The 60,432-nt window shown below is 45.1% G+C and overlaps 2 protein-coding genes across 4 annotated transcripts; both read right to left on the bottom strand.

Moving 5' to 3' along the window:
- Window positions 1–10,541: 10,541 nt before the first annotated feature.
- LOC117058162 (von Willebrand factor A domain-containing protein 5A-like) lies at window positions 10,542–34,490 on the bottom strand. The gene is made up of 19 exons (XM_033169132.1): window positions 34,406–34,490; window positions 30,264–30,360; window positions 29,837–30,039; window positions 29,188–29,410; window positions 27,978–28,150; window positions 24,085–24,199; window positions 22,937–23,118; window positions 22,504–22,592; window positions 21,769–21,913; window positions 21,220–21,299; window positions 21,027–21,141; window positions 18,562–18,726; window positions 17,941–18,044; window positions 17,051–17,256; window positions 15,724–15,897; window positions 14,531–14,682; window positions 13,859–13,982; window positions 12,137–13,347; window positions 10,542–11,758 (listed from the first exon to the last, which is right to left on the bottom strand). The coding sequence occupies exons 2-18, from the start codon at window positions 30,301–30,303 to the stop codon at window positions 13,268–13,270; spliced, it is 2,370 nt and encodes a 789-aa protein (XP_033025023.1). The 5' UTR covers window positions 30,304–30,360; window positions 34,406–34,490; the 3' UTR covers window positions 10,542–11,758; window positions 12,137–13,267.
- Window positions 34,491–38,006: 3,516 nt separating this feature from the next.
- Window positions 38,007–59,281, bottom strand: LOC117058161 (von Willebrand factor A domain-containing protein 5A-like). 3 transcript variants are annotated; one of them, XM_033169129.1, is made up of 20 exons: window positions 59,211–59,281; window positions 57,977–58,070; window positions 57,551–57,753; window positions 56,568–56,790; window positions 55,423–55,595; window positions 51,684–51,798; window positions 51,389–51,561; window positions 51,115–51,203; window positions 50,270–50,414; window positions 49,640–49,719; window positions 49,447–49,561; window positions 47,995–48,159; window positions 47,734–47,837; window positions 47,094–47,299; window positions 44,938–45,081; window positions 43,207–43,350; window positions 42,513–42,644; window positions 39,610–39,752; window positions 39,120–39,243; window positions 38,007–38,324 (listed from the first exon to the last, which is right to left on the bottom strand). In XM_033169129.1, the coding sequence occupies exons 2-20, from the start codon at window positions 58,014–58,016 to the stop codon at window positions 38,245–38,247; spliced, it is 2,598 nt and encodes an 865-aa protein (XP_033025020.1). In that variant the 5' UTR covers window positions 58,017–58,070; window positions 59,211–59,281; the 3' UTR covers window positions 38,007–38,244. The 3 variants fall into 3 exon arrangements, with proteins under 3 accessions (XP_033025020.1, XP_033025021.1, XP_033025022.1); XM_033169130.1 differs by lacking the exon at window positions 44,938–45,081; XM_033169131.1 differs by lacking the exons at window positions 43,207–43,350; window positions 44,938–45,081.
- Between the last annotated feature and the right edge of the window lie 1,151 nt (window positions 59,282–60,432).

The following is a 60,432-nucleotide window of genomic DNA, read 5'->3' as shown; positions in this document are numbered from 1 at the left end:
CTTTCCCAACCTTTCCACTGTGTTCCAATAAAGTGAGGGTCGTATATCCACATAGGGGTGCATGGTTTGAATGTGGCAACAGGTGATAGTAAATTGTTCCAGATTAAATAACGGGCTTATTATTTTAGCATCTGCAGAACCTATCGCAAAGGTCCTCCTTCTATCAAGCCCCATTGGGTTGTATTTCAGTGTGAGGCATAATCAAAAGAGACCCATTTAAATTAATAGGCATGTCTAACTAGGGTTGTCCATTTTTCTTGATTTTACTGTTTTATCTTTTGTAAACCACTTTGACTCTTTTTACAGCCAAGCGGGTGTATAAATAAGTAAATAAATGAGGTCCATTAGCCTACAAGGTTTAGTGAAGAAAATGAAGGGCAGCGATGGGCAAGCCTGCCAATTTTGATTTCTTGCAGTTTTTCATTTTTGCAATCTTCAGTGCTCCCACAATCTTCAGTGCAAAGTTCAGTGCTCCCACATTCCCACATCAGGTTGGTTGATTTTTTAAGTCCTCTTGAAAAATCACTAGCGTTTTACTATGAATTTTTATCCTAATATAATCATTTCTTAATATACACAGAGTGGCTGGGGAAACCCAGCCAGATGGGAGGGGTATAAATAATAAAATTTTATTGTTGTTATTATGTTGGGATTCAATTTTGCCTATTATACACATTATTGCAGAGCAGTTTTCCCCAATCGAATGCATTTTTGATACTGTATGTTGTTTTCACCGATCTATTCGTTGTTATGCACGCTTCGTCCTAGCTAGTCTATGCCTTTTTGGTATACATTACTAGGAGGCACTGCAAAACTTGGAGAAGTTTATGGCTGTTCTTGTGTTCATGTGTTCTTTGGGAAAGAGAGAGAATGAGGTAGGAAGTCTTCCTTTAAATGTGAGCTAAGTTGAATTTCTCCCTATTCCCAGCGGAGGGTCGAGGTCTTTAACTTGGCACTCCTGAGCTCCATTTAAGCCTGGGCTAGTCCGAAGCGCTCCTACGCTTTTAACAATTGCGAAGGAAAGAGGAGCTTTTGGCAGGGGTGGGAATAAGATGCAGCAGCTGATGTGCCCTGTTCTCAACAAGCATTTACAAGATGCCTGTTAATTATTTGAAGAGTGAAACTGTCTGGGAGCCAGGACTCTGTGTCAAGTGATTTTAAGATCCCGTCCCAATGAACTACAGTACTCCTGAATACCTTTTAAACACTCTTTAATAGTGAAAGAGGGATAGAAAGCAGCTCTTTCAGACTTTGGCAATTACCTCCTACATAGGTGGATTCTAATCCTTATTAATAACTGGAAGCACAGACCCAGCAGGTGGTAGGTGTTCTGGATTAACTAACTCACAGAGTACAGGAATGTGCTTATTTATACATAATGCTTTCTTTCTTGGTGTTCCGGCCACAACAGATACCGGTATGCTTCCTTGAGTGAAAATATGCTGACTGGCCCTGTTGAAGAAGCAGAGTGCCCCAATGTATATTCTAGATCCAAATATTTAACAGAGCATAATCACTTAGAAAGGGAGTCACTGGATAATATCTTGCCTTATGCAGTGCAGGTAATGTGGAGGCCTTTCCCCTAACCCAGGCATCAAACTCGGCTCTCCAGATGTTTTGGGACTACAACTCCCATGATCCCAAGCTAACAGGACCAGTGGTCAAGGATGATGGGAATTGTAGTCCCTAAACATCTGGAGGGCCGAGTTTGCCTTTGCCTGCACCCTTCTGAGATCCTCTTGTTTTTGCTGGGCACGGAAAAGATCTCTTTGAGGAGTAATGCTTTTTTGGGGGGTGAGGAGGCAAATCTCTCTATGCCTTGAACAGCCAAGCCCTTAAGAGGTAGCAATTCAACAGGTGTATTCTTGAGGAAAACTTCACCTGTTGAGCTTCTGCTTTCGAACGTCTCTCAACTGGCACAGCAAGGCAAGGGCCAGCTCTCACGGAGGGAACAGTTAGCAGCTGCCCTTGCAAAGATCCTCCGTTCCCGACTTCCTCCCACCCGTGTGAGGCTTTGGCTGGTCACCGAGCCAGGGCTCTGGGTAAGGCGACTTTTCCCAGTGAAGAGAACAAAAGATCTGATGCCAAGCGCTATGAAGGGGTGTGTGTGTGCGCAGGAGAGCGAGCGAAAAGACTTCTCAATGCCCTATTGTGCGCCAGGGCTGGCCTGCCAAGGCGTGGGGCTGGTAGGCTCGACAAACAGCAGCCCCCTTATCCTATTCTTTTCAGCTTAGGCCTGGCCCTGGGGCTTTCCAACGACTTGTCAAGGGGTCCTTCGCTGAGGGAAGGCCTCTCATGCGGTGGCAGGTGGGGGGGGGGAGAACCTTTCGAAAGGCAGGGTGGATGAGGAAGGGAATTTGGATAGGCCTCACTGTGGGGATGGTTTCCATGGCAATTTGGGGAAGGGGGTGGTGGTGTATGAGTCCAAAAGGAACTGGCTTTGAGCCTGGAAACGTGTTGGCACCAAGTGGCAAGCAGCCAGGAACAGCAGACCAGAGCCGGATCTATTCCACCCCTCTTGCACCCTTGGGCTGCCCCAGGATGATCAAAGCTTATGCGGGGGGGGGGGGGGGAGCCCCTTGGAGCGCTCACCTTGCTCCAATTTGAGAACGGGCGGATGGGGTGGGGTGGAAAGGGGTGTGTGTGTGTGTGTGCACGTGCGCGTGCATGCACACAGTGGTTGCTTAGTTCCTTAACCAGCTTCCTCCTGTGCCTGCCAGACTTTTAAGCCCAGGTGGGAGCGTTTGCCAGAGGTGGATGAAATCATCCCTCACTTGAAACATCCGGTTTTGCACGAGGGAGGAATTAACTCCTGCTGCCTGCTGCAGCGGTCCAACTCGGGGTCACAGAGTCACTCACCAGAGGGGCTTGCCAACTGTACCAATCTCATAAGCTGCCAGCCTCCTGCAAGATTCAGGTCGCACGGTTGTGTATTTATTTGCTTATTATCAGTGTCAGAGTTAAATCGTTTTAAAAGCGGGCAGCTGACCATATGGAACAACCTGTTTATACATAACGGGTTTGATGGAGGAGCAGTCATACCAGCAGGGCCCTGCAACAAAATGTTGCAGCGTATCCCTGATGTGTGTATGTTACCACACCGGGAGGCTGAGGGATTTGAAGAATAACAGTATACAAGATAGCATTCCTGCTCTGACTTGGGAGTCTTACCTGAGGTACCTTTTTTGAAAACATGCCCAGTTGCAATCAGTCTGTATGCAAGTCTATGGGGTATGAGGCTTCTCCATGTAACTGACTGCTGGGTTGCTTGGGAGGATGTTTGAGGGTGCAATTTTAGTAACCCCTCCTCTGGCCTGAAAAATCACATCGCAGGGCTTATAAAAAGCTACTATATTTCAACATAGTCTTCTAATGTTCAGCAGGGTTATAGTAGTGAACTACACTGCAGGGGTGTCGTTCATTGTCTTTATTTGCTGTATTCCATCAAAACAGCTTACATGTGGTTCTGAGGCACTGACCAGGCCCAGCTTCAGCTAGGTGGGAGCATTGTGTGTCTTCAGACCATATACAGTATTACTCTTGTCTGTCCAGTCTGTAATATGGGGCTAAAAGCAATTAATTACAACGCAGAGGTGTTGGGCTGGAGTATTGTTTATGTTGTTTTGTTGACGTGTGATTTGTTTTTTTGTTATTGATATTAAATTTTTGTACCTTTATTTTAGAACTTACGATTTATGTGGAAATTGTTCAGTTTGGTTTTGTCCTTTTTGATATTTTATCTATCGTTTATGACTACTTTTGTTACATTTGTAATTACGTATTTTTTATGTTGTAAGCCACCTTGAGCACGATTTTAATTATACAAATAAAAATGATGCATGTATGCAAGTTGTTCTCCCTTTTACCGTTTTACAAACATGAGAAATAAGGCTGAGAGTTTGGAACTTTCCAAAGGTCCTACACCAGATTCAGCGGTAGAGCTGGGCCTTGATTAGGCTCTTCCAGGCAGGCCAAACAAGCTACTCACTTAGCGATATTGCTTGTGTGATCTTACCACATTCCCTAAGTGGCAAATGTCTTGTGTGTCTTGTCTGTTCCAGTGTAGTATGTAATTTATACCAATAGTGTGTGCTTGGAGAACCTCTGACAGCTAAGCAGTACTCAAGCAGTATAGCTTAACAAAAGATGCTTGTGGACCTTGGCTTTCAAATTCCAAGTTTTTGCAGACTCTCTGTGACATCACAGCAGGTAAGCGAATGGCATTAAGAGAGCAGGCAGAGAGAACATAGAGGTTGAGTCAGCCACTGACTATAAAAACACTGCTACTACAAGCTCCAAAGATTGTGTGAATGAGCCCAAATGTAAATTAATTTCATAGTCACTGGTTCTCAGCTAGGGAACTCACAACCTATCTGTATTCTCACAAAACTATTGTTTGCAGAATATTTTTTTTTGGGGGGGGAGCAGAACTTTGATCGTTGAATAGCTTTAAACTGAAGTATATGGCTATGGTTTAATCATAGAATCACAGAATTGCAGAGTTGGAAGGGACCACGAGGGTCATCTAGTCCAACTCCCCTGCAATGCAATAATCCAGTTGCCCAACATTGTTCATTTAAGAATTGTAGTGCATGAGAAAACCAGAGCAAGAGAGAAAGCAAGTACAGGCTCCTCTTTCTAGCAATTAAAAACGTCAGGATAGACAATGAGAGAAAATCCTTTCCCTGGTCTCAAGCATTAATTTGCTTTTGGCAAGGGGGTTACTGCCTCTTTTCCTGTGGTTTTAATACCTGCCTGGCACTGAGAAGTTCAACAGATTCAGATTTTTTCTTAGGGAAACAGCACTTGTTGAATTCCTCAGCACCATGCAGCTGGTAAATGCACAGAAATCTTCATCAGGAAATGCACTTCATATTACAAAAAAAAACCCTATGCAAAGCCAATCTAGTTTCTGTCTGCCACAACTGTGTGGGCAAGGATAATGTAATAGATCTTGAGAAAAGCAAGCTGTTTACATGGTTCCACTTGATGTACTTAAGCGTCAACTAAAGGAACACGGTTTGGAAGGTGTTATAATGCAGCTCAGCTGGTTGGAAGGTAAAGGTAAAGGGACCCCTGACTGTTAGGTCCAGTCGCGAATGACTCTGGGGTTGTGGAGCTCATCTCACTTTATTGGCCGAGGGAGCCAGCGTACAGCTTCCAGGTCATGTGGCCAGCATGACTAAGCCGCTTCTGGCAAACCAGAGCAGCGCACGGAAACGCCGTTTACCTTCCCACCGGAGCGGTACCTATTTATCTACTTGCACTTTGACGTGCTTTCAAACTGCTAGGTTGGCCACCCGTGTCCCTTCAGCTGGTTGGAAAGCCACACCCAAACAGTTAATGAATCAGCGTCTGGTTGGGAGGAGTTACCTGGTCCTGAGTTCAATGACCTTCAACATATCCACTGATGGATGAGCTTCTGAAAGATTGTGAGGGATTTACTCACCCACTTGAATGTGACATAAAACTGTAAACATTTAGAAGACAGGATTAGAATTCAAACCGACCTCACTTAAACCGGAGCTTTGGGCAGTAAATCATAAAGGGAAATGTATGGAAATCAAAAGTGAAGTACACTGCAATATGTGGACATATTTTTCAAAGCCAAAATGAAACTCTCTAGAACCTGTGCCCTCCAGATGTTGTTTGACTACTATCCCCATCACCCCTGGCTATTGGCAATGCTGGCGGGTGCTGATGGGAGTTGTAGTCTAACATCATCAGGAGGGCCACAGGTCTAGACTAAAGACCCAGCCAGTGGCATCTTCAGGTAAAGTTAATAATGAATTAGTGGTATAAGGCAGCACCATGTCACTGTTGCGAATGGGACAGGTTTGTTGTTAACAACGCTGTGTGCAGGATATGGGATACAACTGAAATGACTAAGAAATTAAGCTCACTTCTCTCACAGTACCTTAAAAAACTAGCAAGTCTGTTATGGTATAAGCATATGCCCATTTCATTGGATGCATGAACTGAATTCTTAAACGGCAACTCCATTCCTATTAGTGCAATTGCAAGACCTTGATTTCTGGTGGGCATCAAGTAGCGGGGGTGCTCTGCCACTACAGCAGTCCTGCCCGACTGGTATTCTGTGTCTGCCATCCTAATTCTGCTGAAGGTGACATCGCCACCAGCTTTTGGGGAAGAGCCATAGCCCAGTGGTGGAATACGTGCTCTGCACGGGAAAGGTCCCAGATTCAACCCCTGGCATCTCAGGTAGATCTGGAGCCCTGGGAAGCTGCTGCCGGTCAGTGTCAACAGCTAGATGGAGTGGCAGTCTGACCAGATAAGGCAGCTACCTCCACTGCACTCATGCTGGGCTGAGGCTCTTACTCTTGGCCAGTGGCTGTGAAGGCTGCGCAACTAAAGGACGACGGCAAGGTAACACTTAATAGGTGGCCATGCCAGAAAGAAAACATAAGCCTTTGGTAACTGTCTGCATACTTCCCTAAACAACTTGTCTGCGTGCCTGTAATCATGCCTTTTCTACTGCTGTATTTTACTGGCATTGGCAAAGAGCCCAGGCATGTGATGATAATATCAATGCGTCGAAGCCAAGTTTATGTGTACTATGTAAATTAACCTTCCAAAAAAAGAAAAAAAAAGTTTCAAAGGAGACTATTCTTTAGCAGGTCCCTACCTGCTACACCTCAGTATATCTACACAGAAAACAAAGAGCCAGGGAGGTGTGGTGCTTTGAGTGATGGACTGTGGCTCAGTGCTACAGCATCTGCCCCAGGGTCAATCCCCCAACATCTCCAGGCCCAGCAGGGAGAGACCTATGCCTGCAACCCTGGAGAGCTGCTCTCAGTCAGATCTAGATGGAGCAATGGTCTGGTTCGGCTTCCTGTGCTCCTATGACCCCCAGGTTCAAATCCTAACTCAACCACAAAGTTCACTGGGGGACCTTAAGCCAACAAACACTATTTCTCATTGTAATCTACCTCACAGGGTCGCTCTGTAGATAAAATTGTGGGTATGGGCAAGAACTCTGCATGCTCCTTGGAGGAAAGCCTGGCTATAAATGGAATAAGTAAATCTATATTTATTTGTGGGACACTGATGTTCTGAAAGGGGAAAACAGCAAAAAAACCCAAACCAAACCAAAACCCGTCTTTCTTCCAACTGACACAAACTTTCTGGCCCAGTTGCCTAATGGTAATTCCCATGTGACTAATGTTATAAGCCAAGCAGCCATTTGCAAGCATGAGTCAGCCATACTGGATGTAAAAGGCTTGGTGTATTTAAAAGCTGTTTGGCTGGTCAAAATGTGACTGGGTGACAACTTTCAGGATGGACTACTCGGCATTGTCAAGGCCTTAACTGGGACAAACTGGAAAATGATGCTAAGGTTTGATTGCCTCACTTAGAGGACACAGACGACGTGGAGAGAGATCTAGGGTGCTTCCAAACAGGAGCCTTATATTAAAAGAGCTAAGATCATAAATGTGATATTTTTTTTCCTGGGTGCACACTTGGTATGTTAAGAGCACTTTGGGGCGGTCAGCATTTTGGGGTGGGATTCAGTCACAGACCAGCAAACTCAGGCTGGCAGTTAAAGCTGATCTGGAACTCTTGCGAAAGAAACCCGCTTGCCTGAAAGATTGGGCAATGAGGAAAATGACAGGAAAAATGCACTGGAAAGTATGGGATAACACGCTTGCTTGACGCATTGTCTAATCTATCCTCAAACAAATCAGGATGAGTGCTCATTATATAGCTAACATTGTCTAATCTGTCTACAAACAAATCAGGATGAATGCTCATTCAACAGGTTGTCTGGAAGTAACCTTAGTTTCCACAAACACTTGATGTCCCCTATCCCTAGTCATGGCTATTCCATTGCTATTCCATTGCTTGTCATCCACACCAGTGGCCAAACCATGACAGAATGTTACCTAAGTGGTATCATTTGTCCTTCTCATTCACTCCTTCCCTGTCCTCTGCTTTTTCCCATGCTGAACATATGTACCTATGCTTACACACACTATATATATCTTTATCTATTTATAGATATCACAGGAAGTGCACAAAAGCAGATGTTACCTACCCTAGATGTCAAAGTTCACAGTGGGCAAGAAGGAGGCTGGTGGTTTTTGTGGAGAACAATATCCATTTCCTTTTTTAAAAAAAATATTGAGGTTTGCACAAGAGCGATATTTACATGAATTATGTAAGACTTGTGCAAGAGTGAGAGGTCTTGCATAAGACATCTGTATTAATATTTTTTTTAAAAAAAGACTGATGTTGTGTTCGTGCAATTAGTCTCTGAGGTAATCCCTCACATGTGCTTGAGGTAAGAGTTTCTACAATCCGTGTTGCTGAAATCTGGATGTGGCTTCAACATGCTGCGGCCAATGTAGATCGACACGTGTATACCATTTGGGCCACTGGAAACAAAATGTCTTGCTCAGAATCAAACCGAGGAGCAAACAGAAGTACTGTAAGGGTTTGAGAGACAAACTGCCCTCCCCCCAAAGATATGTGTTAATGAGCTCCCACGCCAGTGGTATCTTTGGATGTATAACAGCTTATTTTTACTCATTGTATTTTTCTGCATTAAAGGGAAAGAGAGATTAAATGCAAACAAAGTGCATGCTAGCAATTTGATGATGACATTGTGTGGACGCTGTGAAAAACATCCGTGCATGAGCGGCACTGATTCCACAATTAAATTCCTCTCTGGGAGCACCCCTGGTAAGGATGGTGCAGGGTCTGACGCACACACAAAGTGGTTAAAAGGAACCAGGCATATTTAGCTTAAAGAGAAAAGAAAACGAAGCAGGAATAGGACAGCAGTTTTCAAGAATCTGAAAAGCAGGTTGTGTAGCTTTGCATGCCAAGAACGGCTAAATCATGTGCCAAGGAAAACTAAGCTAGAAAGCGCATGCTGCATATTAAAGCTCAATTAAACGAAATGTAGGACATTTCCCCTCACCGATCATTCTTAGCATAGCCTTTGGAGAAAAAAAAAGAGTCAACAAAAAGACGACTGTCATGAAGAGGGTATGTTTGCTACAGCACTGAATAGATAGAAAGTCCATTAAAGTGACAGGGGCATTGTGAAGCAGGTTGGGGGAGGGCAAGCAAGAAGTCCTTTGAGCCGGGCTCTAGATTTTCTACTCCTTTCCTTCTCTTTTTAAAACATCAAAAAAAAAAATACTGACAGAGGAGCTGGGCTCAGAGTGCTGTTGAGACCCCAGCAATGTCTGTGGTGACCGACCTTGTTGCCCCTCAAACTGAAGGCAAAGTCCACCACCTGCATACTGTGGCCTGGCCAGCAGCCAAACAGATTCATGTGACTTGCAGGCCTGGTCTATGCACAGCTTTTTATAAAAGTAGACAAACTTGTCTTTTTTTTTCTTTGAGAGAAAGGGGGAAACCTATTTTTGAAAACAGCAAATAAAAAGAGCAATGGTTTCTCAGGGTCACAGACAGAACAAGGATCAGCCGGTTCAACTGACAAGAAAGTAGATCGTTATTAAGCTGCAAGTTGGGTCACACTCACTTGGAAAGACGTCCCATGGAACTGGGTGAGACTGAGGAAACATGCATAGGCGCAGGCCTTGAAAACTGGGGTGGCTGAAGTCTGGGGAGGCCCATTATTGAATACATTTGGAGCAGGTAACTCTTGAAAGCATAGATCCTTGGTATTTAAGACAAGAGGCGTCAGAGTCTCTAAACTGCCATGTAACACCCCTCTGCAAAAAACTCCCTGGCCTCTCTAGGAACTAGCAAAAGCAGTCGCTTCATGTGAAGAGCTTTGGATAGGCCTTTAGCCTTCAACTGATGTGCTGAGATCTGCTACTGGGCTGCAGTCTGGTGGGGAGAGGTTGTAGCTCAATGCTAGACCATCTGCTTTGCCCGCAGAAGGTCCCATATTCAATCCTCAGCATCTCCAGGGAGAGCTGGGAGAATCCTGTCTGAAACCCAGGAGACACACCAGGAGTGTAGCTAATACTGAGCTAGACGGACCAATGGTCTGACTCAGTGCAAGACAGCTTACTGTGTTTCTCGATACCAAAGTCAGCAACATCACCCTATAAATATACAGTAAAAAAACAACAACCCATACAATATGTATGTTGTGGTTAAAGCTGGACTGAAGACTGCTGAAGGAAATCCACCAGAATGCAGAACTGAGGAAACCGCTGGGCAGTTTAGGATTTTCACGAGGCATCCTCACTAATAAAATATTCCAGGTGTGTGTACTTGAAGAATACCCAACTCCGGTTTTGCACTATGCCTTTCAGCCATGAGCCATAAATAAAGCCAAGGAAAATCACTCTGCCTGTGACACTGAGCAGCTCAGATGGTCCATGTAGGATAGCTAGGACTGTCCTCTATTGGAAAGGGTGCCTGGTCAAAGTCTGGTGTAAAGATACACAAACCATGTGGGGATCTTCAAGTTGCCAGTCAACAATTAGCTCCTGAGTAGCAGAAACTGGGTCACCTGGTCAGCCATCTGTATTTCTATTTGAATTATAGTAATTATTTATAAATCTGCCTTCTCTATAAATCATGTGCAAATTTTATGCAAATATTTTCCTTTTATTATGCATTTCCACTTTTCTGGAGAGGTACAAGTGGCCACCCTAGTAGGTTGGCTGCATACAGCAGAGAACAGAATTCCCACACCTTATAACAGTTGTGTAGAAGAGGGGATTTAAGCAGGAGTCCCTGGCATGACAAGCTACATTTGCTGAAATTCCCTCTCCTACCCACCTTAGGGTACGACTACATTAAGTGGGCTCACAAGCTACTGAAATTATCTTGTCCTCGGGTCAGGCATTTTATTTGATCTCCCAAACTCAAAGTCCTTTGACCAGCTTAAGCGAGCTTTGGCAAAGTTTGCCTCCTATCAGCTGTGTGGAGGAACTGCCCGTGAAATGTGGCACCCAACTGCAGGAGGAGTTTCGGGTAGGAATCCCATTCTGGTTGCCTTCACAGTTGTTTGGTTAGCAGAGGCTAATTGTGGAGGAATAGAAGAGGGAACACAAGGAGATATAAAATTTCTAGACCTTAAGGAACTTGGAGAAGGGTGGAAGGAATGGGATGGAAGGAAAGCTAACACATAAACTTCCCATTCAATCTGCTGAGTACTGGACCACGCTGGCTGTATTCACAAATGGTTGGGCTTGTTTTTCTCTTTAGTTCTGGTATCTCAACAGTTGGTTATGCAAAGTATTCCTGTTCATGCCCAGGACACTCTTTAACAGCTACATCTTTCTATCTTAATATACTTGTGATCCCCGTGTTCTCCAGGCACAGAGTGCCATCTGGTGGCCCAATGCTTGCTTGCTTGCTTGGCATACAATTTCTTCCAGCCCGATCAATTCAGCGGTCTCTGTGCGGAAAAAGTTTGCTTGACGAAAAGCATAAGAGGAAGTTATACCTTTCAATATGACCCAGTTCCATTCCTTGATAAGAGTAAAATTAGAACGAAACACCATCACAGGTTGATGGCGAGACTTTGCTCTGTCTGAATCCATCTCAATTTACAGACAGGGTCATGCTACAGTTACAGCATCTATTACAAACCAGCACCATCTACAGGCTCCAGGTTAATACAGCATGAGGCATTCTGCAAAACAGCTCCGCTGAGCTGAGAAGATTCAAAGTATCTGCTTATCTGTAAATCACACTACAGGCTTTGTCAATTGCTTGCAGATACTTTCAATCAGTCCCTTTCCCCCTCAATGAAAGCTTTGTCTGTTGACAGCAGAGACTGAACATGGGAATACCTGCATCACTGGGCAATTAAAGGTAAAGGTAAAGGGACCCCTGACCATTAGGTCCAGTCGTGTCCGACTCTGGGGTTGCGGCGCTCATCTCGCTCTATAGGCCAAGGGAGCCGGCGTTTGTCCACAGACAGCTTCCGGGTCATGTGGCCAGCACGACAAAGCCGCTTCTGGCGAACCAGAGCAGCGCACGGAAACGCCGTTTACCTTCCTGCTGGAGCGGTCCCTATTTATCTACTTGCACTTTGATGTGCTTTCGAACTGCTAGGTGGGCAGGAGCTGGGACCGAGCAACGGGAGCTCACCCCGTGCCAGGGATTCGAACCGCCAACCTTCTGATCAGCAAGCCCTAGACTCTGTGGTTTAACCCACAGTGCCACCTGGGTCCACCTGGGCAATTACCCTTTCCCCAATTTGCAAACTTGAAATTGAAGGGTTACAAAATGCAGATCAAAAACTCAAAAGACTGTTATCAGTACAATGTAATATGAAAAACAGCATAAAACATTATAGGTGTCAAAAAGATCATAATGCACATGGTACGCAAGTCCCTCGGAAGACATTTCATAATCAGGGCATCACCACTGCAAAGGCTCTCTCTGTACTGGCCACCACCCATCTTGCCTTATTAGGTGGGGAAACCTGGAGAAAGGGGTCTCTGATGACCCTAAGGACTAGGCACATAGAGCTACAGAAGTCAGTCTTTCAGGTAACCTGGCCCAAATCCATTTGGGGCTTTAAAGGTTAATGACAGCACTTTAGTTGGGCTTGGAAACTGACTGAGCTGGTTCACATGTAACACTAAGTCAAACTATGGCTGGCCATGAGGATTTCTGGGGAGATGGCAGCTGCTGCCCTGTCCTGCTGCTGTGAGCTAAGCAATGGGCTTAACAGGCCATTCAAACATGCTGCTGTGAATTAAGCCATGGTTTAGGTAAGTGGGTTGTTCAAACGTGGCCCCATGGTTTGTCTTGCCCCAGACCAACCGCAAGCTGTTAATCTAAGGTTGATCTCAGTTTAATAGCTTGCGGTGTGTTTGAAGAAGAGAAGCTTGGGCTTGGACAACACACAAAGCCAAATCAGAACTCAGAACAGTGCAGCAGCAGAAGGAGGAGTGCAGCAGCCACAATTTCCTCTCCAGGAACTCTCATATTCCCACTTACATGTTGAAGAGAACTGTTGCTTCCACAATGAAAGATTTTCAGCACCCACCTATACAACATTCATTCTCAACATATCCGACCCTCTCCTCTGCTGTGTACTTGGCCCCCTTCCCTTCTTAATGCACACAAGACCTTTAATTACATCACATCACATTACATTAATGTAAGGCAGCTCAAGAGGGAAGGAAACTCCAGCGCTTTTCACAGCGAAGCTATGGCAGCACCAGAAGCAAGCACACAGCTTGGAATTGATGACACCCTAGTGGGAATACAGCTAGGTAAACTTGGAGGGAAAAAGAAGAAGAGTGAAGCAGAAACTTCAGTTTTAAAAGGCACAAGGTTGCAGAGAGAGAGAAACTCAGATTTCAAAAACGCCCGGGCTCACACCGCTTCCAAGCATTGCATTGCCAGCCTTTACACACTCAACCAGCTGAGGCCCTGCAAACAAACAAATAAGCAGAGTTAGCTAGGATCTATCAGTGCCACTCACCTCACTGCAGCCTGTGCACAAGCAGCTTTCAAACAGGCCTGTTCATTTCTCTCCATTCTATGTCCTCCCCATCATGGAACAATGGGGACACCGACCTCCAAGTCTGAGATGAAGAGTGTGTGCCATGATAGTGGGACCACTGCCTTCTGCATTAGCATTTGTTTGGATAAAATCTCTATGGTGGAAACTAGGGAGTAGTAAGTTGTGCTGCCCAGACTGGAGCTCTAGTGGTGGGTCAGGATTTTTCTTTTTAGTGTGGATTCTAAATTCACAGGAAAGAGGATTGGGCTGGACCCAAGTAGGGATGAAATAGCCCTGCACATCAAATAAAAGTTTAAATGAAGCATTGGTTGGACTGGGGAACAGAAGTGCTGTCTCATCTTCAAGGTTCAGCCTCTCCATCATCCTTCCTCACACCATCCTAAGCCTGCCCTCATCCAGCTGCCCACAACAACTTACCTGTGGTTGCATGGAGCCAGCTGAGAGCTTTAGCTTCCAGTAACTCCCACTCATCCTTCTGCTCCAGGGAATTGACGTGGAGCCACAGGATGGCCAGCACTGTCGCCCATGCGTTCGGGGCCACCTGGTAGTGAGAATCAGGAGTCAAAAGAGAGAAACATTGGACCCTGGTCACTCACTGGTCCTGCACATGCATGACAATTCTTAAGCAAAATAAAACCATGGTAAAGTGTGACATGTTGGAACTATGGTTTCAATTTAGTAACCCAGGATATGAAGCCATGGTTTGAAGCAGGTTTGAAAACAATAGTTTACTCCTTACTGCTCATTCAAACATCATTTCTATGGAGGAAGCCATAGTTAAGGCAGTTTCTCCAACCTTTCTGCTTATAAGATGAGAAATAGGCCTCTTCTGCATCTCATTCTACATGATCTCTATAGAGGGGCTTTTGCCTGGCAATCTAAACCCTATGGCCTCATATGTATTTATGTATGTATGTATGTATGTATGTATGTATGTATGTGTGGCAGAAAATTATGGTTAGTTCTAGCACATCCCCTTGTTATGTGCCCCGAAATCATGGGTGGCCATTTATATCCACGGACATCCAGTCAGATTGCTGTTGCCACTCTGCCCCCAGTAGATGCCACTGGTTCTGCCACAAAACCTACCTGGGCAGGTGATTTGCTTGAGATCTCAGCCTCACTCAGGCCTAGAATGCTGGCCAGGTCAGAATCAAGTGGCCAGGAGCCATCAGCATTCTGAAGAGATACCAGCTTCAAGAAAGGAGATTCCTCTTTCTTGGGGGTGAGCTCAACGTCCTCTGCAAAAGAGCCATTAAAAAATATGATCAACTTTAAGGCAGCTAGTTTCAAAGTGAGACAGCTGAATGCAATCTCCCTTGAACAGCTGACACTGAGGAATAAAGAACAAGGGAGCTCCATTGCACTCGGTACCCCATTTGCAAGTTTTGTGAAACTCTCTGGCTGGAAGCAGAATGCTGGACCTTTCATCTGACACAGAAGTGTAGTTCATATATTCTAAGGGCTTGATGGGTTGACCGCTAGGGCTTGCATGCTTGCAGGAGCAAGTACAGTTGCACTATATTATGTTCTTGTTATGTCCAGTTTCTATCAAAAGATGGGAGGAGGCATTCTGCATCAGCTGAAGCTTCTCAGCTGCTGTACAAAAGGCAGCCCCACAGCATGTAGAGAAGGCTTCAGTCTCAAGGTTGCTGAGAAAAGCATGGATGATACTTCCTTCATTGGATTGGCAGGACAAGTGCATTCCTTTCCATTAGTGCACATAGGACAATAGCTGAGCATATTGTTTCTGAGAGCTCATCCACACCTTGTTCTCCTTGCTGCTTTCCTCTGGAAAAACCCATGGTTTAGTACTGAATCAGAACAAATGGAAACTGAGTTTTCCATGGATTGCTGTTTGTTCCAATTTACCACTAGAGAGTGGGTTTTCCGGGGAGAAGTGGCAGAACTGTTGCCTTTGTAGGAAGCACAGGACAAGCAGAAAACCGTTCAGACTCATGTTTTCCAGGCACGGGGCAAGCAGAAGTGTGGATGAGCACTGACTCTCCCTCCTAACTGGACACCTTATCACCACCTGTCAGAAAAGCCCTTGTCCTGTGTTTAAGGAAATTCACCAACATCTACACTTCCGATATGTGTTGCCACATATCTGGATTTTCCCAGCTTTCAAGCGATTCCCGTCCAGACACTGCTTTCGACGGCTGAATCCCGGCAACGTTCAGGAAATTCCAGGCGTATGGCAACCCTAATGTAGCTTGTCTATTAGTTTGACAGATGTTTCCAGTTTCCACTGTTTCCAGTATCTGCACTGTATCCATTACCTTCCTCGAAACATGCGGAGTCTTCAAGCTCACCCAAGCAATCTACAGAGCCATACACGACAGGACTTGGCATACTGCACATCATAGCCATACGTGCTGGTGCTGCTCGTCTGCTTCGATTCATGCCAATTGCTTGCATCACAGGTCCACCAAATGCTGAAATGGGCAATAGATCTAGCAGGAAGAGAAAATACATAGCTCATGTGATTTTTTTGGTTGCTACCTTCCAGGATATAGCAAGTTTATTTGTATCCTCCCAGTCCTCCAACAAGCTCAGGGTTGTCTAGACCTTGACAGCAACTGCAATGAAAGCCCACCTCTCTTACAGCAAGTGTGCGGTGGGGATGCTGGAAACAGTTCCAAAAGAATTGTCCAGACTTCACTTGAACATCCATATCTTACTATATGCATTAAAATGTAAGGCTGTCATCACGCAGTCCCCATTAGAGGATTTGCAGTGCCTCATCACAATCCTGGATTTGCATGGAGTCAGGGTGGGGTAGGAGAGCAAAGGGGAAGACAGGATAAGCAACACCAGTGGATATTGCACAGGGGGAAAGTGGTTCCAAATAACACCAGAGGTTTGAGTAAAGCAGCGATGGGGGAAAACTGATAGGAAAAATGTTATTTGAAACAATGGCAGAGGTTTGAGTAGCGTGAAGGGGAGGAAGCTACCGTTTAAAACAAGGTTTGAGTACAGAGAGAAGGGAAAGAAGGGAGAAGGGAAAGGCTCTGTTCTGTATAGCACCCATCTGTTATTTCTTTTTGTTAAAACTTAAAAATAAAATAAAACCCTCAGTGCTCCTCCATCCCTGCTTTACTCAAACATCTGAGGGAAGTATGAAGGGTGGTGGCCTTTTCAGTGGTGGCCCCCCTCATTTATTGAATGCTCTCCCCAGGGAAGCATAACATACACTGTCACTAGCTGTTTGTAGGTGCCAGAGAAAAACATTCTTATTCATTGAGGCCAACAGATCTTAATTTTAGTGAGGTGTGTGGTAGAGTTGGATGTGAATTTTTAGCTGTACTGTATTGTTCTTGTTTTTAAAGTTGCTTTGAGTTTCATGTTTGGAGAAAAGCAGCTGATAAACAATGATAATAACGATGACAATTTTGTGTGCAAAATGCCAAACAACTGATGATTCGAAAGGGAACTGATTTGAAACTGATCACAGTATTTGAAACGAGCTCCCTGAAGGTGCAGTCAAATCAGCTCCTGGTCATCTGGACAAGTTCTGCTAGATGGCACTAAACAGATGTGGTGGCATTCCACCAAACTCTCCCTTAGTGACCAGGGCTATCACACAATACATCTCCTTGAACTCACATGGATGGGGAACGTCTCGGCGGGTGAGGGGCCCTTGAAGTGGCATGCCCAGCTCTGTGTTAATTCCCACATAGGCGGTCTGCGAACACACTACCCCTGAACTCAGGCTCGTCTCCAGTGCCAGGCGTTGTTTTTCCTTTTCCTTCTCCCCGACCCCCTCCAGTTCCTGCAGGAGGGCCTGAGCCGCCAGACGGTGAACAGGGAGCCTGCAGAGGGAAAACAGGCAGCAGGGAGAGAAACGCTGGGGCCATTCGGCATGCTGTAAACCCCTTAATATGTAATCCAGATTTGCCAGTGGACAGGGAAGACTGGATTTGGATGGCCAACTTGCCATCCACAAACTGGGGGCCACAGAAGAAAAGGTCTGTTCTCGCGTTGCCACCTTCTGGACCTCTCATGGAGGAGGCACATAAAAAAGGGTGTCAGAAGATAGAGTCCAGACCGGTTCATATGGAAAGTGGTGGTCCTTGAGGTATTGTGGTCCTGCCTGAGCTGTTTAAGGCTGTAAAGGTCAAAATCAGCACTCTGAATTAGGCCCGGAAAGTAAATTGGTAGCCAGTGCAGTCAAACCAGAATCAGAATCAGTGTAATATGCTCAAACTGTCTTGCCCTGGTGACTTCTGCACTAGCTGATTTTTAAAACTTCTGTGTGTTTTAAAGTAGGGCTGTGAAATTTTCTTGGTTTTCTTGTTTTATCTTTTGTAAACTGCTTGGAGGGTTGCTTTTTTTCTTTTTCTTTTACAATCAAGTGGTGTATAAATTAAATGGAACAAGCAAACCAATAGTAAGATGAGAGCTTTCCAAATCAGCCTGTAATTACAGAAAGCACATTGTGTTTGTCAAAAGCTATGGGGTGGAGGGCAGAGGCAATACAATAGGAGAAGTCCTACCTGTCAGTCTCCTGAGCGTGGAGTGAGAACTTCATCGTTTCTTTGAAAGTCTGGTCTTGGAACAGGTACTGAAGAACAACTGCCCCTTCTGTGGAGCCTGAAGACTGCAGCAGAAGAGAAAGCATCAGAACTGGGAAAGGGCAAGAAGCTTTCGGAACAATACATTCTGGCATTAGGTATAGGGACCCCTGACCATTAGGTCCAGTCGTGTCCGACTCTAGGGTTGCAGCGCTCATCTTGTGTTACTGGCCAAGGGAGCCGGCATACAGCTTCCGGGTCATGTGGCCAGCATGACAAAGCTGCTTCTGGCAAACCAGAGCGGCGCACGGAAACGCCGTTTACCTTCCTGCTGGAGCGGTACCTATTTATCTACTTGCACTTTGATGTGCTTTTGAACTGCTAGGATGGCAGGAGCTGGGACTGAGCAATGGGAGCTCACCCTGTCACGGGGATTCGAACTGCTGACCTTCTGATCAGCAAGCCCTAGGCTCTGTGGTTTAACCCTCAGCGCCACCTGCGTTCCATTCTGACATTAAAAACCACAAATAAAGTCAAGTTTTGGTATTTAGGATAGGACAGAGGCATTATTCAGTAGTTAAGGTCCCGGTGGTCATTACTTACCTGATGCTGCCCACAGATCTGGGCATAAATGAGGCAGCGCTGCCCCTGGAAGATGACTTGTGGGCCTGACCCCACAAGCTCAGCCTTCAGACCAGGAGGCAAGTCCCAGCTCAGAGAGATCCCTGTCACCGCTGGCTGCAGGGCCTTTTTCAAAGACTGCAGGGCCTACGGGAAAGCAAGAATTTTGCAACGACATTAAGAGAATATCAAAGTTCCTGTTCAACTATCACCTAAAAATAAGTTTCTATGTGAGGTTGTTTTGAAACTATGTGAGCAGTGCTTGCAAAGAAGTCAGGAGAGGGGTTGGTGAAGATGCCATCTTGATTTCTCCTCATAGATTAGAAGCCCACTGGACAGACTCTGAGCAACGCAATGACCCTGCCATGTGGTGGTGGTGGGGCACTAAAAAAGATTGGAATTGATAAGAAGATGAGAGATGCTATGAGAAACTGAATTTCTTTATTCCTGCAGGAACTATGGCATTGAGATGGTGTAATGGACAGGCCTTGGGTCTACTTGTGACCCAACAACCGGTGGGAGTTGGCGAGTAGATCAGCCAATTGGGAGAGAGAAAGAGTGGAATTTAAGTTTGAAACTGACAGTAAACAGAACAAGGACTGTCAGAAATTGCTCAGGCAGGGATTGCCTGTGGGTTAGACAGGGACCTGGGTTTAGAGATTAGGGGCTTTCTGTCTGGGTGGGCAGAAGGGGTTTCTGGCTCTCTGAGCAGGCTCACCATAGGGCTTAGAGGGAACAGATTGCTTTCAGTAGCTTTCAGTTATACTTAAGAGACTGAATCTTCTCTGCCCGCAGATAAATCTACTTGATGGGCGGGGTATAAATAATAAAATTATTATTGTTGTTATGGATAGGGGAAAACAATGGCCATCCTAGAAATAATTACTCTGTCCAGTGACAGATTGAAAGTGTTAAGACAGTTATTAACCATCTTTGAAACAAAGTCCTTTTTTTGTTTATACCTGTAAATAGTTCATTTATATGCTGACAAACATAAAACAACACACAAACAATATATTACAAACAAAATACAAATAATATATAAACATAAAAAGAACATATCTCAAAAATAAAGATATGTATTAACCTAAATTTGACTCCATTTTCTTTGTTGACTTCCTTCGTCCTCTACATGGGTCTAATATCAACCATGGTAATCTGCTTTCTTTAATCTTCTTAACTTATTTTCTATTTTGATTGTCTTTATTCTAACCGTACATCAGTTTACAGAAGTTAATTAAAACAAGTCCAAGAAGTAATATGCGGTCATTGCTTTTTCAATATAATCACCATATTTTCCCCAGTCTTTCTGAAGTTTTTGTTTGTTGTGGCCCCTGATCACGTCTGTTAGTCTGGCTAGTTCAATGTAACTGAATAATTTATTTTGCCATTCTTGTTTGAATTGAATTGTTTCCCCACCCCCATTTTTTGCAATCAGGGTTCTAGCTGCCACCACAGCATACAAGAATAGATTCTTATCTTCTCTGGGTATATCTGTATCAGTTATTCCCACCAAGAAGGCTTCTGTTTACCCCCAAAATTTATATCTAAAGATTTTCTTCATTTCTTCAAAAACCAAGTCCCAGAAGCCCTTAACTTTTTCACATTGCCACCATATGTGTATAAGTGTGCCCTCTGATCAGTTGCACCTCCAGCATAAGTTGGATTTAGTTTTATACATTTTACAGATTCTTGTAGGTGTCAAATACCACCTAAAGAAGATCTTTATCATATTTTCTTTTATAGCTTCACATGCTGTGAACTTCCAGTTTTCCCTCCAAAGTTTTTCCCATTGTGTTATCTGAATGTTTTTATCCAAAGTCTTGTACCTTGCAAAGGAAACCATTAAGCTACAACAACCCCTTTGCAAAGAAACAACTAGGCCCTTCTAGACTCGCCATTTTGTGGGTAGATTCAACAGCATACTGGCAGGTTCAGGTTGCACAATTGTGGGTGATTTGTGTAACAAACCCACTTCCTCCCGAAATGTTTGGACTTTTTGCAATAAGGAAAACAACAGGAAAACACACTGGAAAGCATGAAGTAGCAACCTCCCCATTAACAAAGCAGAAGGGATGTTCAATCAAAAAGGAATCTGGAGGCAACCTATGTTGCTTTTTCACAGTGTGTTTTCTAAATGTCCCATAAAGAGACTCCAGCTATAATGCCGCTGGGCACTGCTAGCTATGTAAGGTTTCAACATGCAGTCTAGGAGGAGAGTAGAAGGCTGAGCAAATGTTCAATCCAAGGGTGCAGCCCTTATGACAACTCCTTATGAATGTGGGCTTCATGGATGCTTTGCAGAAGTAAGCAGATGTGCTATTTTGGTGAGGAGGGAGCTGGGATTCCATGCTCTGATGGCAGGGAGGGATCTAGCAGTTTCCCTACAGCTCAGGAGAGACTGGTAAGGACAGGCAGAAGAGGAATGTGGAGCTCCTGAGCCTCACCTTGGCCTGCATGCGCTCCTTGCCTGTGATGAATTCAGCACTGCCTCCGGCCGCACGGGCAATGCCTTTGATGAGGGCTGTGGAGGCCCCTTCGCCAATGCCAAAGGAGAAGCACCTGTCAGGGAAAGAGGAGGTGAACCTAGGCCAGGTGCAGAGAGCTGCGAGAAGCTGGTTTCCCTCTCCCTTGCCTTACCTGTGGGAGCTGCTGTGACGTCGAACTTCATCAATGACCTCATCTGTATTAGACACCTCTCCATCCGTGAACACAAAGAGCTAGAGAGAGAGGGAGGGAGGGAGGGAGGGAGGGAGGACAGAGGTATCAGAACCTATCCTATTCCCCTTATGAAGTCCATTTTCAGGGCCCAGCTGGATTAGAACCCTACATGTAAACAGGGAAAACCAGCCTCACTAACAGCGAGCTGACCCGAGTAGGGCACACCATCCGTGCTAATCAGCTGCAAGGAAACTCTGCTTGCAATGGAACAATCAGGGGCTCCTGGTAGCTTCTATGTAGCTACATCTTATATGATGTCAAATATGGATGATACTGGGGCTGAAAGGGCCTTGGGAGCCAAATTATGGCAAATGCTGGGTGCAATGAGATGCTCCGGTTGAGGGTTCCTCACCCCTGCCATAAAGGAAACTGCTGAGATCAGGCAAAAGAAAGCTCATTTCAATAACCCTATTCCCAAGCCAGCCCTGAATACAGGAGAACAATGCCAATAACTACAGGACTCGATACCTGGCGAGGATACCCTTCTCGGCATGGCTGGTTATAAATGGCCTGCAGTGGCTGAAGAATCTCTGTACCCCCCAGATCGGCTTGCAGCTCCTTCACCCGTTGGAGGGACTTTGACATGGTCTCCTGGGTGTATTCTACACTCTGCCTGTAGAGAGATTCAGAGAGTCAAGAAAGCAAAGGACCTATTTTCCTCCCTAGCTCAGCCACTTCCCCACCAGGCTTTTTTTTAACCTCCAACAACACTCCACATTTCCACCAGAACCAGCTGTTTAACTGCTCCCCTAAAACTCACCCACTCAGATGCATACCCCTCCTCTCATCAGTCAGTACTCAGACTGTGCTATGCCTCATCAAGGATAGAGAAAAGCTATGTTTACTCTGCAGCTAACAAGGAAGAAGAGAAACAGCAGGACCTGGAAGGCACATGTGGGGAAGAGGAAGGTTTGAGGTAGCCAGAGAGGAGGACAGAATTTATAGGGGTCCAAGATGTGCTGCTTTGCAGATAAAGTTTAGAAGGCAGCTTGTGAAAATATCCCTTCTGGTTGGGAGATTTTTTTCCCAATTCCTTGGTTAAATCTCTTGGGGCGCGCGCACACACCCACATTAATAATCATTCTCATTGACCTCAGAAGATCAAGTAGTGTATCTAACACCCTGTTTTATTCTTTACCAGTGGCCAAACATATAAACAGGTGGAGAAGTTGGAAAGTAAAAGGTCTGTGTCAGTGCACTCACGGGTAGAATGAGTCGTAGGTGGATCCAAAGCCATAGATGTTGAAGTAACATCCCAGAGGGAGACTCTTCAGCAGGAGAATCAGGGTCTCCTAAAATAAGATAAAAGATGAAGCTACCGTGGATATCCCAACCCACCCTTTCCAAAGGGTTGGACTAGGTGACCCTCAAGGTCCCTGCCAACTCTCCAATTCTCTCTCTCTCTCTCTCTAACCTTTATTTATAGTTTTCAGTTACAGTGTATAGGAGTATCTCCACAACTCATGAATTCCAAAACTTTAAACATTAAATCCCAGGAGACACCGTCAAATGCCAACTTTATAATTCTATGATTACAGGCCTTCCCACAAGGATCCATCCACCTCCAGGCTCCCATTACCCTGCCCTCTCCAAAGCACAGCACTGTCCCTCCCTATGAATCCAAACATGTAGGTACCTTGGCGCTCTGAATGCGCCTAGGTGAATCAGGTGAATCAGAGCTATACTCGGTGTTGCACTCCATGCTGCCAGAGCGATCCAGCAGGAAGAGGAATTCTCCAGTTGCCTTCTGGCTTGGCTTTGAGGCAGGGACGCTGGGGTACAGAGTAAGCAGGAGAGCTGGGTTCCCCATCAGCGAGGCTGTGTTTCATTGGAAAACAGTAGATCCAATAGGCATTTGGCAATATCCCCTCTTTCTTTCTTTTTTAATATATTTTTTATTTGCATTTTTAATAAAGAAACAAAAAAATGCCACACCCCCTTCCCTCCACCCACCAATTACACAACTTTCATAACAATCATGACATACAACTAAATACCTAGTGACTCCCCCTTCTACCCTTTTCCTGGTTTATTTACTTTTCTACTAAATCATGTATTCCAAATTTTTAATCTTCAAATTTCTTCCTCTGTTAATTTCTATTAGCTCCTATTCTGCTGGATTTATTCAAGACCTGCTAGGTTATTTACTTGTTTATACTGGTTCTTAAAATATTCAATAAACATTTTCCAATGCTCCTTATTTACCCTCCTTTTCTCTAATCCTATTCGTTATACCTGCAAATTCAGCATATTCAAGCATTTTAATCTGCTACTCTTCCCTAGTGGGTACCGTACTTGTTCTCCACCTTTTTGACAATAAGATTCTAGCTGCAGTGGTGGCATATTGTAATAAATTCTTTTGTTTTTTAGGGACTTCTGTTGTTACCATTCCCAAGAGGAATGTTTCAGGCTTTTTGGGGAAGTTTTTTTTTTTTTAATACCTTATTTAATTCATTGGAAATTACTTCCCAGAATTCCCTGATTACTTTACAGGACCACCACATGTGGAAAAAAGATCTCTCTACTTTACTGCATTTCCAACATTTACCTTTTTCTTTTTTAAACATTTTCACTGGTTTGGCAGGTGTTAAGTACCATCTATGGGTCATTTTCATCTTATTTCTTTTAATGCTTAACATGCCGCAAAATTCATATTTACTTTCCATAAATTCTCCTCTCCCACAAATCATAATTAATATTATGACTCACAACCAGTCCTTTCTCTTCTCAGCAACCTTTTGAGTTTCTGCCCCCATGTCCTCCGTTGCCTTAGGCTTTGCTCACCTGGGGCAGCCCCAGGCTTCCCGGCCTCTAGGAGGGCGCTGGGTTTGTGAACATCCTCATAATATATCAGCAGCTCCACATCTCTGTCAAATTGGTGCCCTTCAGCCAAGGAGACCTTTGGGGTGGCAAAGAGAAGCAGACCTTGAATGCTGGGCAGAGTTTAAACCACCCACCTCTAAAGAGCTCCCACATATATTTATGCGTGCAACACATTTTAAAACATTGTTACCGATCGAGATCTTTAATTCTAAAATAGTGTGTCATGAGAGATCATTGAGGTTACAATAATCTATTAAAGAACAGATGGTGGAATAAGTATTTGGTAGAGACAGCTGCCTGCTTTTAGTCGTGCAGGGAAAGCTCTTGTTTCCATTTCCTTTCAAATCTTCCTCTCAGTGTTGGTTTCAAAGGGATCATTCAGTGACTCCCGCTACAGACACAGAGTAAAAAAAAAACAACTTTCCCATCCTAAGGAGAGTGCTGGGACTTGTTGTTTGTGGTGAGTTTGGCTCTTCGGGTCGACAGTGAAGGCCAGAACCTCCTAGACTAAAGAGGAAGACCAACTTGCGAGGAAGTGGGGAATACAGAAGGATGTATTCCTTCAAGTTTGGGAGACAACATGTGAGTTGCAGACCAGGCAAAAGTGGCCAAGGCAGCCATTGCCAACTTCTCTTTGTACATTGGGCACCAAAGCTAGAGATCTCACAATATATATGTACGTATGTGTGCACAAAGATGTATCCATCACAAACTTAAGTAAGATTAAGTTTGTAAAGTAGAACTAGAAAAAGTAATATATTAAGGATGAGACACCAAAGACGCAACGTTAATAAGAACTCAAAGATTAAGGGATGACAAGTATTGGGGGAGGGAAGTCACACGTGTGTATTGTTTTCTTTGTATGGTTATTATTTTGTATTTTGCATTTTTGATTGATCAATATATATCTTTGGAAAATAAAAATTAAAAAAATATATAAAACAAAGATGTCTCCATCACAGTTCAAGGGAACAGTCCAGCTAGGCCAGGGGTCTGCAACCTTTAAGACAAAAAGAGCCACTTGGACCCGTTTCCGAAGGGAAAAACAACAACTGGGAGCCGCAAAAACATTGTGACATTTAAAACAAATATAACACTGCATTTTATTTTTAAAAATCTGATTAAAATTTTTAAAAATCTGATTTAAATTAAAAAAAATCTGATTTAAATAAAAAAATTAAATTAAATTAAAAAAAAATTAAATTAAATTTTAAAAAAATCATTCATTTTTATCCACCCTGGGGACCACTACCAGGTCACAGCCTGATCCAAGGTGGGTTGCAACAGCATACAAATATTTGATTTGTTGTTGTTTTTTTAAAAAATGAGTCCTCATCTGCACACTTGTGTTAAATGTTTGTCCCATGTCTAATTGAAGACTGCTGGCTTTTACAATAATCTTAGTGTCTTTTACCCTTAATATTCCAGACCAGAGGCTATGCTCACCTCTTCCAACCTCCTCTCTTGCTAAATAAAGCACAGAATTGCACCAGAGAAGCCTGTGATGTTTGTGCTGACTTGCATACAGGTGGCTGTAGTAGTTCGTAGTGTTCAAACCTTTTTAGGGGAGTTCCCTGCCCCCTTAATGACAATGGCGATAGATTTTGCACATAAACACAGATCCAAGTTAGGACTCCTCTCTTCCACGCCAACAGGTGCTTTGTCAAGGCTCCCCTAACACACACTCAGGACAGAGGAAAAACTGCAACCTTTTGGGGCGTCCCGGCCTTGCTCCGGGGCGGAGAGAGAGACACGCGCCCGCGAGAGCGCGGTCTGAGGCTGCGAGCGGAACCAGGAGCGAAGGAGGCAGCAGCAGGGAAACAGGCGCCGCTTCCTCGACCATTTTTAAAAAGAGGGCTTCCCCCCTCGCCCTCACCCGCCGCCCCTGGCCCAGCCCGCAGCTGCCTACCTCATCGTCGCCTCGATGCAGCAACCACCAGCAGCTCTACGCCAGCAGCAGCAGCCATACCTCCGGAGGGAAACTGCTGCTGTCTGCTGCTGCGCCTGCGCTGGCAGAAACGAGGCACGACGCATGAGCAGAGCAGCACAGCAGCAGCACCCTCAGCCTCCGGAGGGCGGGCCGCTGGCCAGCTGGAGAAGTGGACGGGCGTATCCGCCCCGGAGCCGCGGCAAAGGTGTAAAAGAGCCGCATGCGGCTCCGGAGCCGCAGGTTGCTGACCCCTGAGCTAGGCAAAAGCACACAAAATGGGCACCAAACTGCAGTTCCCAGTCTGCTTCCAAAGCTTGAAACACGGGTTGCGGGGGAAGATGCCTGCAGCTTGTGTTCTTAAGCCACAGGAATGCACTCAAGGATCAGGCCTTCTCTCCCCCTTCTATTTGCACTGTAAGGCTTGTGTTCCATCCCTTGGTTACACTACAGCGAAGTTTGCTTATGCATATAGCAAGTTAACGCTTGCATCCACTGAGGTTATCACCCCATGACACAGTAAGGGTGGGTGGGGATTTCTGCTTAAGGATAAGTGGCCAGACTTACTGAGCTAGCCTTGTCACACGATGACGAAAGGGCCACACTGACCCCACCATAGCATGGCCCAGCTGATGCTCCCAGGTTCAGATCTCCTCACCCTGCTCTCAAGAGCACCATACCATGTTATGTATTTTCATGTTTTTATTCATTAAAATTCTATCCTACCCTTTCCCCAAAAAGGAGCTGAGGGCATGAAATGAAGCAACAATGCAATATTAGAAAAATAAAAAAACACTTAAAAGCATTAACAGCATCTAAAACCAGTTATATATCCCTGTAGCAAGCAACCCTAAATGTTAATTGCAATTACAGGTGGGTAGCCGTGTTGGTCTGCAATAGTCAAAACAAAATAAAAAATTCTTTCCAGTAGCACCTTAGAGACCAACTAAGTTTGTTCTTGGTATGAGCTTTCGTGTGCATGCTCACTTCTTCAGATACACTGAAACAGAAGTCACCAGATCCTTAAATATAGTGAGGGAGTGGGGAGGGGTATTACTCAGAAGGGTGGTGGGAATGGGTGATCAGCTGATAGGTGTGGAAAACCTGTTGAGGACTCTTAATTGCAAGGAAGACTTGATGCACCTCAGCAGAGAGGACATTCCACAAATGGGGAACCATCACCCAAAATGCTTTGTCATGGGTCAGGGCCAACCAGGCAGCACTCAGTGATGACATCACCAACAGGGCCGACAACAGCGCCTGAGGTAGTCTATATTGGGCAAGATGCTCTTTTAGGTACATGGGTCCTAAGCTGTCAGGAGCTTTGTATGCTAATACTGACGCTCTGAATTAGGCTCGGGGGGGGGGGGGGCTCACTGGCAGCCAGTGACTCATACATTGTTATTAAAAGGTGTACTTATAGTACATATATTCAGATTATAGGTTCATCATGAGCTCATTCAGGATTCAAGGCCACACCCAACATGGCATTATACACACTGTTTAAAAATAAAACCAGCCACGCAAGGCCAAAGAAAGAGCCAGTGGTGTTGAAGGAAAGTCATACTCAGACAAACAAAAACAACTGTTTCCTGCCATATGGTGGTGTCATTCAGAATTGCCCCCTGCCCACAGCTCCCATCTCACAAACTGCAAGAATGGGGAGGGAGATTCCAAACAGGGCTTGTAGTGGTTGCAAGAGTCAAAGGCTCCCCTTCCCAAGACATGGCCCCAATCCAGCTTACTCTTCCCTTTCCTGCCATTTGTTTACAAAAGAAAACCAGTCATGCGAGGCTATGTATGTACAATGGCACATCTACGCCAGCCATCAGACCTAACCACAGATTTCGTGTACAATTTCCAGTGGAGAATGAAAGGGAACAAATACACCCCTTTTCAGAAGCTGTTCCGTTCTACACTATTGTACCTGGGCAATTGTATGGTCTTCTGCCGTGTAGCGCAAGGGCTCAAGGGTGCACTTGGACTCCACACGGTTGATGCCATAAGGCGACTCCAGCGTAGCACTGAGGCTGAGGGTGTACGGAAGCTTCCCTTTGGGCACTCGTGGTATGCTCTTGGTGACATTGCCCCCTTCTGAACCTGCAGATGAGAGAGCGAGTGTCATGGGTTATGGAACACAGTGAGCAACCTCTCATGAGGAAAATGTTGCAAAAACAACATTAGCTACCATTACATGATGTGCTGCTATAGCACACAAGGGAGAAAGAATTAGGCCGCTGGAAGGGTCACCATGAAGTGGGAACACAGCCGGGATAAGAGTGACACTACACTTTGGCTTGGTCTACATATGCAACAGACTGAAGATTTATAATCCTCAGAGTGTACTGTATAACTTCAGGCAGCCAATCTGAAAGTTCTTCCCCTTTCATTCATTCATTCATTATTATTTTTAAGAGGCATGAAAGAGAAAGGTTGACAGATGAAGCCCAGCTGGGGATGAAGTACAAATTTTACTATATGGTCAAAGACAGGCGTAGGCAACCTAAGGCCAGGTGGCCAGATCTGGCCCAATCGCCATCTAAATGTGGTGTGCGGATGGTGCGGGAATCAGCTTGTTTTTACATGTGTAGAATGTGTGCTTTTATTTAAAATGCATCTCTGGGTTATTTGTGGGGCATAGGAATTCATTCTTCCCCCCCCCCCAAAAAAATATAGTCCGGCACACCACATGCTCTGAGGGACAGTGAACCGGCCCATGGCTGAAAAAGGTTGCTGACCCCTGGTCAAATACCTGGTAAAACAACTTAAAACACCAAAATCATTCTAATACACACAGAGTTAAAATATATGGTAGCTCTAAAACCATGACACAAGTAATTGTAACAAAATACATTCATGGGTCTTTACAGCAGGAAAGAGAAATCTAGCATGTTTCTGTTATTATTTTGTTTGTGTCAGCCAATAAGTAGGTCAAACCCAATTCAAAGGTCTTTCCTGGGTAATTTGGTAGGATGGGAGTAAAAAATAACTCGTCTCATCTTTATATAAATTGCATACAAAGGAGCATATTACTATTTCTAATGTTCCAAATCCACAGAGCTTAAGTATAACAAAGCAACATTGCAAGAGGCTTGTATGTGGAGCCAGTTAGAGTGTTTGGGGGTGCAGGTGCTTACCCTGAGGTGCATAGCGGGGGTTGAGGACAGCGGGCAGGACAAAGCGGATGGCTCCGTCGGGCTCCGGAGCCAAGGCCTGGACATAGGAGAGCTTCAGCGTGGCCTCCCCATCGGGAGGGAGGTTACCCAGGCTGCAGGTGAAAATGTCACTGGTGTTTGCTTCCCTTTCAAGCAGGAAAGCCTGTCGGCCTTCGCTCAGGGCATCCTCATATTCCTGCTCTGCCTGCATTGGGTGGTGAAGAGAAGAGAACAGCATCAGGAGTGAGGAAGGCAAGGACACAAGCAGGTGTGGTCCCAAGAAAGGATTCCCATTTTAAAAACAGCTGTCGACCAATTGGTTACCTACCAGTGAAGCTTCCATGCTTTTGCAACTTTACCTTGTGAAAGTAAATTACAAGCACTGTAGTATCTACACTGTGACTTTAGAATTCATACATTAGGATAAAATTACAACAAACCGGAGCAGCAGAGGAGGCCAAGAAGCCAGGCTCCCCACAACAACTGGATGTTGTTAAGCACTCTTTCTTTTAAGCACAACATGTGAGCTTCTTGTAGGCACAACAGAGCCCAAAATAGGGAAGCCTCTGCCTCCCTTCTCAAACTGGCCACCCAATGCCAAAGGCCCCTATTCTCCTCAGACCTTCCATACCTGTTTCTTCTCTCGGATCTGGGCCTCAATCCGTGTCCCACCAATCAGGCCCTCAAAGGCATATACGGCAGCTTCATCATCCAGAGGGAAGACAAACACGACCTCCACTGGAGACTTCTCCTCATTCTGGTAGCGAAGCTCAGACACCACGTCAGCCACAAAGCCTCGGACCACCACATCCACACAGATGCTCTTCAAGGGCACTGGGGCGAGCAGAGAACAAGGAAGGCTCAATGTCTGGCCCTGTGTACACTTTGGAGAAACCCTCTCCAGTCATCTTGGCTCCCACTACCAGGCCGGCCAGTTATTTAGGGTACCTGAACTGTACACCATCACATACCCTCAACTAGGAAGCTGTATATTGGAAATTTAGACTTTTTGCCATTTTGCACCTGCTTAGCTGAATAGCCATATGTAGGTAACTTACCAGGTTCCTCAGATTTTGTGACAAGGCCACAGATAATCATGACAGATGACGATGATGGTCTTTGTGGAAGAACTGGTTTCCCAACAATTCACTGCAACTGTAGAAAACAAAGATTAATTTTGGGCTAAAGCAACGTAGAGTTCAAGTGAGCGAAGCTGAGCCTCTTTCAGAAAATTGCTGAGTGTAATTAGGAAAAAAAGATTAATAAGCAGTAAAGATATGTTAGAATACAGGTCGCCAAGGTTAAAGAGCAGGTGGGAGTTGAGTGTTTATCCCGAGGAACTAAAGATGGAAAGAGTTCAGGTGAGTGAAGTGGACCCTCTTGTTATTTCAATATGGCCATTTTTACACTGTACCAGCAGAAAATATCTGGTATTGCTCAAAAATTGTACAGAAACTTAAAACAGTATAATGCTGTTGGGTGAAAGAGAATGCTGTATCCAATTCATAGCTGTCAACTTTTCCCTTTTCTTGTGAGGAATCCTATTCAGAATAAGGGAATTTCCCTTAAAAAAAGGGAAAAGTTGACAGCTATGATCCAATTCTGGGGGAAAAATAGTAAAAATGTTTAGCCTTTTAGTGGTACACAAATAAGGAAAGGCTTTCGTTGTGAATTCATTACTTGGGAATAAGCACTCTTGTTGGTTCTTGTAAACACTATTGTCATCTGTCCTAACACTAATCTTGTGCATGCACACGAAAGCTCATACCAAGAACAAACTTAGTTGGTCTCTAAGGTGCTACTGGAAGGAATTTTTTTATTTTGTCTTGTTTCGCAAGACTCTGGTCCTTATGTAGCAAAAATGGGACCCTCTGTGCTCAAAAGGGAGGTGTCAACAGATGCAAGGGAAGCTCAAGGTTTGCAGAAGTTCAAAGCACCAAGCTTTTTAGAGGAGAGAGTGCTTGGGGGAAGGACTCTCCCCTTCCACCCAATAAAGACTTGAGTGGCTATCAATCCTGTAAGAGGACTCAGTTCCAACCTGCTAGCCAGGATCAGCATTCCACACTCTATAACATTTTATGGCCAATTTCACTTACAGATTGCAGGCCACATTTTATGCAACGTGCATCTCAGTTCTCATTTAAAGGTAAAGGACCCCTGACAGTTAAGTCCAGCCATGAATGACTCTGGGGTTGCGGCACTCAGCTTTACTGGCCGAGGGAGCCGACATTTGTCCGCAGACAGTTTTTCTGGGTCATGTGGCCAGCATGACTAGCCGCTTCTGGTGAAACCAGAGCAGCGCACAGAAACGGCATTTACCTTCCTGCCGGAGCAGTACCTATTTATCTACTTGCCCTCTAACGTGGTTTCGAACTGCTAGGTGGGCAGGAGCTGGGTCCGAGCAACAGGAGCTCACCCCGTTGCGTGGATTCGAACTGCCAACCTTCTGATCTGCAAGCCCTAGGCTCAGTGGTTTAGACCACAGCGCCACCCGCATTCTCATTTACCTCTCTTTAAACACATGACTGTGAGTCACTCTAGAGCGGGGGTCAGCAACCTGCGGCTCCGGAGCCGCATGCGGCTCTTTTACACGGCTGCCGCGGCTCCGGGGCGGATACGCCCGCCCACTTCTCCAGCTGGCAGCGACCGCCCTCCAGCTGGCCGGCGGCCCGCCCTCCGGAGGCTGAGGGCGCTGCTCAGGGGCGTACCCAGGATCACCTGGCCTTGAACAGCGGGGCAGCGGGGCTCGGAGGCGGTGGGGACGCAGTAGAGGTGGCGCAGCTCAGCCGAGGGCTCTGGCGGGGAGCGCGCCTGAGGCGCGCACGCTCCTTCGGGAAGAGATGGAGCTGGGCGAGCGGGAGGGGGAACTTTGAAGACCCCGCCTCCGCCTCCGAAGCAGGCGCCCATGGGAGAGGCCGCCCCCCCGAGCCTGCCTGGCGGGACCAACCCTGCCCTGCTCCGGGAGTCTTCCTAGCGTGGGAGGCGGCCTTGGGGCGGACAGGGGAGCTCCGGGGTCGGCGGGTATGTGGGACCCCGCGGCATCCAGAGGCAGCTGGGAGGCGGGACGGGATGGGGGCAGGAAGGGGGCCTTCAGACGCGTCCCCGCACGGGCACTGGAGGCCAGGACTCCTCGGCTGGGTTGTGGGACCACGGGGGAGGGCTGGTCGCGGTTCCTCTAGGAAGGCTGCTGGCTGCTGCGTCGAGGCGACAACGAGGTAGGCAGCTGCGGGCTGGGCCAGGGGTGGAGGGTGGCGGGCGAGGGGGGAAGCCCTCTTTTTAAAAATGGTTGAGGAAGCGGCGCCTGTTTCCCTGCCGCTGCCTCCTTCGCTCCTGGTTCCACTCGCAGCCTCAGACCGCGCTCTTGCGGGCGCGCGTCTCTCTCCGCCCCGGAGCAAGGCCGGGACGTTTTGCAGTCATTAAGGGGGCAGGGAACACTACGAACACTACGAACTACTACAGCCACCTGTATGCAAGTCAGCACAAACATCACAGGCTTCTCTGGTGCAATTCTGTGCTTTATTTAGCAAGAGAGGAGGTTGGAAGAGGTGAACATAGCCTCTGGAATATTAAGGGTAAAAGACACTAAGATTATTGTAAAAGCCAGCAGTCTTCAATAAGACATGGGACAAACATTTAACACAAGTGTGCAGTTGAGGACTCATTTTTTTAAAAAAACAACAACAAATCTAATATTTGTATGCTGTTGACCTGGTAGTGGTCCCCAGGGTGGATAAAAATGAATGATTTTTTAAAAATAAAAATAAAAATGGATTTTTTTATTTAAATCGGATTTTTTTTATTTAAATCGGATTTTTTTTAATTTAAATTGGATTTTTAAAAATAAAATGCAGTGTTATATTTGTTTTAAATGTCGCAATGGTTTTGCGGCTCCCAGATTTTTTTTTCCCTTCGGAAACGGGTCCAAGTGGCTCTTTTGGTCTTAAAGGTTGCAGACCCCTGCTCTAGAGAGAAGGTTAAAGGACCTCAAGGGGTTAGAGTGAGATTCTGTGTTTATTGAGATTTCTCGCCTGCTCCCTGGAGAGGCCAATTGTCTCTCCTACTAGCATTAGCACTGGATTACAGGAGTGTTGGGAAATGCCTTCCAATTTCCACAGCACAAGGAAGTGTAGGCCTTGGGGTCAGCTACGGAACAGTGCAAATCCCTACTCCAAATAACTACTCCATAATGCAATACCACAGGCACACCTCATGACTACTGAGTCACCCTTGAGCTCAATAGGACAGAATTAACTGTTCCATAGAAGAGCTGGTCAAAAGTGTTTGGGTTCCTGGGTGGAGCTGCAACAAACACTCCCCACCCTTAGTCAATATGTGCTACTGCCCAGGCAAGGTACTGTGGCACCCAAAGGAGAAAACCGCATAAACAGAAATTGGTGCAGCTGCAGTTTCTCCCTGGCCATTTTTTTTAAAAAAAGGCTAACAACTTGCTGTCATTCTATGGCACACAAATCCAGCTGCCTGAGGTGCCTGCCTCACTCTGCCTAATGGTAGGGCCACTCTGCAACTTGCCCCCCCCCCCACTGCAGGGCACAGATGTCTAACCCTGGTTGTACCACGGGAAAAACATCCACAAGCCCAGGAGAGGAAGAAGAGGCCCCTGAAGAACTTCCGAAGCCTCACCCACACTCTTCACAGCAGCAGCAACACAGAATGCACCTCTGAGCACATGCAGAGTGCCCGTTGGTGCAACCAGCACCCTCAGGCTCTGGAATTAGGACGCAAAGATTTAGGATGAGATTACCAGGCTTCTAGGCAGAGTTGTCCACACACGCTACATTTAGAAAATAAAACGGGAGGGGAGAGATCAGACCTACCAACCATTTTCTCAATATTGCAGGAAGGAAAATTTATAGTAGGAGAGGGAAATTGCAGGGTATAATTAGACCAAAAAAAAAAGGCACAAGAAGCAGTAAATATATGATAGAATATTGATCGCCAGGGTTAAACAGCGGGTGAGTGGTGAGTTTTTATTCAGAGGGAACAAAGATGCGGGAAGGTGGGAAGCAATAGGGGATTTGAGTCCCGAACAGGCAAATACTTAAGGTAACGCGGATCCAGATAATATAGTCGGGGCTGATTTTTTGTTTACATGAAAGAGAGAGAGAGAGAGAGCGATGCTATGAGGATGCGGTAGAGACGAGCCCATTCAGAAATCAATCGCAGTAAATCATTATCTTACCTCAAAGCGCCCGTAGAGCTCAATCGACGTCCTTCCTCCTCGGCTCGCTCTGCAAACAGCGGAGCTAAAGCGAAAGTAAACCTTTCTGCGCAGGATGCAGAGGCACTTCCCGTTACTCCCGCCCCCAGCCAGGGAGGGTCCACAAATTCCTAACTAGATACTGCTGCGTCAGTTTTTACATTGCATCTTTAGGCCTTTAATCTTGAAGTCATGGTGTGTTCTCTTGTTGTTTTTATTAACACTTGATAACCCCACTGGCCATCTATTTTATGTGACTCCCAGGAAACCAAATTTAATATGGGTCTAGCAGAGAAATAATGAACTGGTGTTTTCCCAGTCCTAACATTCTTGAGATTATCATTTGAGCAGAGGATGAGATGGTTGGACAGTGCTCTCGAAGCTACTAACATGAGTTTGGCCAAATTATGAGAGGCAGTGAAGGATAGGCGTGCCTGGCGTGCTCTGGTCCATGGGGTCACGAAGAGTCAGACACGACTGAACGGCTGAACAACAACAACAAACAAGGGAGTGCTGGTGGCCAAGCTATTTTGATAGGCAAGGCTACTTTTTAAAAGATGTGACTATAATATTTAAAATTAAGTGCAATACACACACACACACACAAACTCCAATCAACTCTACAATCCATTTCATATATATATATATATATATATATATATATATATATATATATATATATTCAAAATTGAACAAGTGACACCCAAGAATTCTCTTAAAAGCAGTTTTATTTCTTGCTCCAGCAGGAAAGGATACAGCAAGCAATCAGAGAAGGCAATCAGAGGCTGAACCCTGATCCCCAGTTACACAGATTATAAACCATAAAGCTGCAAAGATAGGTCACACCTAGGTCAGACCAACCAGATGCCTGTTATGGTTGACCTGTCAGCCAGACCACAAGGCATACATTTCCTGTTTTGCACTTGTTTTTAAAGGTCATGGCTAAATACACTTTCAGTTTTTTGCTTTGTTCCGTTTGTGATTTGTACTGTCTCTGCCATGATGCTGAAATGCAAACTTAAGAGAGGGACTATGAGAATACATGATCAAGTATTCCAAAAGGACTGGAGTAAATTTATACAATACCTGAAAGATTATTGTATGCAATTAACATCACTAGCAGGGGTGCCTATATTTATTTAAATTTTCAACTATTTTGTAATGAGTGTAATTAGAATTGGAAAAATGTACAAAATGCAATGATACAAAGGTTAATTTTCAAAGCCATGAGGCGGGAGGGAAGGAAGTCGATAGAGTCTAAAGAGCCAGGGAGGTAAAGTGGATAATAATGATGTGAATGTATATTATTAAATGGAAAAATAAATAAAAATTATATAAAATTATACAAAATACATGATTATGGTGTCAGCCATCCGCACAAACGTTTCTTCTTGGGATTGCTGCTCTGAAGGCAAAACAGTCCACTTTTTTCAAAGGTGTAGGGGGACCTGTACCCTAAAAAATAATTAATTGGATAACCAATAGATCTCGACTGAGAGTTTTAAATCTTTGAACAAGACTGCTCTTAAGTCCTTGTAGATTGAACAAACCAGTAGGCAGTAGGGTAAATCTTCAGGCACACTGCAAACTCTCTCTTCATAAGGAATTGGGCGATAGCATCTGTGACATTCGCACAGAGCCCTGGTCGTTCCACGGACTTTAAAAAATAAATAAAAATTAAAGATTTTCTTGATTTACAAGTGTGCAATGTCTCTCTCGTATTTTTTCCATGTAACATTTTTACAAATCAGTTTTGGTTGTTGAGACATTAGGGAGAGAAGGGGGAGAGAGGTGGGTGGGATAGGGGGATGGGTGAGGTGGGGTGACGATGTTTGTTTTCCTTAATATATGTAGAGTTTGGTGTCAGCATTGTTTGTGTAGCTTCTCTGTTGTTCACTTGTGCTCCTTTGGTGGTGAGAGAGGTTGGGGTTGGCGTAGGGTGTGATTGTGCATTTGTGGTTGGCTGTGGTGGTCTTTGGTTTCCTGTGTGAGTGGGGTGGGTGGGTGTTTTTGATCAGGTTAGCCATATTGATTTGTATGCTGTCGGTAGATTTTTGTCATTGTCTTGTTGGGCTGTGTGTGTGATGAAGGGGAACCATACCGGGGTGAAGGTGTCTTCTTCTGTTTGTTCCCGTGTCAGTTCCAGTTTACTGGTTAGTTTTTCTAGTAGGGCTGTTTCCCATGCTACTTGGTACCATGTTTACTACTGACAGGTCTTTCCAGTGTCTGGTTATGTTGTTTCTGGCTGCTGAGAGTAGATGAATTATGAGTTCTTTGTGTTGTAGGTGGGCATTATTGTCTTGGAAGATGTTTAGTAAGACCAATTCTGGGGTGGTTTCTAACACATGGTTATTTTACATATTTCTCGTATGGTTGTTGTCCAGAATGGTTGGATTTTGGGGCCTTCACACCACATGTGGAAGTATGTGCCTGTGGAGGTGCACCCTCTCCAGCAGTTAGGTGAGGTTCCTGGGCGTATTAGCGCTAATTTTCTTGGCGTTAGATACCACCTGCAGGTTAGTTTTAGGGTGAGTTCTCTTCTTTTTGTTGATATGGATTTAAAGGGGGGGGGTTTAGACCACATTCTGGTCCATCGGGTGGGGGTTCCACCGACTACTGACCCTGCACCACCACGGCTTAGCTCTTCCACTGCCACCAACCAGGTTTCCCCGGTAATATATTCAGACTCAGTCAGGTTGTAACGTATTAACAAAGATTCCAGTTTATTGTGAATGCAAACAAGTTTTCAATACTTTGAAACACTGTAATCCAATTCACTCTCTCTCTCTGTGTCTTCTCTCTGTCTCTAACTCACTCCGGCTCCTATGCCTCCCACCCACAAGAAACCAACCAAACCAATTCTCTCTCTATTTCCAACTGTCTTCCAACTGCTTTTTCCCTAACTGTCTAAACCTCTGGCTAAGCCTTTTAAAAACAGGTAGGCTCCGCCTCTGGGCTTTTCTACTGGTCTGCCTATTAACCCTTTCTCTCCCCCCTACAGACATTTCCAAAAGAACGGGCAAACGCCACATCATCCTTCAGCTTTGGCAGAGTGCATAGACTGGAACTGCAGAGCTGTAAATGCTTTTATCCATCTGAGCTTTTTAAGGTCGAACACTGAAGAGAAATGTGGCTTTCCACTAATAGTACCCACCTGTCCAATATTAACTGTCAAAATATTTGCTCCCCTTTTCTGCTGACAGCATGCATTTGGATGTAGGTGGATTATAAACTATTGTTTTAATCTGCTGGAACAAACACTATAGAGCAGGCATAGGCAACCTTGGCCCGCCAGATGTTTTGGGACTACAATTCCCATAATCCCTGACCACTAGTCCTGTTAGCTAGGGACCATGGGAGCTGTGGTCCCAAAACATCTGGCAGGCCGAGGTTGCCTATGCCTGGTATAGAGAACAGATTGTGTTCAAAATTTTGATAGTGATTTGGGTTTCAGGTTAAAGCAGAAAAGTGGCTAAACCTGATTTGTAATAAAGTTTCATTTAAGTACCGAGTGATTTGTTTATTTTGCAGTTTGTAATTCCTTTCAGTGGCTTTTTCAAAAACACACACAAGTGCTCCCCGCCCCTCACTAGCACAGAGTGCTGGCTTAAAGCACACCAGACCAATATAAGGCATCTCCATATGAGAGGAAACTCCAGCACTTCTTGCAGTGAAGACACAGAGGAATCAGAAGGAACTGCACAGCTCAGGGACTGACAAGAGCCTTATGAGAAGGCAGCCAGCTATACTTTGGCAGCAGGAGAAAAGAAGAGTGGAGCAGAAACTCCTGTTTTAAAAAGCACAAGGCTACAGAGCCAAACTCAGACCCCCAAAGCCTCTGGGCTCACGCTGCTGCCCAGCATCTCATTGCCAGCCTTCACACACTCAGCCAGCTGAGACCCTGTAGACAAACAAAGAGGCAAAGTTAGAATCTACCAGTACCAAATATCACTTTTCAGCCTGTTCCCAACTCTTTTTCCAGGGCCAATAACAAATCACTCCATCTATGTGCAATTGGGGAGGAAGACAGAAGGCTGCTGTTCATTCCATCTTTTACTCATTTTTTTTTTTTTTAAGTGAAGTCTGGGTGTGCTCCAACATATTTTTTTTCAAAGGCCTGGAAGGGGAAACCAATCATTATCAGAACAACAGTTTCGGAAATGGTGCCAGAGTTTGATTCCTTCCCTTTTTTCTCTCCCTGTCCCTTTCGCCCTTGTGTTGTTGTTCTTTTAATATTGCAAGCCTGCAGGTAAGAACTGTCTCGCTTTAGCTGACTGTATTTAAGTTGCGCTGAAGAGTGACTTATATACAGTCACTCTTCACTGAAAAGTGGAGTACAAATGCTCTAAATAAACAAAAGCACAATAAGCATATCGTGCAATTCCCTTCCAAGAGAAGTTAGACTAGCTCCCTCTTTTGTTATCTTTATTCAGAAAGGTCTTTGAAAATTAAGGTGCAGGTGATGTGGAATAATGGGCTGGTTAGGACAAGCTGAACTTCCATGGTGGTTTCAAAGGCATTTTTGAAAATCCAATAAATTCTTATTAAAAAAAATCAAAGGCATTTTTAATGCATTATAATTATTTTTGTTTTATTGCTCTGTGTTTTAAAGTGTTTTGAAATATAAGCCACCTTCTATCCCAGTCTGGGAGTAAAAAAAAAGGGTATAAATACATTAAACAAACAAGTTTTTCACCTGCAGTCGCCTGGAGCCAGATGAGAGCTTTATATTCCAGTAATTCCCATTCATCCCTCTGGCCTGTGGCCCTGGAGTGGAGCCAGAGAAGGGCCAGCACAGTCGCCCATGCATCTGGGGTCACCTGGCAATATGGAGCAGGAGTCAAAAGACAAGACATGCACTGAGCCCTGCTCCCTCACTGGCTCTGTACAGAAATTACATTTGACAGTTCTTAAAGGAAAACAAAACAACGGCTGAGTGTGACCTTTCAGTACCTGGTTACAGCTTAGCCACAATCTGGAAAATAAACCCATGAATCAGATGAACCACCTGCTTTTGCAGATCTACTTTCTCCCTCTCCCTCTCTCAAGATGAAAACATAAAACATGGCCACAGTAGAAAAATACCCACAGAAGGAACTCCGATGCCAGAGAAGTTTTTAATTGATTGCTTCCAACAATCATTTTAACAGAGCTTTTATTACAATGGACAGTGCCACAGACCTTACCTGGGCAGGTGATTTGCTTGAGATCTCAGCCTCACTCAGGCCTAGGATGTTGGCCAGACCAGAATCAAGTGGCCAAGAGCCATTAGCATTTTGCAGAGACACCAAGCTCAAGAGAGGTGATTCCTTTTCCTTGGGAGTGGGCTCTACAAGGGACAATAAAAATAAGATAAATTAAGGCAGCTTGCAGCCTCCACACCACATTCAGAACTCTCCCATCTACACTATTAGCTAGAATTTCCAAAGCTCTCAATAGACAGGCATGATGATACAAAGAGTGGTACTTCTAAATATGCTCCACCTTGATCACCGAGATCCTCTGAAGAGACATTTCTGGTGGTTCCCCATGCCCCTGAGGTTTGGTTGGGCTTCCATAGAGACTGGGCCTTCAGCATTGCATGCTCTGCCCCATAGGGCTCCCTCCCGGTTTGGAACGGACCATCCCTGCCTTATTTTTAGATATCTTCTGTTACACTTGATCTTAGCCAAAAGGCCGAGAAGCGATAAATAACAAATATCTTCTGTTAACTGTAGCGTTCAGACAAGTCTTCACGTATGAATCTCTTTGTTTAAACAAACCAGTATCTAATGAAGTTTTGTTGATGTTTTTCGTTATGGTTTATGGACATTTTAAACACTGATTTTATTATGTTTAGTATGTTGTAAGCTGCCTTCATATATCTTATGACTGTGTGGATTATAAAATATAAATTAATTAAATTGCTGAACCAGCAAACCAGAAAAACTACAGCTCCCATCATCCCTGTCCTTTAGGAATGTTATCTGGGGCTGATGGGGGTTGGAACCCAACATCTTCTGTCAGGTCACAGAGTCCCCCTTCCTGTATTTTCATACTATTTGATTCTGGAATTGTCAGTTCCTGTAGTGAGTTCTTCCAAAGTATTCCCCTCCCCTCCCCCCCAAATTAGTTTAAAAACAACAATAAAGACCCAAATCCATGTAGGAATTAGCTAGCTACCAGTATATAGTTGTGTCAGCTGAATGGAATCTGCCCTGAATAGCTGATGCAAGGAAACAAAGGAAAAGGGGGAGTGATTGCAATTTAAACTCTGCTTGCCAGTTTTGCAGAAGGGAAAATGCTGACACTTTTGGTCTGACACACAAGTGCAGTTCGTAAGGGCTTGATGGGTCAAATACCTGGGCCTGGTTTACTTGCAGGAACCAGTGCAGCTGCAGTGCATTATGTTTTTGTTATGTCTAGTTTCAATCAGGAGATGGGATGTGGCACTCTGCACCAGCCAAGGCTTCTCAGCTCTGTAGTAAGGGCAGCCTCACAGTGTGCCCATCAAACTTAAAGCTCAAGGTTACTGAGAAAAGTGCTTGTAGCACAAGCTTATCCCTGCCAATTTACACAGGACCACAATTAAGGCAATGGGCTTGTAGTTCACTTGCTCTCCCACTCCTGGCAGAGAAGCCTCCTGCATGAATTCATCACACATGGTGGGTGAGGTTGTACTGCACCGGAACAGACATTTACGCTGACTGAGCCTATGCATGAGTAGCTTCTTACAAAGGAGGCTTCCACATGTTCAGGATGGGAGCCCAGGCAGAAGCAGCAGCTTAAACATTGTGTTTCTAGGTGTACATGCTATAAAGCAATGGGCATCTGAGGAAGGGGTCAGCAGCATAGTCCTGTTCCCTGGTTTTCGTGTGAGCACCGGTACTGACATGGCACCTTCAAGAGGTTTAAAGTTCTGTTTTGAAGTGCAAGCTTCTAGACCTCACAGGGTTCAAAAACCAATACCACACACCCTGAAAGTTGAATTGCTGGTACCTGCTACCTGATTGGAAATATGTAAGGGGTTGAATAACACTGCATAATTGGGGGAGGGACTTGCCTAGGATTCATGCCCGCTTTGGTCTCTTACTATTTTCCCCTCAATCAACTTCCCTTTCTGCCTCCCTCTCCCAATCAGAAGAACTGACAAGTGCAACTCAGATTGATTCCGAATTCTCCTTGTCATTTTTGCCAGTTCAGTAGAGAACGGGATAAATAAGGTTATACTTAAAAGAACATTGTAATCATATGAAATCTTTGGCATGTTTTGAATGACTCCTGCAAAGTTATGCAAATCATAGATATTTTGGATAAACTGAAGTTAGGTAATAAATAATATGCAGTTGATAAAGAAAACTTGGAACCCATGACGGAGAGACGAAGTCATAATAGGTGGAAGGAATTTCTTATGTATAGAAATGTTTTATGTAGCCTATGTTGTTTGTTTTTGTCACGGAGCCAAGCATGGCTCGGGAAGGGAGCGTGGGAGAAAGAACAGGGAGAGAAAGTTGGAAAGCAGACAGTCAGGGGGAGGAGGCTGGATATAGAGAGCCGGGACAAATAATCACAACAGATACATCCTCGTCAAACAGCCCCCTCCTGCAGACATCACCGGAAGAAAGAGAAAGTACTTACGTCAGTAATAGACAGGGGGAGGGGAGCCAGAGGGGAAAAAGGAAATACACACGTCATTTCAGAGCGACCCGAAAATTCCTATGCTGGAAAGCGCGCGAAGAAGACAGCAGTTAGGATATTTGCCGCAGAGGGAGTAGACATGATTTATTACACTGTAATTAGCAAGGTCTAAATAAATGCTTTTGAAGCCCGAAACTTGAGCCGGCTGTTACTCAAAGCAACAGCAAAAAGGCAAGGGTTGCCATGACAGTTTTGTTATACTGTACTGTTGACTGGTGATATTAAAATAAAAAAAATCAAAAAAAGGAGAATTGCAACTCAAGCCAAGCATGCAATTCAATATCCCATTCACATTATTTCAGTTACAGACTTACTGCAAGTAAGACCTATGTACAAAATGAATGCATTCAGTGTTTTAACTCTTCTATGCAAAATACGAACAGATTCAAGATTGTGGCAGTGTTTTCATTACCTGAGGACTTAGCAGAGGGAGAATTGTGAATGGCAGGAGGAGGAGGTGGTGGTGACTGCCTTAGAAAGCAACACATGATTTTCTTTGGTACAGCTCGTTCGCACTTGATTGCTCTTGCACCACTAGCTTGATCTGGGTGGGTTGGTGGGGGGAGACACAGAAATCTATTGTGATTTTGAATAAACTATAGGTCCCAGGATTATTTGGTGGCAAATGTGCTTTAGATAAGTGGTGTTTAGGCAGCCATTGACTCTACAGCAAAGAGCTGCCGCCCTGCTGTTTTCTCCCTATTCTATGCCTGCCTATGACTGCCGCTCTCAAAGCCTAGGCTGGACCTCCATTTTTTATAGTAGTCCTTTTGAAGTGGCTTCCCCAATTGGTTTGACTCCAACTTCCATCTGCCCCAGCAATGGTCACATGTACAAGTTGTAGCCCAACAACATATGGAGAGCCAGAGAGAGTGATTTAGAAGGGAATAGGTTTTTAAGTGGTTTATAAAAGGTTAGAAGAGCCTTCTAAATGGCTTACTTCACAGAGATTAGGCCCAACCACTTCTCAAATTAACCCAGATGATTAAGAGTTAAGGGAACAAGTATTGCAGATAAGGCTTATGTACCAAATGAATGCATTTGATGTTTTAACTCTTCTTTGTAGAACATGAACAGATTTGAGATGGTGGCAGTGTTATTATTACCTGGGTACTTAGCAATGTTAAGATAATTTTGCATGGGAGGAGGAGAGGAGGAATCCATCGGGCTGCGACACACCTTCGGCCTTGGTGAAAGTCTACTGCGTAGAGGTGCACATTGTGCATAGCCTAGTGCCATTCCACCACGGACTGGACCAAGGAAGAAAAAACACACAAAACTAATGAGATTTTGAACAAGTCACAGGTCCTAGGATTCTGTGGAGTCAAATGTGCTTTAGACAAATGGTGTGTATGCAGCCATTGACTCTACAAGCAAAAGAACTGCTGCCTTCAGTGGTGCTAACTTGAATAAAATATTAGGGGGACCCAGGTAAGCCCTACCCTGCATAATCGATCGTATGACATGGTGCACACAAACAATTTCAATGGCAATGCCCATCAACTTTGCAGGGGTCCAGACCCTTCAAATATTTTATTGGGATGGGGTGAATCATTCCCCAAAGCCCCTAGGAGTTGGCTCCTATGGTTGCCTTGCTAGCTGCTCCCCATTCTACATCTGCCTGGGACTGCAGCACTCAAAGCCAAGGCTGGACCTCCATTTTTTTTTTTAAAAAAAAAAAATAGTCCTTTCTCGGCCAGGGAGCAAGAGGCTTTCCCAATTTGTTTGACTCCAGCATCCATCTGCCTCAGTCAGCACTTGTCACATTTACAAGTTGTAGCCCAACAACATCCAGAGGGCGAGAGGGAGAGAGAGAGACAGAGAGAGAGAGAGAGAGAGAGAGAGATTTAGAAGGGAAGAGAGTTTTAAGTGGTTGATAAACACATCAGCAGGGCTGAAGGAAGTTCCTTTAGAAGTCTTCTCAATGGCTTCCTTCAGAGAGATTAGGGCCAAGCCATCTCTCAAGGAAGCACAAGCCACATCCTAGACCCAGATGATTACTCCCTTCTCCTCCTGCTCAAGATGTTAAATATTAAGGGCACAAGTAATAGAAAACCCTTCTCCAAGCACCATCTTGGCTTTCTTGGGTTGCGACCATTGAAACTCATTGATACGAGGGAAATACATTGATATTGTGACCACGTATCACTCTGCTCTAGCACCTAAAGCAGTATTTCACCTAGGTTCAAGAGCAGATGACTGCAAAGGCTGCAAGGTTTCTAGCTGGGGCAATCAGAATAAGGTCCTCTATTTGACAGGACCTTTTAATTTGTTCTGTGTATATCGCAATGCTTTTTGTTGTTATGGCTGACTGGTGATGCAAGTAAAGTTTCATTCATTCATTCATTCACCTAGGACTAGTTAAATGAAACTTGTCAGTTCTTGCGGTCTTAAGTTTGTTATTAAACTTTGCTTCATGATCGGATTGTTGCCTAAGACCTAGAAGATCTGGAAGACCTTCTGCGACAGAATGAAAATGTAAGTTACCGGTAGTAGTCCTTTTGAAGTGGCTTCCCCAATTGGTTTGACTCCAACTTCCATCTGCCCCAGCAATGGTCACATGTACAAGTTGTAGCCCAACAACATATGGAGAGCCAGAGAGAGTGATTTAGAAGGGAATAGGTTTTAAAGTGGTTTATAAAAGTTTAGAAGAGCCTTCTAAATGGCTTCCTTCACAGAGATTAGGGCCAACCACTTCTCAAATTAACCCAGATGATTAAGAGTTAAGGGAACAAGTATTGCAGATAAGGCTTATGTACAAAATGAATGCATTTAGTGTTTTAACTCTTCTTTGCAGAACATGAACAGATCTGAGATGGTGGCAGTGTTTTTATTACCTGGGTACTTAGCAATGTCAAGATAAGGTGGCATGGGAGGAGGAGGAGGGGAGGAATCCATCGGGGAGAAATCCATCGGGCTGTGACACGCATTCAGCCTTGGTGAAAATCTACTGCGTGGAGGTGGTGCACATTCTGCAAAGCCTAGTAACATTCCACCATGGACAAGACCAAAGAAGAAAAAACACACAAATCGAATGAGATTTTGAACAAGTTACAGGTCCTAGGATTCTTTGGAGCGAAATGTGCTTTAGACAAATGGTGTGTATGCAGCCATTGACTCTACAAGCAAAAGAACTGCTGCCTTCAATGGTGCTAACTTGGGGACCCAGGTAAGCCCTACCCTGCATAATCGATCGTATGACATTGTGCACACAAACAATTTCAATGGCAATGCCCATCAACTTTGCAGGGGTCCAGACCCTTCAAATATTTTATTGGGATGGGGTGAATCCTCCCCCAAAGCCCCTAGGAGTTGGCTCCTATGGCTGCCTTGCTAGCTGCTCCCCATTCTACATCTGCCTGGGACTGCAGCACTTGAAGCCAAGGCTGGACCTCCATTTTTTAAAAAAATAGTCCTTTCTTGGCCAGGGAGCAAGTTGACTCCAGCATCCACCCAGCACCCATCTGCCTCAGTCAGCACTTGTCACATTTACAAGTTGTAGCCCAACAACTTCAGGAGGGTGAGAGGGAGGGAGAGAGAGAGATTTAGAAGGGAAGAGAGTTTTAAGTGGTTGATAAACACATCAGCAGGGCTGAAGGAAGTTCCTTTAGAAGTCTTCTCAATGGCTTCCTTCAGAGAGATTAGGGCCAAGCCATCTCTCAAGGAAGCACAAGCCACATCCTGGACCCAGATGATTACTCCCTTCTCCTCCTGCTCAAGATGTTAAATATTAAGGGCACAAGTAATAGAAAACCCTTCTCCAAGCACCATCTTGGCTTTCTTGGGTTGCGACCATTGAAACTCATTGATACGAGGGAAATACATTGATATTGTGACCACGTATCACTCTGCTCTAGCACCTAAAGCATTATTTCACCTAGGTTCAAGAGCAGATGACTGCAAAGGCTGCAAGGTTTCCAGCTGGGGCAATCAGAATAAGGTCCTCTATTTGACAGGACCTTTTAATTTGGTCTGTGTATATCGCAATGCTTTTTGTTGTTATGGCTGACTGGTGATGCAAGTAAAGTTTCATTCATTCATTCATTCACCTAGGTTAAATGAAACTTGTCAGTTCTTGCGGTCTTAAGTTTGTTATTAAACTTTGCTTCATGATCGGATTGTTGCCTAAGACCTAGAAGATCTAGAAGACCTACTGCGACAGAATGAAAATGTAAGTTATATTCACTCTTGATACATGGCTTGATATAGGTAACTTCTCACCTCAACACCCCTGGTAGTTTTCAACACTGAACTCTTAGTTCAGTTCCCACCCCCCCTAAGTAACACCATTGTTAAGGAGTACTTATCAAATACCTTTTCAAGTTAGGCACTATTAGCAAAGCTAATGAGTTTAAGGTTATAATTGTTTGAGCACAGCTGAGGAAAACATTTTAGGAGGCTTCTGATGCCTTAGGATTAAGGTTCAGCTCATCATATCACCATGGCTTCTTCTCTTCTCCATTGGAAGAACTCAAAGATACTGTATAGATGAATTATTTTTTAAATAAAAGGTTAGTTCTGACTCCCTAGAATTCTTGAAAACCATTTGAAATGTGCTTGTGCTCATTCAACTCCCACTATTCACTTCTGCATGTATATTATTAAAATATTGTTCAATATTAGTTCTTTTATAACAATCTTTTATCAAATATTTTGCCTTAAGTATTTATTTTCAGTGTAAAGCCTGCCAGAACCCACAATTAATCAGGCAGGGGCACTTCCCTAATGGAATAGCTAATATTGATGGAACTTTCCTAAAAGAGCCAGAAATATGCCAATTGGGTCTGAAAGTTCAAGCTGGAACGTTGCAGAAGTAAGCAAAGATTTAGACAGAAACAGATTTGAAAACACACACATACACACAATTGGAGTGGGATACTGGATGTCACCCAAAACCAAGTCACCCAAAAAGTCTGTCCTAGATGCAATGGCATTCAATCCAACATCCCCTCTGTGACCATGGTCATTGCCAAACATATCTCTTTGAACTCACATGCAAGGGGGATGTTGCGGTGGGCAAGAGGCCCTTGAAGTGCTGTGCCCAGCTCTTTGTTCACTCCCACATAGGCCGTCTGCGAGCACACCACCCCAGAGCTCAGGCTCGTCTCCAGTGCCAGACGCTGCTTTTCCTCTTCCTTCTCCCCAGTGCCCTCCAGTTCTTTCAGGAGGGTCTGAGCTGCCAGACGGTGAACAGGGAGCCTGCAGTTTGGGGGAAAAGGGGGAGCGAGGAGATAAATGCAGGGACCACTTGGCATGATGTAAACCCCTTAATACAGTCATACCTTAGAAGTCGAATGGAATCCGTTTGACTTCCAAAACGTTCGAAAACCAAAGCGCAGCTTCTGATGGGTTGCAGGAAGCTCCTTCAGCCAATCAGAAGCCACGGGAGCCCCGTCAGACGTTCGGCTTCCAAAAGAACGTTCGAAAACCTAACAGTCATTTCCGGGTTTTGATAGTTCAGGAGTCAAAATGTTCAAAAACTAGGCTGTTCGAAAACAAAGATATGACTATATAGGTCATCCAAAAATCTGGATTATGACTTAATGGCTTCCAAATTCTACCTGTAAATAAATAAATAATATCACGTTTGTCCAAGGTTGGGGGAAAAGACTTACAAAATGTCACAGTACTACCTGTCAGTCTCCTGAGAAGTAAGTGAGAACCCCAACGTTTCTTTGAAAGTCTGGTCTTGGAACAGGTACTGAAGAACAACAGTCCCTTCTGTGGAGCCTGAAGACTGCAGCAGAAGAGAAAGCATCAGAACTGGGAAAGGGAAAGAAACCTTCGGAACAATACATTCTGACATTAAAAACCACAAATAAAGTCAAGTTTTGGTATTTAGGATAGGAGAGAGGCATTATTCAGTAGTTAAGGTCCTGGTGGTCATTACTTACCTGATGCTGCCCACGGATCTGGGCATAAATGAGGCAGCGCTGCCCCTGGAAGATGACTTGTGGGCCTGACCCCACAAGCTCAGCCTTCAGACCAGGAGGCAAGTCCCAGCTCAGAGAGATCCCTGTCACCGCTGGCTGCAGGGCCTTCTTCAAAGACTGCAGGGCCTACGGGAAAGCAAGAATTTTGCAATGACATTTAAGAGAATACAGTATCAAAGTTCCTGTTCAACTATCGCCTAAAAATAAGTTTCTATGTGAGACTGTTTTGAAACTGTGTGACCAGTGCTTGCAAAGAAGTCAGGAGAGGAGCTGATGAAGATGCCATCTTGATTTCTCCACATAGATTAGAAGCCCACTGGGCAGACTCTGAGCAACACAATGACCCTGCCACATAGGGGGCACTAAAAAAGACTGGAATTGATAAGGAGATGAGAGATGATATGAGAAACTGAGTTTTTTTCCCTGTCAAGCAGAAACATGCAAATATAGGCACTTCCAGACTCGCTACTTCCCAGGTAGGATTGCACAGGACACTGGAAGATTCAGGTTGTGCAACCGAAGCTTACTCCCCAAAAGATAAGACTTTCTGCAGAATGGGAAGCAACTGGAAAATGCACCGGAAAGTGTGAAATAACCCTTGCTTGATGCAACGTCATCTAACCTCCCTATAAACAGAGGAGGAGGAATCCTCAATAAACCAGGAAATCATGGAGGCAACCAATGTTTCTTTCCAGCAAAGTGGTTTAAAATGTCCCACAAAGAAAGCTTAGCTATTGGGCACTACTAGCAATGCAAAGTTTCCACACGCAATTCAGGAGATGTAAGAACTCTGTGGTGGTTCCTCGCGAGTAAGGAGGCTGGACTCCGCCTCCCTTTGCACCAGTTTATTTACACAAGGTTCATGACCGCTCGAATCCGTTCCAGAATCTGGGAGTGGCCTCTTCCGGGTCCTTGACCAACAAAATATTTTCGGCATCCCAAATCTCCTCCTCCCCTCTTTGCGTTTAACACCAGAAGCAGGACACCACTATCCGCACCCACAGGGATGGGCGCGTGCTGGGTCTCTGATGCATCACCAAGCCCCCTCTCCTCCTGGCTTCCCAGCAGCCTCTCCTCCCCACTGGAAGACTTCCCGCTATCCCAGCTGGAGTTGGTACTACTACTGTCAAAGTGGCGCTGGAGCTCTCTATATCCTGACAGCCCTTGTGCCCCTCCGCTGGGGACAGGAGAAGTGTAGAAGGGTGAGCCAAATGATCAATCTGAGGATGCTGTCCTTATGTATTAAGGTTTCATGGATCTTTTCCAAAACTTAGTGGATGTGCTGCTTGGGAGAGCTGGGATTCCATGCTCCGATGGATTGCCAGAGGCAGGGGGCATCTGGCAGTATACCCACAGCTCAGGAGAAACTGGTGGAGACCAGAAGAGGAGGAAAGCAAAATTCCTGAGCCTCACCTTGGCCTGCATGCGCTCCTTGCCTGTGATGAATTCAGCACTGCCTCCGGCCGCACGGGCAATGCCTTTGATGAGGGCTGTGGAGGCCCCTTCGCCAATGCCGAAGGAGAAGCACCTGTCAGGGAAAGAGGAGGTGAACCTAGGCCAGGTGCAGAGAGCTGCGAGAAGCTGGTTTCCCTCTCCCTTGCCTCACCTGTGGGAGCTGCTGTGACGTCCAACTTCAGCAATGACCTCATCTGTATTAGACACCTCTCCATCCGTGAACACAAAGAGCTAGAAAGGGAGGGAGGGAGGACAGAGAGGTATCAAAACCTATCCTGTTCCTCCATTGAAGTCCATTTGCAGGCCCCAACTGGATTCAAACCCCACATATAAATGGGGAAAATGCCTATCCTAGTGATGTGGTGGTGCAATCGCATGAAGTGTGCGAGAGAGTGGAAGACTGACTCCTTAATTCCTCCATACTGTGCAAGCTAACTTAAATGGCAGGGGATTGACATGTGGGGGGCCTCTCTTCTTTGACACCCGTTTGCAGGCAAGGATTGAATTCAATTCACTGTCCATCTGCAAACAGACAAGGTTGGCCCCAATAACCGCACCCCTTCCCACTTCCAAAGGGAGGTCCCAACCCAGGTATCTTCCATGGGGTTATACATTTTTCTATTTGTTCAAAATAATTTTAGACTGTTCTGTATCCTCATGGATACCAGGGCGTTATGTAGAAAAAGCACAATGCACATAACTTAAAACCTTCACAAAAAACACCAACTTCATGTTTGTTCCACCACTCTTTGCAGGTCACTAAAAACCCTACCCTTCATACCTGGCGAGGATATCCTTCCCGGCACGGCTGGCTGTAAATGGCCTTCAGTGGCCGCAGAATCTCTGTGCCGCCCAGATCGGCTTGCAGCTCCTTCACCCGTTGGAGGGACTTGGACATGGTCTCCTGGGTGTATTCTACACTCTGCCTGTAGAGAGTTTCGGAGAGTCAAGGAGGCAAAGGACCTATTTTCCTCCCAAGCTCAGCCAGTTCCCCATCGGTCTATTTTGTAAACCTCCCACAACATCCCACGTTTCCACCAGGACCACCCTTGTATTATTTGTTACATGGTCTAATTGCTGCCCTAAAACTCATCCACTCAGATTCAAACTCCTCTTCTTCTCATCACTCAGTGCTCAGAATGCGCCAGGCCACATCAAGGATAGAAAAAAGGCTATGTTTACTGTGCAGGTAACAAGGAGGGAAGGGTAACAGCAGAACAAATGGGGAAGAGGAGGTGAGAAATGTTTAGGGGTCCAGAATGTGCCTTGCAGGGAGATGCTGGGAAGCTAACTTGTGAAAATACCCCTTCTGGCTTGGACAGATCTTCTAACTCCTTGGGTCAAATCTCTTGAAACTTTTCAAAACCCTTCCATTTCATTGACCTATAAAAGCAAGGGTGAGGAACCTTTGGCCTTCCAGATGTTGATGAACTACAAGTCCCGACAGCCCTAGCAGGCAACGATCCAAGAGCCAGGGATTATGGAGCTGTAGTTCAGCAACACCTGAAGATCAAGAAGCGTGTTCAGATTCCTGTGTTAAACGTTGCCAGTGATACAACTATGGCGCAAATGGAGGAGCAGAGAAGTAACGAGTCTGACAACACTGGACACTCTTTTGACACTCACGGGTAGAATGAGTCATGGGTCGATCCAAATCCATAGATGTTGAAGTAACATCCCAGAGGGAGACTCTTCAGCAAGAAAATCAGGGTCTCCTGAAATGTGGGGTTGGGGTGGGGGGGGGGAGAGAAAAGCAGGAGTCACCCTAGGTGCCCCAGCCCAACCTCTAGGGTTCATTTCAACATTATGGGCTCTGCCTCCTTCTGGGAAACTATTTATCTGCAGTCTTCCATTTCCCTCCTTTCGGCCACTCCATCCTATTCTTCCAAACACAGGGTACCTTGGCACTCTGAATCCGCCTTGGGGAAGAAGGGTCCGGATCGGTGCAGGTACCCATGCTTCCAGAGCGGTCCAGCAGGAAGAGAAATTCTCCAGTTGCTTTCTGGCCTGGTTTTGGGGCAGGGACACTGGGGTACAGGGTGAGCAGAAGTGCTGGGTCCCCCATCAGAGAGCCTGTGCAATGCAGGAGGAAAGGAGATCCATTAGGCATTTTCACCCAAGGCAGCACCCCTTCACCTCCCAGTACCCTTTGTGTTTCTGCCCCCTTTTCCTCTGTTGCCCTAGGCTTTCCTCACCTGGGGCAGTCCCAGGCATCCCAGCCTCTAGGAGGGCGCTGGGCTTCTGAATGTCCTTGTAATATATCAGCAGTTCCACGTCCTGGTCAAACTGGTGCCCTTCAGCCAAGGAGACCTTTGGGGTTAGAAGAAGCAGCAGCAAAGCTTCAATGCGGAGCTCTGTTCCTCATCCTCCCAAAGATGTTTATGTGCGCAACACTTTCGAAAGCGTTGCTATGGAATTTGGCCATTTATTCCAAAAACTGTGCAAAATGGGAGAATTATAGGTTGTGCCAATTGATTCAATAACAGGCAGCAGAATAAATGATCAACTGCAGGACCTCCCCTGCCAAATGTAGAACCTGAGATACTGAGAGCAGCTCTCTTGGGTCCCAGGCTTTGTACGCCAATAGAAACACATTGAACTGGGTTCAATAGCTCACAGTTAGTCATTATTATTAAAATGTGCCCTTAAAGTAAGCATATCAGCATTATAACTGATCAAAAGGACAGGATCTGAGGCCAAACCAAACCCTACTTGTCAGGAAACCCCCCTCGCCGCTGCTGGAGAAAGCGAAAGAGCATTTGAAGTATCGAGACCCTCCCAAGTTGTTTTCCAGCGAAGAGAGAACTGAAAGCGAAAATTCCTCCTCGCATTCCTCAAGTGGCGAGAGGCCAGCAGAAACAGGAAGGAGGGGTGGAGGCAGGGGGACGACGCAGCCTCAACGCGGGGGGGGGGGAGAGCTGGGGGGAAGGTCAGATTCCCACGCTCAGAAGCAGGAGGGAGGAAGGTCGCAGAGAAGGGAGGCGTGGGCTTCGGATCCCACGCTTCTTTTGCTGGACAAGGAACAGGAAGTAGTCGTTCCTGGGATCTGCACAGTTAGGGATGGACGTGTGTTTTTAGCTCTCACTGTACATATTTTGAGCACAATAAAGAACTTAGCTTAGAAGTTCCTGCGTTTTGGCTTTACTCATGAACAGCCACTGAACGTCCTTACACTACTGTTTGGCTTTACATGACTGGTTTTATTTTTAAACCAATAGCCAAAGGTGACGAAGAGTCATATTCAAGCTGCAGGGTAGCAAGAGATTTTTAAACCCCCCCATCCATCTTTTAGTGGGGTAGCACCCACACTTTGGAACTCCCTATGTATTGACATCAGGCAGGCTCCTTCACCATACGCTTTTGGGCCCCTGCTGAAAACATTTCTGCAGAGGCAAGCCTATCCATGGATATAGAGTACTGACATATGTTTTATTTTTTTTTATAAAGAATTTATTGGTTTTTACAAATCAAAAAACAACACAACACATACACAAACACAGACCAAAACCCAACCCCACAATCAAAACATAATCAAACATATATGAAACACACCAACAATTCTTCTTCTTGTTTGTACAAAAAAAACTTTTCTAGTTCGAATCTTTACTAGGTGACTTCCCCCGTTTTCCCTCCTTTGGTTCCAATTCTAATTTACTTTAGTAACTTCTTTCCTCAAAAATGAAATCATTCAAAAATCAATACTCATCACTCCTTAGCTTAAATCAACTCTATTCCAAATATAACTTCATATTAATTAATAGTATAACTTCAAAACACAACAAATTACTTCTTATTCCAAATCATACATCTTCTTTCACTTAAACTGCTGTTAATAACAAAAAATTCAGATATCTCTTCTCTAGTTCATAAACTTAAAATCTTAACACACCGGCTTCAGGGTACCATAATAAATCCTAATTTTAATTTAATTTATTATATTTCACCCTATCCCTTTTCTGACCATTTTCCTGTGCCTTCTCTGGGTCTCCCCACAAACATTCCTCCATCTTACGCCAAAACCCTTTTTCAAAGTGTCCTCTTTCCTTGTAAGGCCACAGTTCCAAACAGAGTCTATGACAGTCCTTGCAGGGAGCATCAGGGTGCACAAATCTTCACCTTGCAGCATCTCCGCTTCAAAATTCCGTTCGTCTTCTAGTTGTAGATATATGTATCTTTTCCCCATCATTCCTGGACTCTCACTCCAGGAATTGGATATAAGCCGTCTTCTAATCCTGGGTCCCTCATCCCAACAGGATTTTCCATCTTCTCGAAGTTGCCAGAGCATTGTACTATGTACTTCAATAATTCCCTTGAGTTCCTTGCCAAGGTTTTGTTCCATTCTAGTGATATTCTGAACAGTCTTTCTTGTGATGTATAGATTGTCATCCTGGGTCAGCAAAGTTAGTTTCTGGTTCAGCAATTCTAAGTTCAAAAGAATAGTCCTTTGTTCGTGAGTTAATCCAGAGTCCAAGGCCAGCTTAAAAACGAAACCCAACATGGTAGAAGTGGGTATAAGGCAGTGTTTTTCAACCTTTTTTGGGCAAAGGCACACTTGTTTCATGAAAAAAATCATGAGGCACACCACCATTAGAAAATGTTAAAAAAAATTAACTCTGTGCCTATATTGACTATATATAAAGTAATTTTTCAATTTTTCCCACGGCACACCAGGCAACATCTCGCGGCACACTAGTGTGCCACGGAACAGTGGTTGAAAAACACTGGTATAAGGTATCAGATTTCAGTATTTTCCCAGCTTAGTCACAGTATTTTTCCATCTCCACCACAGATTTCCGCAGCCATTTTCCCTGGAGTCAGGGCGAAAAGATTACATTCTTTCCACTTTAGGAAGAAATATTTCCACCAACCTGAGTCCCTCAAAAGGGATCTTATCAGTCTCACTTGTCAAAATCCGAAACATTATATCCAACACTGCAACAGCAGCCATCAGAAACAGTTACTTTCACTCCACACAAAGGGAGATAAACAGGCTTCCTTTCCGTAGTAGCTCCCGGAGCGCCAAATACCAGTGATAAATCCAAATTAGACGTACTCACGGCCAACGGGCTTCCTCTTTTTTTCCTTTTTGACAGGTAGAACGAACTCGCTCATCGCGAGTGCCGGCCGCCGCTTCGCCGAACCGGTTGGGGCATGCCTCCACAGCCCGGCTCCGTGGTCCCTTCACCCCCGCTCCCCCTTTACAGGGGGAACGAGGGAAGGGTTCGGAGCCATAGCGGGCTCGCCGGAAGTGAGAGTACTGACATATGTTTTAATCAATTTTTAAATCCCTGGTTTTAATTATTCTCAAATGTTTTAAATAGCTGTTTTTTAAAAAACTTTGCTAAGTGGTAATTTTATTGTTTCTTTCCCTTTTGCAAACTGCTTTGAGTGTATGTGTTTATCTTTATTTTATAACCCAGTGGCATATAAATTCTGTGAAATACAAACAAACAAACAGTGGTCTCAATAGAAATCCTGCCTCTCTCCTCTCCCACACCAAAGCCAAGATCCAGCTTGCCCCCCTCCCCTTCACCTTATTCGTTCAACCAGCCAAGCAAGGCCAATATACCTCTTGGTATAGGGCAGTATAAAAATAAAATAAAATAAAATAAAATAAAATAAAATAAAATAAAACCTGGTGGCTATTCACAGTGGAAGGACAGCTCTCATCTTGCAAACTGCAAGAATGGGGAGGGAGATTCCAAACAGGGCTTTAGGGGTTGCAAGAGTCAAATGCTCCCCTTCCCAAGCCATGGCCCCAATCCATCTTACTCTTCCCTTTCCAGTTATTTATTTATCAAAGAAAGCAAATAGTATGTCTATGTCGGCCTTTAGACCTAACCACAGATTTCGGGACATGTGTGCAACTTCCAATGGAGAATGAAAGGGGACAAATACACCCCTTTTCAGAAACTGTTCCTTTCACCATTGTACCTGGGCAATCGTACGATCTTCTGCCGTGTAGCGCAAGGGCTCAAGGGTGCACTTGGACTCCACACGGTTGATGCCATAAGGTGACTCCAGTGTGGCACTGAGGCTGAGAGTGTAGGGCAGCTGCCCCTTGGGCAGTCGTGGTATGCTCTTGGTGACATTGCCCCCTTCTGAACCTGTACATGAGAGAGCGAGAGAGTCATAGAAACACAGAATTGTAGAGTACCATGAGAATCATCTCACCCAACTCCCTGCAATGCGGGAATGCTCAGCTGTTCCACATGGGGATTGAAACTGCAACCTTGGCGTTATCAGCACCATGCTCTAACCAACTGAGCTACCCAGCACACCATGGTTATTGAACACTGGGCAAGCTCTCATGAGGAGGAAGACACTGTAACACAACCACATGTGGGAGGAGGAATTAGGCTGTTGGAGGCGAAGGCACCATGAAACAGTAATGTACTACACGCCACCCCCAATCCCCATGCGATTACCCAGGGTTTGTGTTTCCTGTTGGAAATGAGACACAGTGGGGACTGTCGGGTCTTTATGATATGTGGTTTTATTTACTCATAAATACAACCTGAGTCTGGACGGAGGAGAATCCCAGCGTTCACATCCCAAGAGGGTCCTGCTCCTTCCATTGCTGCAGCCGCCAATTCAAAGAGAAATCAGCCCTGCTCTTGGAGTCCTTTCTAGAGGCTGCCTCATGTCAGCTCACATGGCTTCAGCCCCCCTCCATCTCCCAGAAACCCTTACCAAAAAATGCAACCGACCCCCCTTCCACTTTCATCACCACTTCTAACATACACACACAGCACTTCTACAATCGAGTTAATGTAACAAAATACCTTCCTGGGCCTTTCCAGCAGGAAAGAGGAATCTAGCAACTGTTTCTTTTAATATTTTATTTGTGTCAGCTGATAAGTAGGACAAAGCCAATCCAAAGGTCCTTCCTGGGCAATTTGGTAGGATGGGAGTAAATAATCTATTTTGCTCTTCTCTGTAAAGGTTGTACATACACAAAGGAGCATACATTAATGCTTCTGTTGCTCCAAATCCACAGAGCTTTGGGATAACAAAGCAGCATTGCAAGAAGCTTGTATGTGGAGCTAGTTAGTGTGTTTGGGGGTGCAGTTGCTTACCCTGAGGTGCATAGCGGGGGTTGAGGACAGCGGGCAGGACAAAGCGGATGGCCCCGTCAGGCTCTGGAGCCAAAGCCTGGACATAGGAGAGCTTCAGCGTGGCCTCCCCATTGGGAGGGAGGTTACCCAGGCTGCAGGTGAAAATGTCACTGGTGTTTGCTTCCCTTTCAAGCAGGAAAGCCTGCCGGCCTTCACTCAAGGCATCCTCATATTCCTGCTCTGCCTGCATTGGGTGGTGAAGAGAAGAGAAGACATCAGGGTGAGGAAGGCAAGGACACAGGCAGGTGTGGTGCCAAATAAGGTTTCTCGTTTTAAAAACAGCTGTTGAACAATTGATTATCTACTCGGCTCCAGCCCAGTAGACCTGAAGGGGAGTTTCCTCCACCACCGTTCAGACTGAGGTCCACCTCCAAGGGCCTTCAGGCAGTTCCCTCACAAAGGGAAGGGAAGTTACAGGGAAGCAAGCAGAGGGTCTTCTCAGCAGTGGAACGCCTTCCCAACAAATGTCGAGAAGATAAATAACTACCGGTATACAATTTTTAGAAGACTTCTGAAGGCAGCCCTGTATTGGGAAGTTTTTAATGTTTGATGTTTTATTATATTTTTGTATGTGCTGGAAGCCGCCCAGAGTGACTGGGGAAACCCTACTCGATGGGTAGGGTATCGGTATCATCATCATCATCGCTTTCATGCTTTTGCAACTTTACCTTGTAAAAGTTGTTTATAAGCACTGTAGTGTCTAAAATGTGACATCGGAATTAATACACAGAAGTGAAAATTATATCAGGCTGCTGCAGAGGAGGCCAAGAAGCCCACTACACCAACTGGATGCTGTTTAGCACTCTTTCTTCTAAACACAACGTGTGACCTTCTTGACACAAAATCTGCTTGTAGGCAGATTTGTCTGAGGAAGCCTCTGCCTCCCTTCTCAAACTAGGCCAGTCTTGTGCCAAAGGCCCCTATTCTCCTCAGACCTTCCATACCTGTTTCTTCTCTCGGATCTGGGCCTCAATCCGCGTCCCACCAATCAGGCCCTCAAAGGCATATACGGCAGCTTCATCATCCAGAGGGAAGACAAACACGACCTCCACTGGAGACTTCTCCTCATTCTGGTAGCGAAGCTCAGACACCACGTCAGCCACAAAGCCTCGGACCACCACATCCACAGAGATGCTCTTCAAGGGCACTGGGGCAAGGAGAGAACAAGGAAGGCTCAATGTCTGGCCCTGTGTACACTTTGGAGAAACCCTCTCCAGTCATCTTGGCTCCCACTACCAGGCCAGCCAGTTATTTAGGACCCCCAAACCTACACATTTACATACCATAAACAAGAAAGCTGTATACTGGAAATTTATAGCAGTATGTGGTTTGCACCCGCTTAGCTGAATAACAGCATGCAGGTAACTTACCAGGTTCCTGAGAGTTTGTGACAAGGCCACAGACAGTCATGGCTAACGACAATAGTCTTTGCGGAGGAGTTGGTTTCCCAGCGATTCACCACAACTGCAGAAAACAGTGGTTAATTTTTGACTAGAGGGGAACCGTACATACAACAACCCTGTATTTTATTTTCCTTTGATTTCATGGAAATGGTGGCCCTTGCTTATTTGTAGAAAATATTGTTCCCATTTAAAATAATACTGTTTTCCCAACATTGCTAAGCAATTGCTTTTACAAAGATAACTGTCATTGTTTTCCATCAAGCTGTGTTACTAGTCTATGTCCTGGGGCTCCCAAGGGAGAAAACAGCAGATACTGTACAGAGATTGGTGCAATCCCTCCCTGGCCTTTTTTTTTTTTTTTTTTTTTTTTTTTTGCTATCTTGTTATGGCACATAAAACCATCTGCATGGGCTGCCTGCCTCACTCTGCCTAATGGTAGGGCCATCTGCAAGCACCACAGGAAACTCCTCTCCTGGAGTTCTTCACGGTCCCAAAACATCTCTTCACAGAAGCAGCATCACAGAATGCACCTCTGAGCTTATGCGGAGTGCCCATTTCTCAGCAATGAAAATGTGCAAGCAGCTTCACCATGTCCTGGAATTAGGACGCAGAATTTTAGGACAAGATTACCAGGGAGATTTGTCCGCCCAACCCCCCCACTTTTAGAAAATAAAACGGGAGAGGACATGGGCATAGCTAAGGGGGGGGGGGCATCTGTTTACCAAATCAAGCAAATACTGAAAACAAAAATACTTAACTGACGGATCAATCACGTCGCAGATAGCGCGGTTCTGCCCCCTGCCCCGACATAAATCCCGGTTACGCCCATGAGAGGAGAGAGATCAGACCTACCAACCACTTTCTCAAGATTGCAGGAAGGAAAATTTATAGTAGGAGAGGGAAATTGCAGGGTATAGTTAGGCAAAAAAGGCACAAGAAGCTGATAAGATACAGATCGCCAAGGTGAAAGAGCGGGTGGAGTTGAACTTCTACCCAGAAGGACCAAAGATGCGGGGAGGTGGAGGGAAGCAAAGGGGGATTTTGCTCGCAAACAGATCAGACGCCAATACTTAAGGTAATAACGGGGATCCAGATAATCTGAATTTTTGTTTACATGAAAGAGAGAGAGCGATGCTATGAGGATGCGGTAGAGACGAGCCCATTCAGAAATCAATCGCAGTAAATTATTTTCTATTCTTACCTCAAAGCGCCCGCAGAGCTCGATCGACGTCCTTCTTCCTCGCCTCGCTCTGCAAACAGCGGGGCTAAAGCGGAGCTAAAGCGAAAGTAAACCTTCTTGAGCAGGATACAGCGGCACTTCCAGTTACTCCCGCCTCCAGCCAGGGAGGGTCCACAAATTCCTTACTATTTTCCCATTGCATCTTTGGGTACAGGTGGGATATGAACTGAATTACTGTACTGTACAGTATTACATAGCACTAACTGAGGATTAGTAGTCCTATTTTAGACAGGCTTTAGCCACACTTTTCTTTTGCCCCACTCTTTCCAGACAGACGCTCCATGTCAGAGGGGCTTTCCCCCCTCGAAAACCAGCTCTTTCAAGCTGAATCGGAGCAAAGGAAAAGAGCACTGGGACAAGGAGCTTTAAATCACAGACCATGCATGGGAAAAGCAGAGGAAAGGTAAACGTGGATAAGCCCAAAAGGTGCGAAACCTCTCACATGGCTCCTTTTATGAGTGCTAAAAGCTCTAGATTGTTACTGAACACTTTTGACCTATTTTTCATGTGAAAAACACATGAATCCTATCTGACCTTTGAAAAGTTTGTGAGTAAACAAATTTTAACGTGTGGTCTCTTTCTATGCTAAGGGAAAGTGGGAAACTTTGGAATAAAATTTGAAGTGGCTATTTTAAAGGTGTAAAAGCCTATGTTTTCACACTTAACTTTGTTGCATGTTTTGTAATTTTAAATCTCTGCTGGGGGCTCTATCACGAAAGAGTATATGCCCCAATTGATCCCAGCATCCAGGGAATTCTGTTTTATTCTTTAAGCAAACTAAAACACCAACATTATAAGGCACTGTTTGTCTTATTGCACTGAATTTTATAATATGTTTTGAAATGTTGCTAGCCATCTGGAATCCCAATTTGGGATAAATGTGGAATATAAATATATTAAATTAACAAATAAATAAGTCTCTCGCCTGCAGTTGCCTGGAGTCAGCCGAGAGCTTTAGCTTCCAGTAGCTTCCACTCATCCCTCTCTGGCCTGTGGCCCTGGAGTGGAGCCAGAGAAGGGCCAGAACTGTCGCCCACGCAGCTGGCAATTTTAAGTGGGAGTCAAAGACAGAGAGACGTGTATTAAGTGCTGCTCCTCCACTGGCTCTGTACACTTGACAGTTATTAGAACAATGGTTGAATGTAACATTCAATACCTGAACCGTGGTTACAATTGACCACAA

This window comes from Lacerta agilis, chromosome 14, assembly GCF_009819535.1.
Source record: "Lacerta agilis isolate rLacAgi1 chromosome 14, rLacAgi1.pri, whole genome shotgun sequence".
NCBI lineage: Eukaryota > Metazoa > Chordata > Lepidosauria > Squamata > Lacertidae > Lacerta > Lacerta agilis.
The sequence above is the reverse complement of the archived record's forward strand: the minus strand, read 5'-3'. Positions and strand labels throughout refer to the sequence as shown.

Coding starts and splice junctions, on each gene's coding strand:
- LOC117058162 (XM_033169132.1), bottom strand. CDS start 30,303: ATGATTATCTGTGGCCTTGTCACAAAATCTGAGGAACCTG. Junction 23,119..24,084: donor GAAGCCTGGGGCTGCCCCAG/GTGAGCAAAGCC, acceptor AATGAAACACAG/CCTCGCTGATGGGGAACCCA. Junction 21,142..21,219: donor CGTCACAGCAGCTCCCACAG/GTAAGGCAAGGG, acceptor TTTCCCTGACAG/GTGCTTCTCCTTTGGCATTG.
- LOC117058161 (XM_033169129.1), bottom strand. CDS start 58,016: ATGACTGTCTGTGGCCTTGTCACAAACTCTCAGGAACCTG. Junction 50,415..51,114: donor ACCCATGACTCATTCTACCC/GTGAGTGTCAAA, acceptor AACTCTCTACAG/GCAGAGTGTAGAATACACCC. Junction 47,300..47,733: donor ACTTCTCAGGAGACTGACAG/GTAGTACTGTGA, acceptor CCCAAACTGCAG/GCTCCCTGTTCACCGTCTGG.